Here is a 70,345-nt window from a genome sequence, read left to right as displayed (position 1 = left end):
AGCACACTCCCAAATTTCTGCAAGCTTCAATTGAACAGTATCTGTAATATCTGTTTACAACCTTCAACCAGACTTAGAAGCTCTGATCTCTCAAATGCCTCTTAAGATATTATCTCACCTTATTTGGAACCTTTTTCAAGGGTTCAAAGCTGAATCATCAGTAAAAACTTAATCATGAGTGAATACAAGGCAACATTCTCAGGGACACTTGACTTTTTGATATTCACAGCATCGAACTGACACAACAGATCAAACAGATTTTTAGTATTGCCACTGAGCCAGCAAGCTCAAGTATTTAAATATGAAAATAATCAACAAAATTACAGTGTGAATATGCTTCTGGCTCGAGCATAAAAAGCCTGTATGTATCTTTCTGGATTGATGGTAAAATTCAGCAGATTACACTAAGACATCTCATGGTCAGAGGAAACACAAGAGGTATTTATCACTTGAACAAAATACTGTGTTAGCAAGAAGGAAACTCAAATTGACAGGAAAACCAGAACATGACAGCATTATTTTTGATTTTCTGTTTCCTACATAAATATTTAATCTTTTTCCATAAGCCATTTCCCAATGACATTAAGTATGAATAATATGTTACGGAAACAGATGGTGTCTAGAAAATGCAGAGAAAACAATTCATAGAAACAGCATATCAGGAAATTAATTCCATTATTTATGACTTCAGGTCTAACAGTGAAACAAATTGCTTAGCATATTTCCATTTTCTTTAAAAGAGATTTCTCAAAACTGGTATTTTGAAAACAACCTTTCATAGTTACATATGTAGCAAATAATAAATTTTTATTGTTGAAGCTGAGAAACAGCCTGGACAGTCTTCATTTTCCCATTATTTATAAAAGCCTTCCCCAAAATTCTACTGAAGGAATCTTATGGAAAAGGACTACAGGAAATAAACCTTGACTCTTATACCACTCTATAGAACTCCTAAATCCTTTACAAAGATCTATATTTTCTCTTCTCCCAAGATTTGGCTCCTCCTAAACATTTATTGTAGTATAAAAAATTGATGGAAAAATAATTTAAACAGTCCCAGGGGTTGCTGACACACATTTTTACAGCAAGCCCTGTATAAAACTGCAGGTTGTTACATAGTTACAGGACTGAGACAGTTTATCAAGTGCTTAATATTTTAAAGCAAGCATTTACTTAATTTTGGAAAAACTGGCATTTTTTTCTGCAGATGAAAAATTATCTAGAAGGGCTACAAAGGCAAAGTACATAAATAGCAACTGAATCTCTATCAAGGTGTCTGCCCCTCAATCAAATGCTGTCAAAACAGTTTCATTTTTCTAGAGTGAACTAAGAAACCTCTGCTGATTCTGCAGAAGTCACAGCAATGGACTTTTTTCAAAGATCAAGCTCCTCAGGGATACTTCTCTCCCCTATCCACCAATCCACTGATTAATGGTAAGAGGAAGCTGTGCCACCCCAAGAAACTGAGAAGACAAACCCTGCTCTTTTAGCTGTGTACCAAGTATTCTCTCACTGTGCACATTCTACTGCACTTTTCAATCAGACAAAAGCCAAAACCAGCAAGTATTTTTATCTCTTTTTCTCAGTCACAACTGAATATTCACATAAGTCAACCCTGTGGGCTAAAGAGGAAAGTCAAGTCATTCTTCTAAGTTCCTAATGCAGCAGGCACATTCATTTGAAACACAGAGTAAAAAACTTGAGGTGAGATCAGCAGGTACTACAGAGCACAACAGATGTGCTGAAATCACCAGCTCAGCCAGAACACTAATCCCACAGGTGTCTTTTACTCATCTCCTTTCTCTATCTTCCCCCTGGTGTGACAGAAGTGCAGCTCTTGCAAAAAGCACTAATGGAACATATGCTGTTTGAGCTCACATTTTGCAGACCAAGAATGGGTAATGAAGCAATTTTAAAATATTTCTCTCTATGCCACAGTTTTCCATTAAGGCATGACTCTAAACCTGGAAATAATATCTAGTCCTCTGCAGGAGGATGCAGTAAAAAGTCCTGTACCCAAACTCTGACTCCAGGTATTTAACCACTACTGGAAACTACAGGCCAGTTTTGCTGAATTACACTCTGTACAACTTTCACTTTCAAAGCCAATTCTACCATGTCTTTGTGCTTGTCTTGAAAGCCCTAAATCCATGCACATAATATTCATGTATATCAATGCAGCTTAGAAAAGCAGAACCAAGAGGCTCAGCCCAGCAGCACGATACATACATGATTACCTTGGCTGGAGCTGACAGGACGAGGCAGAGAGGGAGAGGAAGGACGAACAGTAAGAGAAGAACAGTTTGATTTGGAGCTGGCAGCAGTGAGCCTGGAGTCCTCACTGATCTAATAAAGAAAGTACGCAGCAATTAAAGAAAAAAAAATAAATACACAGGACACATGAGATCCTGAACTAAAATAAGTCCACAGAAGCTTTCTCAATTTTAGTAAAAGGAAAGTTAGTGCCAGCTTTTTTTTTTTCCTCTCTTTTTTTTTTTTTTTTTTTTGGTGGGGAGTGGTGGGGGTGGTCACCTCCTCTAAGACTCTCAATTTTCACACTAGGTGGAATTCCACTAAGAATTCTTTTAGAGAAGTTATTCTGATCACTGCCTAATCACTGTATTGGCAGTGTCACAAGTCAAAAGAATGACACCAGGATTTCTACATTGTAGGGACAGAACCTCTTCTGTCCCTACGTTGATTTCCAAACCAAGACTAACCAACTACATAACACACAGCCAGGTATGAGGGAAGGCAAGGAGAATTCAGATTTCTGATTCTCTCTCACTGCTGAATACCCAGAGGAAGAAAGTTTGGGGAAGTAATTTCTCTGCAATGTACTCTGCAATGCAAGCAGTAAAATCACAGCTCTGCAATACTTGTGTAAGACACAAAATATGGCTGTTAAAGTCAACTGTGAATTCACTGTGTACATTATTAAGTAATTTTATCTTTTCCTCCCACTTCCTCTCTCCCAAGCCAGCCCACAAATAGAAGGTCAAATAACTACCAAAAACGCATTGAAAACTAAACAGGTAAAAGAGGCAACATTAAAAGTTCATACCACATTAAAACACAAGGCATACAAATTTTAATGCTAAGGAAAATTTAGTGCATTCTGTGTAAATCTAACTTGTAGAAGTAATTTTGTAAGCTTTTGTAAGCTGCATATTATACTTCTCTCACAGCACCAGACTCACCTTTTTATCAGAGTTGCTGAGTTTGTATTTCACCTCCTTTGCTTTTTGAATAGCTTTTAGCACTTCTACTGTGTCTAGTTCCTTTTCTGTGGTAACAATGTTATCCAAACAAACCTAAAAAAGTAAGTTAAAATATTTAAAGCATTGAAACCGAGGCATTCTCCAATTTTTATTAATGGAATAATCAAAAATTACCATAGCTCAATGCAAACCATGTGCATCTTTGTAACCATTATAAAGAAGCAATTACCACATTAGACCTTGAGCTAACATCACTTTAATGCAAACTCAGCAACGTTTGGTAAGTTTAACACCATTCCAGCAGAACAGTGTTTCAATATTAACAGTCTGTTACCCAGTGAGGGCAGAGTAAAATCTCATTTACTAATTTACAGGAGCACAGCCGAGTAACATTAGTAAGGTTTCACTCTCTAAACACTTTCTCCAATGCACACTAAAAACTCCTCGGGTTTTCAGAACATTTGTACCACTTCCCTCCCCAGGCAGAACAGAGGGTGAGAAGAGCAGCTCTGGGGCTCACCTCTGAGGCCCTGTCCCCAAACTGAGCCAGGACTTTGGTGCGGTAATCGGGGATGATGCTCAGCGGGTTGCTGGATAACATCACCTTTTCCAAGCATGGCAGGTTGCCAATATTTTTTACTTCATCAATCTGAAAGCATTTGAGAATAAAAGCATGAATGAAGACTGGCAAAATGAAAATGAGCACACAGGCTGAGCATTTCTTGCATAGATTACATACATACAACAACCAGGAAAAATCACTACCGCCACTTTTATTTATTTGCAGCTTGATCCACTAAAAGAAATGGCTTCTGATCTAACACACATTTTGACACCAAAAGTCAACAGTTACCTGTTCTATTTTGTTGTTGCTCAGATCCAAGTTGACTAATGAGTACAGTTTGTTAAGACCACACAGCCTTTCCAGCTGATTTCCTGCTAAATTCAGAGTTTTGATGTTTCCCAGTTTTGTGTGAACACCTTCTAGTGATGTAAGTTTGTTGTAGGACAAGTCCAGATGAACAAGGTTGTAGAGATGCTGCAAGAGCACAGAAAATTCATGTCATACACCAATTAAAACTGAACAAACATGCTATCTTATGGCTGGCTCATTTTATTGTGCAACAGTGTTTTCATGCTGGACACTACATAGCATGAAAGACATGACCTGAAACTGTTCATTACAAAGGTTAAAGCTTGTAGAAATGGAATTTCCTCCACTGCATTTTTACCAACCCAGGCATACAGCTAGCAGTGAATGAATTTAGTTAAGAACTAAATGTATGTCAATATTGGCAAAGAAATTAAAATATCCAGGAGTAGTTAAGAAATGCATCACTAAAAGAGTACTTCATGTTACAAAGAAGCAGCTATTTGGGCTGAAACTACTTTCCATGAAGATAAGCAACAAAATTCTGAAGCATGAAAATCTGTGTTCTAAGGTCTCAGGCAGCTGGGAAAAAATTCACCTTCAAATGCATCACTTACCTGCAAATTTTCCACCAGAGACACCCCATTGTGACTCAAATCCAGGAACTCAATCTTTGGGATTAATTTCTAGAAGGGGAAAAAAAAACCAAACATGTGTTAACTTTAGTTTTAAGTCAGGCCTCACTTCCTTCAGTATCTGCTGACCAGCAAAAGCAATGGAAAGGAGTCTCTCTTCCCAGCTTCTGGCATTAAGAAAGCATTCTGTGTGATCTGGGGCATAAAAGAGTTGACTCCTTCTCTTAAGAAAACCAGGTTACTCTGAGGGGCATCATTCAGTTTTAATTTTTCTTACTGAAGACAAATAATTTCTCCTAGTTTATTCCCACTAACTATAGATCAAACTCGCTAATGCTGCTTTGGTCTCATCAAACAGATAAACCAGGGGATTTATGCTACACACAAACCTAAAAGACAGTAGCACAAACCAAATCCAGAGTAAGTCCATTACTGATTACACCAGTCAAGAACTACAAGGTCACACAAACTTGTACAAAATGCATTTTAACTCAGAAATCCTTTTACTTTTGGAGGTCTCAAACCTTGAACTTGATGCTGAATTCTGACATCAGTGTTTTGCATCTGCTTTATTTTGGTTGTAATCTCAGAATTGATTTGCATTGACAGGCCAGTTAAGACCTGTACACAGACCTGAAGCATCATAAATCTACATCCCAAAAAATCATGAACAAGATAATTATGCTCCAAGTCTATGATGTCTGGTTGAACTACACATGTAACTATTTCCTGCTTCACAAGAGTAGCTCAAGTAAAAAGCTATGTCCATATTTTACCATGCTCTTGTGATGAATATTAATTTTTTTTAAAATATCTGATTTACAAAACAAAATACTAAAATACTGGCAAAATACTCTAAATTTTGTTTTCAGGCTTTTCTTATTGTTTTGATGTCAAGAAAGCTGGCAGCCAAGACATAAGTTTTTAAATATACAGGAAGCTTCAGCCTTGATAACTACTCCAAAGTTGAGCCATGAGATGTTTTTTCTTTTAAATAAAATTTTAAAAATAAATTCTAACTGGCTCTACAGCCAAGGCAAACAGTAAAAGCCTGTTTCAAAAAGTGAGAATTCATGGAAATGTTTCCTACAGAACACAAAATTCCGTATTCTCCTTTAGCAAAGGAAATAAAGTTCTTACAGAACAAATCTCCTAAGCATTAACTTGGGTAGATAACCAACAAAGTGCAACTGAAAATTCTCCAGAAAAAGCAGTAGAGCAAATCCAAAATCCTTGCTGTGTATGTGTGCTACAGATAAGTCATACTTTTTTTTCCCACAAATTAAAAATACTTCTTACCACTGAGTCATCAATTTCAGAGATGCTATTGTGACTCATATCCAAAGTTGTTAAAGTTCTCCAGGTTGGGATAATTGCTGTCACTGGACAACTTGAATCCAGTGCATCCTCTGGCTCCCACTGATCAAACTCAGAGGCCTCAGGCACCAGGATTTCCTGTTTAAGAGGACACCAACATTTGGCTTACATCTTCAGGGAGAACTAATGGTTTTGGAAACTATGCCAACAAACCCACATAAGCAAGCATCAAAGGCGTCCCTGTGAAGGGACACATCCAAACACTTCCCTCACTGAAACCTGAGATTCTGTAAGGTTAGAAAACCCTTAGAGTTCCATGGTTTTGAAAACAGAATCTGCAATAGGCAGTGCAGAAAACTCCATGGACTCTAAATGGATATTTCCCCATTGTGCATGTTGGTTTTGCACATGCTTTGAACACTCACCAGAAGTAGGAACTTGCTCTTACCTTCATTGATGTTGCTGAAAATCGAACACTCAGAGTGGCCAGAGCATGTTTTGATGAAGTCAGCCCTTTGATAAGCTTTCCCCCACAATGACTGATCTATTAAAAAAACATCACATTACAAAGTCAGAAATGTTAGGACAGACAAATGAGACACAAAAGAGGTAGCGGAAAGCTTCAACAGCAGATTCTACAGCAATCTGCAAAGTAGTTACAGCACTTCCTTAAAATCTCATGAGATTATCAGGTCAGAAACACTGACACTTGGCAAAGCTAAAGCAAGAAATTTGAGACATAACTAGAGAAAAGTGAAATTCAAACATATATTGACTTTCCACCTGTCCCCATATTCAAGGTGAAATTACCAAGGTGATTTAACAGGTCACAGCATTTTTACTGTTACCTAAAAGAGATCTATTTCAAGCTATGACTGTACCTGCAGACACATTCATTTGGGTATCAGATGTCCTTTTTATCATAAGAAAAAAGAAATGCCTAGAATGTGAGAAAACTAATCTAATGACCTGTAATCAGCTAATTATACAGAATAAGTTTACGATTACAAAGTCTCTTTTTCTGTAGCTTAATTTGAAACAACATTACTGAAAATCTGCTACAGCATCTGTCCAGGTCCTTCTCTGAGACAGTCACACACATTGTGCAATCATGAGAGCTGGAACATTTGCTGGTGTACCAGGCAAACCACAATGAACTGACAGAGATTGAAAAATCTCTTTCATTCTTGAAAAAATTCTTCCCAGATCACCACTGTTACTTTTTGGACAGTGCTTACTTTGGGATGAAAGTGTTCATCTAGTGTCAGTCAATCCAAAACCTTTCATGAACATACCATTTCAAAAGTGTTCAAGATTTAAAATCTTTTTTCCTCACATTCATGCTCACAGAATTGGGGAAAATTGATACAACTCTGCAATATCCTCTCTGCTGTGTTAGACTCTCTCACTCTATTGTAGTTTCTTTCCCGTATGAGAATGACAATAAACCACTGACATCAGAAATACACTTCAGTTCTCAACCAACAACTGTCTCATATCAACGAGACAACAGCATTAGTGTACTAGAAAAAGTACAGCAGACAGTACAGACTGTGTGACAACATTGGATAGTCTGTCTCTCTCTGGAAAGACCTGAAGTGGTCAAGAAGGTATTTCAAAAAATACTCACTGAAAACTGCTAGAAACCTAGGTATTTATATTGCAAGCAGAGCAATGAAAAACATCTGCAAATTATCAAGCAAGCAGTACTACACCCAAAAGGGCACTTTCACTAACAAATTTAATACCAGGGCATTTTCACAAATACTTAATGTATTTTTTTTTCCAAATAAAAAGCACTTTGTAATAGGGGATCCTACCATAACCACTTGTTAGTTCTTTAAGGCAGTGGAAAGGCACTCAGGTATAGGTTTTGTGTGAAAACTGGAAACTGTGTTTTTTGGAAACAAACACAGTGCAAGGTCTTCTAAGTTAAACATCGTGTCCTTATTTCCAAAACTTGTGAAAAAACATTGCTTCACAAATGAAACAGTTCTCTTAAACTCTGCATTCCCCAATTCCAGCAGCAAATCAAAGCAGAGAATCACCAATTCTGAGATATAGGAAGCAGGCCTGGCATTTGCAGAGCACCTATGCATTTATGAGCAGTATTTCAGCCCTACCTCTATTTGATGAAGTGATTTGAAAATAGACAGATCAAAAGGCAAGAGATGCTCCTGAATGTTACTGGTTCCAAAAGGTCCCCCTGTTCCAGTGACCTGGCATTTAAGACATTAAAGAACTGAGTTAGTGCACACAATCCGACTTGCTCCCATTCCCGTCTCACACAGGCAATGGCCCAAGGGCAGTGGCTTGGAAAGACAGCCAAAGTTCCAAGCAATTTTTCAAATATGAAATGATTCATGACACTTGCAGGTTAACTCTTCAGGAAAACGAACACTAGTTGCTCCAGCTGAGTGCACTGAACTTGAAGTGCCACCTTGTGCTTGCATTCTGTAGCACATGGGGCATGCAAAAAGCAGTATCATAAGCAAGGCTGACCAAGGCTCCATTCTTAGCTGAAAATCAGATTTACATTCACTGAAAACAACTTCCTTGAAACCTGTGAACCCTCCAAGTTAGCACTGTCTTTATTTCCACTACAAGGGATGAAGTTCAAGGCACTGACAACATGGGTTTGAAGAAAACAAGCATTACACTGATACAACAATAAAAATGCATCTGGTATTTCCATATGGTCATAGGATTCTGGCCTCAGAGCATACCAGCAGCATAAAAAGCAGGTGGTTTCATTTATGTTTCTGTGAATAGAATTTTGAGAGAAAATTCAAAGGGTTTTCTCTGGTTTTATGTATCTTACAAGTTCTGAATGTGCCCACTCAAAAGCATTCAGAAGGGCTAGAAATTCTGCAGATGCCGATTTTTTCTAAACAATAAGCTCTTCTCCAGCCAGAAAATCCTCCCTTTGGAGGATTCTATACAGAGTATTACAAAGGCAACTGAGGAGCCCCAGGAACACCAGCACAGCTGTGGTTTTGCTTCCCTGATCCACCATTTGATTTCAGCTTTGAATACATGACAGAGTTAAAAGGCAGCTCCTCATGCAATAAAGGGGCTAAAATGAGTTTTTGAGTCATAGCAAGCAGTGTTAAAAATTACTTTAGGGAAAGTCTAATTCATTTATTTGGTAGAAAAAAAAAGTCAAATTGTCTCCTGACAAAAACTATCTGTTCTGAGGCCATTTTACATTTATTCTGAAATGGCATTTTAGCTAAAAATTCAGGACCATCTATGAAACTGAGGAGCTTTTTAGGGTTTTATTTTTAACTGTCAGATGCAGTCAGACAGTGAGAAAGGGGGCAAGATTTATATAGATGCACATATGCACATGCATTCACATACAGGGCCTACCCATAGTGCTTAAAAAGAAAGTAAGGTTACAGAGGTCAATATTTATTTCTTTACCCATCCCTACTGGCACCCAGCGAGATTCTGTGGCTGCATCTATACAGAGGGCACTGCTGAAGAGACCACATCACACAGCAAACACCTTGGCTAGAGGACAGCACGGATTGAAAGTTGGCAGCATAAACACCTATTTAACATTGACCTCACCTTTAGATACTTGAGTCTACAAGTGAAATCCAGAATGTGCCCTAGATCTGTTTTGGCATCTCCATTAGCACAGGTAGGTTTGCCCTGCAGCAGCTGCTGAGTGACAGCATACAACTGCAAGGGCCTGATGGTGAAGACTTCTCCAGCCATTAAGAGCTGCTCTCCTGAAAAACAGAGTAGCTTAGGATCAAACACAGTGCTGCAAGGCTTACACAGGACTAAATGGTACATGGGAAATGTAACGATACATGTTTGTCATTTATACTCTAAGATGAAAATTGAGGTAGCAAAATATTTTTTAACACCAAAATAATTCATGTATTCACGTGGGCACTCATGATACAGGCCCAAAGTTCCTAATGCAATTAATGGCAAATTTCCCTCGGTCTCAACAAGACTGGAGTCAAAGTTCCTTTACATAACGTAAACTCTTTCTGCGATATATCTAAGTTTACAGCAGTTAGATTTTTTTCTATTAAGAAAACACAGCACCTGCTATCTAAAATACAGACCTCAGATCTTTTGCTATGCTGCCTAAATACAGAATTGTAGTAAACGTGGGTTTTCTGGAAAGTATGGGGATTTTCTGCATGCTAGTACCAAAGCAAATACCCAGAACAGAGAATTCCTTATCTAATTATAATTTTACAATCCAATTTAACAGTAGGAACAGCAGGAAGCAGCATATAAAAGCCTCTCTGAAGGCAACCATTAGCTGGCTGTAGGCTACAGCAGCTGGAACACACACATGGAATTAATATCTTTCTCCCTTTTAGGGACATCAGCTTGACTTCATGGACAAGAAAGCATCAGCTTTTGTGATAAGCAGAGTTCTCAGAAATGCTCTGAGGAGTAAAATTCCCTTCAGCTTCAGTGGGAGCAAGTCCAAGAGTCCAGCTGCACATACATTACTGAAAATTCCACCAATACAGAGCAGTCAGGGACACATAAATTCTGGTATCAGTGAGACTGCAGGCACTAGAAAGCCAGCAAAGATTTCTTCACAAGCTTCCTTAAGATATTCCAAAATTTGTTGTATGGACTCTCTGAGGTGGCTTCACCTAAAGGTAACTTTCTGCCAGAAAATCTGGAATACATCCTGAAACCTGTTTCACCTATCATGCCTACCACGCCTCAGCCAACTGAATTATAAAGTAGCATCTTGCATGTCCTTCAAAGCAAAAATAGCAGGGATTAATCCTTTCACATGCCTCCTGCTGTTAATGGAGCAGACAGAGCTGTTGTAGTTACAGTAAGAGCATTTAATTTTCATCTGCCAGCCTCAGAAAAGCACACCCTTAAATTAACTGACCAGAAGGTCTCCTGTTTCCTGAATTCTGGAAGAACAATATTTAGATATGTAAAGTGATCTCCTGCATTTAATACACAGTGAGTCCTGTCAGGACTCACTGACACAGACCAAGCTTCCTTACAGGTTACACTAAAACACTGAGATAGACAGCTTAGCAAAAGCTCCTGATCACCACTGCCACATCCTATCTCTTAAGGACACAGACTAGGAGGCCCTTTACAACCATACATTCACCAATATCTTTTTCCAACAGTGGCTGCAAGACTGTTGCAGCTCCTCACAAAACGCAGCTTGAATTAAAGTGCAAGCAGCAAGAAAAAGACAAAAAGAAAGAAGGGGGAGAAAAAGTATCAGTTGAATATGGAAGACCAGATCTCCCATTGTCTGGAGGTAAAATATGAAAGATATGTGAACACATGAACAGAGAGGAAAACATTCCTGGATAAATACTGCAAGCTCCTTACCTTTGTGAAAGAGCTCTTCAGCCAATGCAGCAGTGATCCCATTGATCTCCTGCAAACAACAAACCATTGCAATAAGTGTTATTTGCATACTTATGGTTCCAATTTTTTAATTTGGACCTTCAGCGAAGTATCCTTTTTTTGCTGTGGTAGAGGACTGTTTTGTTATTTTTTTTAACTGAAATCAGGGGTGACTGTTTTATAGATTTGTTTGTAATTTGAAAATGCTTCATAAAAATTATTTGGCATTGTTTTATTTCATATGATTTTCACTTCCAAGATGAAAGACAGTGAACTACTTAATTAATCCCATTCTGCACACATTAATAAAAGGGCAGCAGCAACTAGAACAACTTATTACTAGCCATCATTAGCCCAACTTGGAAGACAGTTCTGTTTTGAAGAAAATATTACAAATGTAGTGTTCTCCAAATTTGAACATTATTCTAATGCCTCAAACACTCAACATTTCCTCAGAATATCACTAACCAGAGAATGCTTTAGATTAACAGGTCTACAGAAAAAAAGAGATAGAAAAAGTAAGTAGTCTTCTGGACTTCAACTCTACTATATTTGCTGCAAAGTAATGCAAACCCCTCCTCATCATCCTCTTCCCCCTCCTGAACTCATCCAGGTGCTCCACCTCCATTCCTGGCACTGATGGCTCCAGCATGAAAGGCTGAAAACTCTCAGTGCAGGGATTTGTACCTTCTGAATCTGCAGGTGCAGAAACATCAGTACAAGTATTTCCCACCTGGGCACACCTCTCTCCACAAAATGCAAATGCTCTGTGCAAGTCCAGAAATAGTTCTGAGCACTTGCAACAGCTCCCTTTCAAAGGCCCACAAAACGTTTGTAAAACTGTGTGTAAGGGTAAAGCTTCTCCTAGACAAACATCTCATTTTAAGGTAGCTGCAAAGCATAAACAGATATTATGGATCATTGCCACATGAATATTTCATGAGTTTACTTTGCTGACAAATACCTCATGATTCATAACAAGGGAATACATCCACAGGACATCTGCAGCAGACAGCTCAGTTCATTTGATGAGGCAAGGATTTTAGAACATCACATTCTTATTGCAACTGAAACCCCATTCACTGAGGACGAACAAAGTCTCCACGCCATAGTTTTGAGAACAACAAGCTCAAAGCTGTATTCCAAACAAAATTAAACAATCCTGATTCGCATTTGAATAAGCCAGTTACACTCATCTGGCAAGCACAGACTGAATTGAAAACTCTACTCTGTATCTCTTTTGTCATCTGGGACACAGAGCCAAAATTTTTTTTCTACATTTATAATTGGAACAAGATTATGACTTAGACTGTTCAGTGACTAGCAGGCAAAAAAAAGGAACTCTATTCCTCTGTCAGATCTACAAGAGACTTCTGTCTTAGCTGTAACTACTTAAATGCATCACACCCACAGAAGTCCATTGTTTGCACGTGCCTCTGAACAGCAGTTTGTGGGTACTCAATGCTTTTCCTGCAAAACCTTCTATATGTAAGTTAGCAAACCCAATCTTCTAAGATGACAAAGACCGTGCAACAAAATAAGCAACCCCATATCACTGCAGAAATCCATTTCAATGTCAAAGTAACAAAGTTCTACATTGCTGTCACATGCAACTGTTTCTCTTTGCTAGGCTGTATCCAAGAACAACTAAAGGCTTCAAAGTGAGTTTAATGTATCAATGCCTGGAATTTCAACTCCATTTAGTTCTATTACCTGGGAAATGAAATTAAATAACCCTTACTGGAAATACTGCAAAAAAGAATAGACAAAAAAAATTGTAGCCTTCCTACATAAATTAATGAGGCAATATCAGGGATTATAATGGCGCCAGTATGTACATGGGTTGTCTGGTAATGAAGATATTTTAAAAGACCAAAGTTCTAGTGGAAAAGTATTTTTTTTCCAATAGAATTACTGAGGTAAATATTTAGCTTTTCTCCTGAATAATTAACACACTTTTGGTAAATATTTAAAATGACTCTAAAGTTCCAAGCAAAAAACATTCGAATTTACAACTAAGTCAAATCCCCCTAAAGCAAAGAAATGCAGGTTGAGCAACATCTTTGTTCTTAATATCCAAGAGCAGTTTAGAAACAGGGAAGCATTCATATCCAAATACTGCTAGCTCTTTGGAAAAGTAAAAAAAGATTACAAGTGGAAAAAAATAGTCCTGAGAAATAAGTCAGGGGCAAGGAAGAACTTCTGCTTGCATAAAAACCATGTGGAAGTTACAACACTGAAACTTTAATGAAACAGACGTCATTTACAAGATAGAGCACAGAACAGAAAAATTATGTAATTTGCTGGTGATCGCTGGAATTTTGGTCTATTTGAACAGAATTCTCCCTGCATTGTCAGACATTTTGAATGAATTTAAAACCTCAAATCCATTTCAGAGGGCTTGATAGTAACAAATCTGTGTTTCTCTCTCAAGTCTGCAAGGCAATAGCAACACTGTGGAATAAACCTTCTACTATTTTTATCTAAGAAACTCTGAAGTCTCACCAGGGTAATTATGTTCATGTAACATAACTAAACCAGGCTTTCCTTTGTTGCTAAAACTTAATTAACACTAATGGATCACTTGTGACTAATTTCTGAAGCTTTTCTACGAAACCCTGAAGGGCCTTCTCAAAACATCCCAGCCCAAAGCAGTTACTGCTCCTTCTTTCCACTCAGCTCTCCAGTGCTTTTTCCTTTTGATGAAATTCCTTCTCCCCCTTACAACATGATGCCATATTGCAAAAAAAGCCTAACTATACACAAGAGATGAACAAATTGCAATCTGAACATGAAATCAAGTAATTGCTTCTTGCTTTAAGTATCCTTACCGTAACATTCTGTCTGCTGGAGCTATTTCTCCAAAGGCCACTCCATTATTGTGCTTCCACAGAGAAGCATCAATTTTTCTTCATTTGGGCTACTGCAAACTGTTTCAGTGAGAACCACATCTCCAGCCATTAGCCACTAAGTAGGGGGGTGTGGATCCATTATGCAATGTTCATTTGAGAGCCAGCACTTTTGACTTCAGCCTAACCAATTCAGCCTCACATTTATTCACAGCTTCCAACTCTCCTGCCAGCATTTGTTTTTTCTTCTTAGAGTCCCTGCCCACACTACTTCCCAGCACAGTGTCTACTGCAATAAAAAGTGGTGACAAAAATCTTAAAAATATGCTTTGTTATATTGTGCAAAATGTTAAAAAGAACTATTTCGGCAAACTCATGAAGATTCCACAGAATTCTCTCCAAGTCAGAGAATTAGGGAAAGAGACTCAGGCCTCTATTCAGACACTAAAAACTTAACTTACATATAAATGAAAGTGTAGGAAGTGTGACAAAACTTTTGGCGCAGTAACAGGGAACTTGAGCAGCAGAGTTTGCAGGTAGATCTCCAGTTCCTTCTGTCTTTTCTCCACAAGGCTTTTGGAATTTTTTCCAATTATCTTCTTTGGAGGTAACAGATTTTTATCTATTTTCTTCTCTGAAACAAGCTGAAAGATAAAGACCAGAGCTAATACCTGACATGTGGTCTGAACTTACACAAAAGATGCAATGGAACACATTAAGCGCATGTTGCCTAATGCTGGGAAGATCCAAAAATAAAATTACTTCAGTAAATTTAGCTACTGCCTTCAAAGTATTAGGTATTTTCAGAAAGAACATTTTGTCATGGAATGATCAGGGTGTAATAACAGTGTCTGCTCAAAGAATCACTCTCAGTACACCAGGACAGAATGCAACAAATGTGATAAAACAACAAAATAACCAGTGCATTTCTGAGAAAGTAGAACACTCTTGAATAAAGCAAACTTTTCCTTATTTTTGTTTTTTATCAGCACTGGTTGGTAAATATCCCATGCCACTTTAAGGACATTTTTATCATCCACCGTGATGAGACTTTGGTCACCAAATCAGCTGATCATAAACACCCTTCTTAGCAAAAAGTTCAGTGACTCCAGCCTGAACTCTCCTCTCTGACACAGCTTCCACACAGGACTGAAGTTGTCCTGTCAACCTCCCCCAGTTCAAGGGGGGAGTGTAACAGGGGCAAGTAACAATGTTATCACAAAAAGGACTTAGACTGCAGCTCAGATGGCATCTGGCAGACATGCTCTCTCTTTACTGAAGAAAGAAATTATGTAAAACAGAAATACAAGAACTGCACAAATTTTGTAAGATACCAAGGTCACAGTTTTAACATTCTTACCTTTTCATGCAGGTCATGGAAATCACTGTAACGATGTTTGACTGTCCACTGATGATTGCCAACACTGACCTGAATAATGTACACCTGAAAGGACGAAATTCAAGTAAGGATGCAGCAAAACATTTAAAGAGAAGCTGCCTGTGAGACCTGCTGATTGATGCAGCACTGTAAGGTGGGTATATATTCTGCAAGAATCAGAGCTAAGGAAATGCTAACCCCAGGTCTGAGGGGGCTTTGCTGATGGGGGATGCCTGATCTCACTCACGAGGGTGCTCCACAGCAAGAACAAGCAGATGCCTCAGTGTAAAGCAATGGCTGTTTTTTTTTTTTTTTTTGCAACCCAAAGGTTAATGAGAGAACAAGCAGATGCCTCAGTGTAAAGCAATGGCTTTTTGGGTTTTTTTGCAACCCAAAGGTTAATGACCAAGGGCTCCAAGCCACTTCTTTTTCCAAAAGTTTCTGTAACTGGAGTTGGTTCTCATAGCTACGCACAAGCCTGAGACAGCAGCATCCCTTCTTCCATCTACCAAGTTCCACAATGGGCAGAGGAACTTGGCAAGCAGCGAGCTGTCACTTCAGTTAAGCAGAAATCTGGAGCTTAACCCTTGAGAAAACGGAACAAATCCTTTGGTTGGGTGGATACTATTTTATTCTTTTTGGGGTAAAGCATACAAGACATCTTCCTAAGAGTTACTGTAAAGCAATCCAACGTTGCCTAATACAAAAATAAGTATTTTTAGCCATGCATGTACCAAACAAAGATTTTCATTCTAGGTGACTTTCTGGACCAAACAGTACTGGTTTTGCAGGAAACTCATCCTGCCTTTAGATATGCCAGAAACAAGCCATCCCAAAAACATTTTAAAGGCACAAGCTAAAACACAAGCTGAAAACAAACAAGGCTCTGCAAAACCAGTTCCACAGCTACTTGAATGCAGCAAATTAAATAAACTGTATTATCCAGTCCAACTATACTCTTTGGGGAAAACACCAACATGTAATCAAATCTTGAAAGCATTTAATACAGTTAAGAACTTGCTTACTACCACAGATCACCTAGAGCTGACTCATAGCTGCTATGAGGATGATACACATCTAGTTGCTAAACCCACATGAAAAAACAAAAATCAGTAACAGTTTCAATCTGTTACATAAAGGGCCAGTTTTCACTTACTGCAAGTACAGAGCAGCACAATGTCAAACATTAAATAGAATACCACCTGCATTTCAGACATGAACTGTAGTTCATGCCAGTTTTATTTTTGTAAGCATCTGACACTGGCTCACTGAACAAACCCCAAGCCCCACAGAGAACCAAAGCAAGATGTCTGACTAGAGCACGCAGTGAGTGACACATCAGTGCTGGCATGAGCACTGAAAACACAGAAGAATGCCCACACAGAATTATGGACTCAGTTAAGGCCTGTGCCTGTTTTCCTGTCATGTTGTGTTGGGAAACAGCAGATCAGGATTAATCACTGTGCTGTTGACAAACCAGAACAGAAATAACACCAGCATTCAAAAGCACCTCATAACCCCGAAGAAAGCAAGGAGAAACTCCAAGAAACAAAACTTAGAAGTAAAGACGTACTACATTTATAAGCCATAATAAAAATATCACTTCTTTTGGAAAGCTGACTGTGCTAAACTATGGCAGAGCAAGCAGCACATCTAAATGCAATGCACGCTGAGTACACAAAGCATGAAACCAACGATTAGACACTGGAAACTCAGTAACTTCACATGTCCCAACTGACAACTCACCAGGTGAGCAACCTCACCCTCCTCCCTGTATAAAACACAGAGAAAATTTGTAATAAAGGTTTAATATCCTTTTGCTGAAATGGCAAGCACTGACCACATCTGGAAACACAGCACTTAGTGAAATGGACAGTCTGGTTGGGAAAGTACCTGTTAAAGTGAGTGTTGCATGCACTGATACAATTCCTTAAGTCTTTAAAAAGCTGTAGCATTTCCCATGGAGAAGGCAGCCAGAGCAGGCAGTACACATCCACCCCCCAAACAGCATCAGCCTGCAGAGACAGCACCTGACTTCACATCAATCCACAAGCTGCCATTATCTTGAAGAATAAATATATAAATTCAATATGCTGATGTGCATATTAAGACTTGTCTTAATATAGAAATAAATCATTTTAAAGCAAAAAAAATCCCCTTAGATATTTCACTGCTTTAGGAGCTTCATCACCAAGAAATTTTGAGTGCACTAATATGACAAGGCTGACAGCTGAAGTTAAGGTTCTCCAAGGGCTGCCTGTCACACCAAGGGCTAAAGGAATACACAGACAGATGATGACATCCTCACTCTGCACTTTCTTGCAGACATAAATAAATACACCATGTGAAATCCCCACCCATCCTTAGAAGTGCCACAAACTGCACTTCTGTTGAGTTAAACATAAAGCCCTTTATGTTCATAGGATTTCCTTCTCCACCTGTCTCTACCAAACCTTTCTGTATAAAAAGTTTTGTGATCTTTCTACAAATCAGTTCTTTTAGGTACATTCTACTTTGTAAAGTGTTTGACATATTTGCAATGCTATATATTTTGTTTTCTAGCAAGCCTCTACAAGTTCTTTGCAGTTAAACATCACCAAACAGCATCCCTTCATCTTCTTAAATACTGAGGGCTGAAAGACCTACTAAACATTTTAAAAGCAGACATTAAATGAACAACAGTGATTCCAGACTGCTTTTTGTTCACTTCCTATACACAGTACAAAAACCTGCCTACCTTGCTTTACATGGAGAACTGGCATTTCTACATTGTGTCTCATTCCACTGCACATGCTTCAGTACAATAAAAAGCCCAAATAACAACCCAGCACTTAAATGACAGAGCTCTCCACAGGAAGCCTGGGACACAGGTGTGACTACAGCCAGTAGGTCCCAAATTCCAGAGCAGTGATGCAGCCACATCTCCTCCTGCTGCCTCATCATGTAGTCAGTTTACACCCAGTCAAGGAAGCAACAGTATTTCCTTAAATATCAAAGTTAGTATTTATGTTAAAAACAGCTGCAAAAACCAGGAAAAGCAGGAAGGCAATTTTAGGCCAAACAAATGCATAGCAGGAAACAAACGAAGCACTGACAGCCTTGAGGCCTTCTACTTAAAACCAGTCTTCAGTCAGCATCAGCTGGACCAGCAGACCCAGGAGAAACCCTGCAGAAATGCTCACACCTTACTAACTCACAGAAAACACATCAACCAGTGCAGTATTTTTTTCCTGATCGATTCACCCATACCTTGCCTTTCATGCTACAAGAATCAAGTTTTTGAAAGCACCTTCAGCATTATACAGAACTGTGGGGCTCCCTGATATATTCCACAGGATCTGATACCACAACTGTCAAACACATGTCATGACAGTCCCCTTCTATGGACACTCAGCTCTGAAATACAGAGTGCTACAGGAAGCTCATATGCCACAAGAAAAACCAACTCTTTTAAAAACAAAGAGTAAATAGGATCACTGCCACCTGACCACATGGTAATGGAAAGATGCAGGTTCCTACAGCTGCATTTCCTTTCTTACCTATACCAAATTTGACTGACTTTACCACCATTTAACAATCTCTGTCCTGGTGCAGGTCTTTATCATGTCCTTAGGCACCACTCAACTAATTATGAACACTAAACTATGCTATTTTTTTTTTCAAAAACTTTTCAGTCTGTGACAAATTTTGCAAAATTTCTGCTTTCATTTAAAGATTTATTCCCTCATTTCTAATGGCTTGGGCCTGTCTCATAAAACCTTTTTTTTTTTTTTCAAAAACTTTGTGACAAATTTTGTAAAATTTCTGCTTTCATTTAAAGATCTATTCCCACATTTCTAATGGCTTGGGCCTGTCTCATAAAAGCTGACAAGCAGCCTTGGAGTCCTGCTAACAGCTTCAGGAGGTTTACACACAGGCAAGCTTAGTGCAAACATGCCTTCAAAAATGCAGCAAGACAAAGCAGGACCAAATGCTGGTAAATCCTGTCTTTCACACACTGTACTTTTAAAGCTCCCAAGAAGAATGGCATTAAAGTAGAATGGTACTTCCATAACCACTAAAGAAAGAAATCTGGTCTTGAAAAAATAAACTTCCTTGGGCTTAGCTGCAGCAGCTTAAAATGTTATCCTCAACCATCAGCTGATGAGATGAACACCACCTGCAGAGTTACACACCTGAACTCCAGCCCAATCCAGAGCATTAATGGTGTTACCCAAGGGTGTTACCACAGCACTTGTTTGCAGGCTGAAGCAGCAAAGGAGCTCCTTTCACCTCCTGCACCATAACTTCCAGAGGGCTAAGGGGGAAGATGACACTGGCATTTTGTGAACTGAATGCACTTGATTTTCTCATTTACTGGTATTGCATAATACTGATGGAAATTCTCAACACCAGCACTGCTGAGTCTTGGTTCACACCTGGCATGGAAGTTTCCAGTCCCCCAGCCACAGGTCTCACTGTGCCTCTCAGCTGACTGAGGGTTGAACCACATCCTAACACAGCCCCAGTAACACCTCAACAGCAGTGGTCCCAATTCTGAGAGTACACATCATGCAACTAAGAGAATGAGCTCAGGCACTTCTCAAAAAGTCATTTCAAGCTTGCAGTCAACTCCTTCACCAAATGCTCCACACATTTTTGTCTGTAAATATGGCAATTCACCACCTGAAAGTCATTTCCACAATCATGTTCCAATAGTCATCACCTGGGAAGGAGTTAGGCTCTTCATGTGCCACACCTGTGCAAAGCTCTGTCCTATTAACAACTCAGAAACCTCTCTCCTGTTGCTCTGTTTTCCCTGGATACATTTACAGAGGCACAAGCATGAGGTATTGTATCCATCACACAACTTTCCAAATACTCTCTTTCTAAACCATTGCTCCTCTTTCCTTTTTCTTTCGCACAGCAGGAAGCCTGTCATTCGTGAGCATTCTACCGAAAAAAAGGTCTTTCAAATCACACTAAAATAAGGCAGAAGGAGAAAACATTTTTAGTTATATAACTAAAGGGTGGTGTGCTCGAGGCATTTTCTGTCTGCAATTATACTGAGGTTTGCTTTAGGATGAGCTTCTTCCTGAAAAACAGACCAATTAACTCTTGGTAGAATGCGACCAGATGAAAAACAAGTTATATATCAAAAGCTTCATTCCTTCCCCAAATTAAAACACTGCTGGCAATTTTATTTTTTTTTTTGGTGGGGTAAAAATAAAACTGTCTCTCCTAAATCATCTGACTGCCTGTGGAAATAAGATCAGAGAGGGTTTTTTATGATACTTCCACGCGGAGGAAAGATTTTCTGCTCTGTTTAGTCCAGCTTTGAAAGCCGTGTTTACTCGATAGCGATCTTCCATAAACATACGCACATACACATAGATATATACGGGCAAGAACACGACACTTGCCCACGGAGCCTCCGCCTCTCCCAAAGGACCGCGGCTACGCGGAGCTCGGGGCCGCCTCTCCCGGCGGAGCCCCGCTCCCACGCGGCTCCTTTCCCCGAAGCCCCTCGGAAACTTGTGCCAAATGTCTCGCTCCGTCCTCAGCGTGGGCACGGCTCCGGCCGGGCACAGGTGCCGGAGGCAGCCCGGCCCCGAGCCCGGCCTCCCCCGCGCCCCCGGCACCGCTGAGGCGGCGGGCGCGCTGCCCCGATCCCCGCACGTCCCGCACGGCCTCCCCGCTGCGCACCGTGTACGTCTCCACCAGCTCAGAGCCCAGGACTCGGGCCTCCCGCGGGGGCTCCTCGCCGTCCTCGCCTCCCGCCGCCGCCTCCATGTCTCCGGGAGAAGCGCCGGGGCGCAGCCGCTCAGGCCGTCACGGCTCCCCCGCGGCCGCCGCCGCCGCCCGCACCCGCCGTCCGCCCGGCCCGCACAGCCGCCGCCGCCATCTTGGCTCGACCCCCTCAGGGCGCGGCGCGCTCCGCCCGAGCCCCTTTATGGGCATAGGGGGCGGGGCCCGGAGGGAGGGGGCGGGGCTTGAGAGAAAGGAGGGAGGTGCCCGTTACAGGGGCGGGGCTTGAGGCTGTCGGGGCGGGGCTATGGCTCTCGGAGGCGGGGTCTAGCCCATCCGGACGCGCATGCGTACTAGCTATGCGTGGGGGGCCATCGCAGCAGTGCGGTGCAGTGTGATCCAATGGAATGGAAGTCAGTCCAACGCAGTCCAATGGAATAGACTCCAATCCAATGGAATGGAATCCAGTGCAATGGAATCCAATGGAATAGAATCCAATCCAATGGAATGGAATCCAGTGCAATGGAATCCAATGGAATAGAATCCAATCCAATGGAATGGAATCCAGTGCAATGGAATCCAATGGAATAGAATCCAATCCAATGGAATGGAATCCAGTGCAATGGAATCCAATGGAATAGAATCCAGTCCAGTCCAACTCAATCCAATGGAACAGAATCCAGTCCAATGGAATGCAGTCCAATCCAGTCCAATGCAATCCAGTGGAATAGAATCCAATGCAATGCAATCCAGTGCCATGCAATGGAATAGATTCCAATCCAATACAATCCAATGGAATAGAATCTAATCCAATGGAATCCAGTCCAATGCAATGCAATCCAGTACAATCCAATGAATGGAACCCAACCCAATCCAGGGCAATCCAGGGGATGCAATCCCTGCAGTGCGGAGCTGCCGAGGGCTGGGCCCCCTCCCAGCGCTGTGGCTGTGACACTGTCCCAGCTGCTGGCAGCCCCTGGTGCACATCTGTGGCACCGAGGGCTGCTGGAGGCTTGGACACTGTCACACCGGGCCGAGGTGCCACCTCAGTGGTTCTGTGACTGAGCTGCCTGGTGCCACCCCAAAAACAGAGCTGAGGAGCTGGGCTGATTCACTCAGGAACGAGCCCAGAGTGAACTCGGGGTGTTGTTTGCAGTGATTTACTGACAGCTTGGACTTTACTGTCACTGTCCCACTGAGCATGGGGAAGTGTTTCAAGCCTGTACACACTAAAGGATCTTGCCAGGAATTTGTAACAGAAGTGGAGAATCTAAAAGATGGCAAGCAAACCCTTCTCAGCCTTTTCCCCTGAACCTGAGTTGCCCTGAGGGGAAGTCATACTATGGCAACCTTTCTGACAGGCTCAGTGTGCACCCCAGGAAAAGAAAATTGCAGGAGAGAGGATATAATTAGTTTCTTTAGGAGTATCTGAGTGTATTAAAATTGAGAGGTTATCTAGAAAGATTATGTTTTGGCAGAGGGATCCATCAAGCATCCATCAAGGCTTTGAAATATACTCTGTGCTACATTACACACAGAAGGATTATGTTTTGGACTGTCAAATAAAGGAGATTTTGTTTAAAAGTACCTTCCAGCAAAATGAAAGCAACATCTGTCTGCCCTTCCTTATGCTACCTAAGAGAGGATGCAATTAGCTCAGTTTGGTGTCATGAATTACAGCAGAAGAGCAAATTCCCTGGCTGGATGTGTGGAGCTGCAGGGACAATGCTGGTGTGTCTCAGATGCCACCAGGGCTGCAGTGGCAGATAATCAAACACACCTCTGCAAACAGAAATGGGAAAACCCATTTTGGGATTTTTTTTTCCACTGAAAAATGTTTTTCCTTGGTCAGGGTGTAGCCAAAGGATGATGTGTACAAGGACAAAACACAGAGAGCACAGGCAGCCCAACAGGGATTTTCTGTTGCTGTCCCAGCATCGGAACTGCACTGAGCTCAGCCTCTTCATGAGATAATAAGTGGGTTTGGAGAGCAACTTTAATTAAGCTTCCTCTGAATGTCCCATCTCCTTAATTAAATAAAAATTTGCAGCCCTGGCGCGGCTGTCAGGTTTGATCAGTGCCTGTCTCCTCCTCCTAAAGCAGCTCCTGCCTGCAGGCACAGCTCATGGCTGTGGCTCATGCTGTGACAGCCCTGTCCTGGCTCACAAAGAGGAGCAATGTGCCTGGGGAGGGGGGAAAATGGGGGCTCCTTCAGTTAAAATATTCTGAGTAGGCTTTAGGGAGCAGTAAATTAAAGAATTTTGCTGTTGCTGGGTCTGGGCTCTCTCTCAGGGCCAGGTGCCCAAGGAGGGAAGGGGGATGCTGGAGCATTTGCTGCAGTTTGGAGCCATGACACAGCCAAAGGAGCCCTGCAAACATCCCTAATCTCAAATACAATCACAGCTTAGTTGTGCTTCTGCCTTTTATTTCCTTGCATTTGACGTCACAAATGCCTCAGCTAGCTTTGCAGTGGGTTGCAGCTGCTTGGAAGAGAGAACCTGAAACGAAGCTTTGGAGGAAAAAAGCTCAGTAAAGCTCCCCAGTTGTCCTGGCGGCTCGGAGGGGCTGACAAGTGGGACAGCAGGATGTCAGGATGCAGCTGGAGCTGCCAGGCTGTACCTGACCCCCGTGAGAGCCATGCCTGGGCTGAAGGCACTGGTGCTGGCAGCGCTGCCCGGGCTGTGGAGAGCCACACTCCTCTGTGCCATGGGGCTCACGCGGGAGGCACAGGGAGCAGCAGGAGAGCCTGGCTCTCCCCCAGAACACCCCGTGCCTGCAGTAGCCCCTCCCTGTGCTGTGCATGGCTCTGGGTTTCCCCACCAAACCCCAATTCCCAGTTCTGTTGTATCAAGCAGCTCAGGAGAGCCAGGGGATGCTGGAAGCTTTGTCTCCAGGCAGCCGGCAGGGAGGCAGGGGTTGGCACAGTGCCACTCGCCTGCGCCTCCTTCCCGGGAGGAACATCACCTTCCTCCCGCTGCCAGATGGGATTTCATCCTCTCCTCTGGGCTCAGCTCTGTTTTGTAAGTCTCTGCCTGCAGCAGATGTGCAGCTTTCCCATGCCAGTGTGTAGGGTGGCAGTGGCCCAGATCTCCCCTCTCTAAGCACACAGAGACCCTTCCTCCACATGCCAGCCTGAACTTCACCCCAGCTCTCTCCAGACCTTTTAAAGGCAATGTTGGAGCTGCTCCTCCTGAGCTACATTGACCCTAAATACATCCTGACGCATCCCAGGGCTGTTTTCAGGGTGACTCAGAGCCGTCACTTCCCAGGATGGAGGGACAGGGCCAGGAGTGATTCCTCAGCCCCTGTCCCGGTGCCTGGTAGTGCCAGAGCTGGCACCTGCCACCCTACTCTCTCTGCAGTGACTCCCAAGGCCAGAGAAGCAGCCAGGGGCTGGGGTTTGCCTCGGGGCAGCACTTCTTTGGGAAGGTCTCTCTGGGGTTGGCCAGGAGGTTTTGGGTGGTAGTTGGTTCTGGGGAACAGCAGGTCTCCCATCCCAGCCTGTGCCCTCATCTAAGAACAGGCTCCAATGCCCTTTAACAAAATAACTACTTCCCTCTGCTGCTTTTTCTGACTTTCCTGTGATAAAGGCAACCAAAATATTAAAAACATTCAAATTAGGAAGACTAATTGCTTCAAAAACCAATTCCTTAAATGTGACAATTTTCCTTTTCATTCCATCTGCTACCTCTATGCTGAGCAGAGGCAGGGCTGGGCTGAAGCCTGGGTAAATCAAGGGCAGCAGATGCCCAGAGGACTGCAGTTCCTATCAGCCTCTGCAGTGAGTTAATCCTTCAGGACTCAGAACCTGGGAGGATGTGATGTGGGCATGGCTTTGTGCTCACCTGCATCCCCACTTTGTGCTGACACCACCTGGCTCCCTGGTTAGTGCTGCTTTGGCTTGGGCACTCCATAGGGACTGCAGGTTTTTCCATGCAGCATGAGTCCTCTTAAAGGTGGATTTGTAAAAAAGATGAAAACTAACAGTTGTATTAATTGCATTTTTAGTTTTGCAAACTAATTTTGACATGAGCCAGCTGGAGGTGAGACTTTGCCACCCTGTGGTGCCAGAGCCATCTGTAGCCCCTCTGGACACAAGAGGGAGTCCTGAATCGTTGGAAAGAGAGGTTTGTCTTCCCCTGCTCTGGAGTGAAACACTTCTCACTGCAGTGAGAGAACCGCTCATCACTTGGAGGCCTTTGGTGTGCTTTGCTCTCCACCGTGGCAGGGTAAACCCGTGGTAAATCCACAGGCAATCCAGGAGTGTGGATTTTAGCTGTTTGCAGAGGGGACAGGTCAGCGAGCTGGCTGGATGAGGCGAGCCATGATTTCCCAAAGGACTGGCAATTACCCCTGGAATCAAACCGAGCTGACACCCCCATTTTTGATAGCTGATCCCCACATTTTGCAGCCTTAGTTGAAAACAGGAGACTGGGGCAAAGCTCTCCACACTTCTCTCCGTGGCACCGGGGCCGCACATTCCCCCCGCTCCCTGTCAGCCCGCACACGCATGGATTTGGGGACACACAGCAGAGGGGACGAGGGGCCCTGACACCCCCTGTTCCCACTGCCCCGCGGGACATTCCCTACTGGACAGGGATATTTTGGGACATGTGCCTTTCCTGTAATAACCAATCCTATTTGGCACAGTCCAAACTTTCGAACGCCGCTCCCAGGGGGAACACTGCGGAGGTGGAGGTGACACGATGGCAGGGCTCCAGCCAGGACAGCCGAGAGCCGCAACAGATCAGCAATTTCCGCGGGTCTTGCTGAAAAGCGGTGCCTTGATCCCACAACAAAGTCACGAGGGAAGCTCCAGCTGCCCCGAGCGGGGCCGGGGCTGGGGCTGGGGCCGGCCCCGGACGTGCCAGCGCCGGGCTCGGCCGTGTCCCCGTCCCAAGGCATGCGGGGCAGGCATTCCTGGGGGGCCGGGCTGCCCGGGCTGCTCCAGCCCTATATGAGCCCAGCCCGCGGGCAGCGCCGGCACAGGCACCGCGGCCGCCCTCGCCAGCCATGGATGACATCTACAAGGCAGCGGTGAGTGTGCCCCCGGGGCTGTGGGATGCGGAGCGGGGGCTGAAATGGATCTGAGGATTTTTGTTGTAGGCTCCCCAAAGCTGCGATGGCAATAATTCAGTGGAGAAATGGAAATGAGAAATAATTACAGGGCAGCAGCTTTTAGTCAACATCCTCATCCAGGATACTGACCCTTCCCTCTCCTGGCTCTGGAAGTTTTGCACTCCTCTTACGAGTGGAAAACACTCAACCTGCTATTAAATTATTTACATTGACCCCCTGGTTCTCCACTGTAAAGCAGGAAGATGGCTCCTAGGTGAAGATATAAATCTCAATAAAACCTGCATGGCATAAGAGATGACTCTTGGTTTTAGTCCAGACAAAGCAGAGGAGGATTTCCTAGAAAATAAACATTATTTGTATGGGTTAAACTCACCCTCTTCTTTCTGGTGCTTTACAACTCTGTCATCGCTATGTTCCCCCCACCCCTTTGCTGAGTATTTTTTATGGGGTTTTTAAAAAACCCTTGGTTTTTTCTCAGTTATTTCCAAACCTCCTGCTCTGCTTTGCTGCTCCTGCTCTGTGCTGTGCAGAATCCAGAATGTGAGCTATGCCCTGGGGAACGTGGAGCATCCTTTGGCTATTTTAACTTCCACAGCTGCACACTGCACTCACTGTGCAAACCCAAACTATTTGGTCTGTAATAAGAACTCTGCATTATTCTGTAACGTAGTCAGACAGAGATGTGCTAGCGGAATAAGGATGAAAATAGATTCTGGATTGTGTAGATTGCTATTGCATCCATAACTAGATTTACAGTAAGAGCTTTTTGATGCTTTCCCCCCTCCTTAAATATACAACTGATCAAGTTTGATTTTAAGCAAGAGCACAAAAAAAAAAAAAAAAAAAAAAAAAAAAAAAAAAAAAAAAAAAAAAAAAGCATCATACCAGTCTTAATGTTATGCCAAGGTTTTTAGAGGGAAGGAATATAGTACTTGGTAGCTAACTGAAGGAAAAAAACCTCAATGCTCACACATCCCCTGTCCTTTGGTCAGCCTTGAATCTTGGAAATGGAACCCCTGTAGTGATCCTGATAGTGTGAAAAGGTTCAGGAAAGGCTGGGTCCCCCCACCAACACCTTCAAAATGGAGAAAAATGGAACATGTAAAATCAAAGGAAATCCAGGCCTTTCTAATTAAGATTTTTAATTAAATAAGCCCTCTGTGACTCAAGGCACAGGGACCACATGGCCATTAATTAGGTGAATGGAGGGTTTGAGCCCTGGGCATTAACTCCCAACACCTTTACAGAGGCAAAACAAGTCCAAGCCAGGCACAGCTGAGACAGACAGCTCTTTTGTGGATCTGTTTACCTCAATTTAGACAGAAAACATTTACCTGTGGAAAAAAATTAAGAACTTCAGTTTCCTCTGTCTGACTTCAAACGGAACCATGGGATGGAGAGAGGAGCTGATAAAAGCAAAATACCATTTTGCTTTTGGCATTACCACAACTGCTGCAGTGCTGTGAGCTCAGAGCTTGCCTTCCCACATTGCAGTCAGAAAAACCTGTTCCTGCAATGATATAGAGGAAAAAGAGGAATAAGGCAGGAAACAGCACCCATGTCCAGAGTGAACTACGGACAGCTCAAGATAGATTTCTGTGACACAAATGTCACTCTGTAGCAACAATGCATTTAATTCACATACACCACATCTATCACTTCAGTACTCAAGGAGACTTCAAAAGTGAATAGCTGTACATTTTCTGCATGCTGATAGCATATATTAATGTTACATTTATGCCAAATCCCCTACGTGCAGCCAGAGAACCCAATGGATTTTCATCTTACCCACTCATGCCTAGATAAGGGTGTGCAAACACAAAGCTATTTTGGGAATATTTTTAGGCTCTGTTAAGCGGTGCCTAGAACAGTGCCAGGGACAAGTGTCTAGATAAAGGGCTGCAAGGATAAATACCAAAGCCTGGGAACAATTGGGGAGCTCATCTTTATCTCCAGCACCTCTCTCACTCGGGCTTATAAATAGCGACTGCGCCAGTGGTGTCGTGTTACAGAGCGGGACTGGCTGTGGCCGTCGTGGTGGTGGCTGCTCTTGCTCTGCCCAAAAAATGTCTGCATGGGGGCTGCAGCTGCCTTCAGCAGCACCAGAAACACACTGGGCTTGGGTCTCCTCCAGCAGTGGAGAAAGATCCTGCCACCGTCCTTAGTGCTTTCTGCCAAGTCCTCACCTCGTGGAGCACGGGGGGTGGGATAAAAGGCTCTGCCTGCTCCCACAGGCTCTGTCCTGCTAAGGAAAAATACTTTCTCTGCTTCTTGCTGCAAGCAGGAAGAACCAGCTGGCTTTTGCAAAACCACAGCCCTTTGGGGACAAAAGAATCAGCTTTCACTCAAAGACACCACCCTGGGTTGTGGGGTCCTGCCCCAAACAAGACATGGCAGGGATGGGTGCTGGGGGCCATTGCATGGGGGTGGCAGCAAGGAGACTTTAGTGGGGTCAGACAGGGCAGGCACGGGGCCCTACCTGGCTGGATCTAGAGAGGCTGTGGACCAGCATAGGAAGGAAAAGTTGATGTTTTCATGGATGCTTCCAAAGGGGCAGTTGGACATGGTGGTAAGGGCAGCAAGTTCAGCTAAGCTGTACCTGGAATGAAGCCATAGAGAGAAAGGCACTTAAACAGGTATGGCACAGAGCTGATTGATTCCCCTTTGCTCTCCTTTTTGATTATCTTCATTAATTCATGCTATCTAATAAGCTCCCACTGATAGTCTGTGGGGATTGAATTAGGGCAGAGTTTGGGAACAGTCTGCCAGTCCATGTCAGCTAATGCCTGTTGGCTCCACAGGCCATTCCTTCAGAGAGATTCCCAAAACAGACTGAGGGGAATAATAGCAGCTCCCTTCAGAGCCAGACACCTTTGTAATAACACTGGCTGAGATGGAAGCAGAGCAGTTAAGCCCTGGATAGGGCAGCAGTTTCCTGAATCTAGCCTGAAAAGCAACTACCAGGGATAGTCTTGTGTACCTCTCCCTCCCCAGGGAATCTCAAGCACGTCTCAGCTCTGATCTGGCATTGGCCCACATGTGAGCAGGCATCCTGCAGTGAAACCTGCCACAACAAGAAATTATCCCCAAATGGTTGGCAGAGGCATATTCTTTTCCCAGTGGGTTTCCCCTGCCTGTACAAAGGCTATTTCTGCCATGTATTAGCATCTACTACTCTAGAGAAGTTATGTTTGCTTCAAAGGAGATGTGAATATTTTTTTTAAAGGAAGAATCTCTTAGACTACAAAATCTTGCTGTGTCAAAACCTCTCTGGCTGTACATTCCCTGATCCATGAGGTTGCCTCTTGTGAGGTTTGGTTGACCTTGGCAAAGGCTGTTGAACAAACAACATGTCCTTTCAGCAATTTACGATGCTGACAAAATTAAAATGACTTGGTGTCTGTGTTTTCCTTACAGGTTGAGCAGCTGACAGAAGAGCAAAAAAATGGTAGGTGCACCTTCAACCTGACATCACAGCCTGAATTGGAGCTCCCAGGCAGCAGCCCTGCCTGCTCAGCAAGAATGCTCTGGAAAATGCTTTGGCCAAGGCAGGGCATGACCCAGGGGTTTTGATCCACCAGCATTCCTAGCAAGGCAGTTTCTGTGCTGTGCCTGTGTCCCACGGGGCCGTGCCTGGGCACAGTCAGGGGAGGCTGTGCCTGGGATGAGCCCCTGCCTGCAGGCTCCAGCTCTCCTCTCCTCTCCTCTCCTCTCCTCTCCCTCTCTCTGCAGAGTTCAAGGCTGCCTTTGACATCTTCGTGCTGGGGGCGGAGGATGGCTGCATCAGCACCAAGGAGCTGGGGAAGGTGATGAGGATGCTGGGGCAGAACCCCACCCCTGAGGAGCTGCAGGAGATGATAGATGAGGTGGATGAAGATGGTGAGAAGTTTGGGTTTCTTCCACTCTCCCAAGCACCATCCCCCACATCTGAGGGCACGGGGGCCATCTGTGCAGTGCTGCAGGATCCGTGCTGGGGACAGTCACAGCTGTAGGCTGCAACCTGCTGTGAACTCAAAGGACACTAAACACCCACCAGACCTCAGCATGGTTCCTTTATGGAACTTCCAGGCGAAGAGAAACTATAGAAATCTTTATTTCTGCAGCGATCAGACTGCTTGAACTGATTTTGGGGGTACGGTGAAATTGTACAGATCCTTTTAAAAAACAAAATATAGGCTGAATGTAGGAACTGCCATTTTAGAAATGTCACTTAGAGGATTCAATCAGGAAAGTCTTTCACTGCTCAAGTGTACACACCCCCACATAACTAACTGTCAATACTGATTAAATCAGTGTACTGATGATCACACATAACAAAATCCACTGTGGGCATTTGGGCAGAAATACCACACAAAGTAGCTGGAAAATAAAGAAGCAGTTAAAAATCAGGCAAAAAAGGAAAGCATCTGAGTCACTGAAAACAACACTGCTATAGTGCAGGTGCAAAACCACACTGCATGAATACCTGCCTCTGGAGCTTTCAATATTAACACCTAAATGAGATGGACAGGTATCTCCATAGCAGGAATTTCCATCCTTTGGTGCTTCTAGAAGGACTTTTGCCAACGCAAAATGACTGTGAAAGGTAAAAATTCACTTACAAGGTCAGAGAAGGGCCTCAGTCAGTTTTCCCAGCATCCTGAGAGCTGACTCTTGCTGCAGGGCTGCTCTCCTGAGTTTTGTCCCTTGGTTGCTGAAGGGAAGGGTGATCCCTCATTGGCATTGCCAATGTCCATCCCCTGTAGCTCCAGTTGATGGCTCCAGCTGGGCTCCCCTTTCCTGCATTCCTCAAGCCCAGTATGAGAAAAGACTGAGACATCAGACCTTGTACATTCTTCCAGTTTGACTTGTAGAGACACTGTCTGATGGCAGTCTTGGTTACAATAACGGGTTTAACACCACCACTTAAGGTTTTTGGGTTCTGAATTCATGTGGCTGTGCAGGGAAGCTGGGTGGAGCTGCTCATGGAGAAGTGTGGAGCTCAGTCAGGGTCCCAGTGCTGACCAGCTGGCCCCAGAATGCCCATTCTTCCCTCAGGCAGTGGCACTGTGGACTTCGATGAGTTCCTGGTTATGATGGTCCGGTGTATGAAAGATGACAGCAAAGGAAAAACCGAAGAGGAGCTCTCAGACCTCTTCAGGATGTTTGATAAGTAAGAGCCATGAGCACAGCGAGGTGGGGTGGTGGGAGGGGTGCAGCCAGCCTGGCCCCCCTCCCCTGCAGTTCTGTCTGCTCCTGAGCTCTTTTGTCCTGGCACAGAAATGCTGATGGCTACATCGACCTCGAGGAGCTGAAGATCATGCTGCAGGCAACAGGAGAGACCATCACTGAGGATGACATAGAGGAACTGATGAAAGATGGGGATAAAAACAACGATGGCAGGATTGACTATGATGGTAGGACTTCCTTGCATGTGGTTTGGTCACAAGCTCTTGGTCATGCCCCTGGGCAGCTCCCTTGGTCTTGGCTGCTTTCTTGGATGAGCTCATGCAGGCAGTGCTGGGCAATACATCTGACAGGAGCGTGTGTGCACAGGGATGGGGGGTTCTTACTCCTGTGAAATGGGAGCAAGGCCCTGGGGCTGCCTCACCTGTTCCCTTGCTGCACTGAAGCACTGCCGCTTTTCACCAGTCCCCTCCTGCCCCCTTAACACCAGCACCATTTCTGAGGGGCTGCATCTTTGAACGTGGTGCTGACAAAATTATATCCAGGCCGTGTGGTGGCAGCTGAGGGTGACGCTGGGCTCCAGTGACATTTCCAGCAGGAGTCACAAGGAGTCCTCGCCACAGTCAGAGAAGCAGTAGCCATCCCCCCCTCGGCCTCTCGCATATCGTCAGGGTGGAAAGGGAGACAGGGCTGGGAAAAGCTGCCAAGAGCACACTTGGCAGCTGTGAGGGCACTTCAGTCTCACCTCACACCTCTTGTCTCCAATGTCTTCCCCTTGGCAGAGTTCCTGGAGTTTATGAAGGGGGTTGAATAAATCTGAGGCCAGATGGACAGCTTGAATCTCCTAAACCCTCCAGCCCTGCATCTCGTCTCCTTGACTAAGTCCCCTGGCTACCAGCATGAAGACTGAGTGCTGAGAAGGGTGGCCAGGGGGAAATAAAACCTGTTAATACCCAGTGCCTCAGCTGGTCATTCCTTGGAGGTTCAGTGACAGCTTCACCCCCGTTGTGTGCTCATGATTAATGAAACCACTGTCGGGGGCTACTTCTGGCAAGGTGACATCACGGCTGGAGCTTCAAGCCTCCAAGAGGTGTTCTGCTGCCAGCCCAATGGCAAAGTCCATCCAACAGGGCCATGGGGGCTCAGCAGGGAGCTGCCATGTTCTATCTCCTCACCCCGCCACGGAGAGCAGGCTTGGGAGCTGGCACTGGTGCCTGCTGGTTTAACTGGAGCATTGGCAGCATTTTAGCAATGAAATATGAATTAAAACCCCCTTCAGCCATCACTGAAATCCATGTGCCAGGGACAGTCCCTCCCCTCCCTACTCTCACCCTGGCTATCCTGAGGGTACACCCCTCCTCCTCCCTGCCAGCCTGATTGGCACCCTGTAATGCCCAAAGAAGACCTCAGTTTGCTTTGGAAACATGCATAAAAGCCATTCCTGAGCTGGACTGGATGCTCCTTCCTGTCCCTCTCAGCCTGGTGGGAGGCAGGTGCTGGCCCTTCATAGTCCTCCTGCAGCCCTGGGTGGGAGCCTACTACAAAAAAATGAGACACCCAATTTTCCCTGGCAAATCACATCGATTTGGGCCACTGGGAAATGCACAAGCCCACTGCGGGTCTCAGCTCCCAGGCACAGGGTGACAGCAGGGCCAAGGAGCAGCGCTGTCCCCAGCACCGTCTCCTCCCGTCCCAAGGAAGCGCAGCATTCCTGTGGCATTAGCAGCTCTCCCTGCACATAGCTGCCTCCTCCCATCGAATGACAGCCCCAGCACAGCTCACACATTGCAGTCGTGTTGCTAAAGTCAATCGTTTACCCAAGCAAAACAAACATTGGCAGGGCAAGCACGGGGCTGAGTTGGTGCAAGCCCCGGCGATGCTGCCCTCAGCCCTGCAGGGCCACGCTGCTGGGCCAGTGTCCCAGCTCTGCAGGTTGTCCTTCTGCCTTTCCTCCACAAAGCAGATTTTTTTTCCCCCCCACTTCTGTGGAAATAACACCCTAAAGCAGCTGTGACACAATCTCATTTATAGTAATGATGAAATATTGCAGTTCAGGGAAAACAGGGATGAGAGAGGCGGTTGATAGTTTGCAGGGACATGGCTGTGTCTTTCCTCTGGACAAGCAGCACTAAATATTTTGCTCAACCAAGGCTTATAACAACAGAAAAACTAAGAAAATGAACCTGTCAGCTAGAAATCTAGGGTATTTTGGAAACAGCTCTAATGCAAACATCTGTTTGACCCACTCAAAGGTCTCTCCCCAAGGGTTCCAAGCCCTTGATGCCACAGCTACTGCAGATTCAGCAGGGCTACAGGTGCACCAGAAGGCAATGGAAATATGGGTCTAAGAACCCTGTGACAGGAAATGCTCCCAGGTGTTAAGAGATTATGTTTCCAACTAATCTCTAGCCTACAGATTAAAAAGAAACATTTTCCACCTCCACAGTGTAGCAGGAGTAGTTGTTTCCCACCTGTGAAGACATAGCGTGTCCTCATGCTTTACCCCAGGCCTGGGAACCTCCAGAGGTGCAAATAGCTGGGGTTCAGCCAGGAGCTGAGGTGATGCCAGCTGTCCCCACACCCACGGCCACCCCACACCTGCAGTCACACCACATCAGGCATCACTGACAGCCCCTTATCCTCCTTATCCTCCTCTGTCCTGGCCAAATCCCAGCATCCAAAAAAGACTTCTCCAAGATATTCTCTACTGCTTACTGATAGGCTTTGGCTCCCTGGAGGGTGAACAAGAGAGAAAATAAGGTTAACCCCTTCCCTTCAGTCAGCCTGGTGGCCTGGGCTATGCTGTGTCCCAGGGAAAAGGATGGCTGGGAAGAGCCACCTGGCCCTGTGTCTTGGCTCTTCCCCCTTGGCTCAATGGCACTGGCAGCAGAAAGCAACAGCCTTACCTGCTGCCCACCCTTTTCCAAGAGTAAAGCAGGGAAAGTGGTGGCTGGAGAGAGAAGACAAAGGTCTTGCAGCAGCCAAAACTTGTCACTAGAAAAGCAGATATATTGGGACTATTTAGGCTTTTCCCATCCATAGAACAAGAGGTTGGGAAGCCAGGAAAACTGCTGCCAGGCTGGCCTGCCTCAACACACTGCCTATCCTCCCAGTCAGACAGCAAATGCTGCAGGGTGAGGAGCTGTGGGTGGATTTCACTGTTGGCTAAAACACAGGAACAACTGCACAAGGAATGTAACACAACATGACAGGCCAGTGAGTGGGTGAGCAGGCTGAAAAAACAGTCCCCCCTGGAGGAGCAGCCTGGCTGAGCCCCCACACGGGATGTGCTAACAATGAATGAAAACCACCCTGAGGAATCCACGGATCTATGCAACTCCAAACCAGTTCGCAGTTTTTAGTGCACGTGTAGTGAACCTCTGGTGCCCAAAAGCATTTCAGGAATGTGACACAAGTGCACATTGTCTGGGGAAGAAAAACCAATTATTTTTTTTCTTTTTAATGAGGCAAAAAAAGTAATTTACCAGTGTCTAAACCAGCCCCTAGATCCATGTGCTCTTACCTCCCCAGCAGGCAGGTGACAGCAGCCCATGCCACCAGACACTGCCACAGCTCTCAGGCCATTTATCTGCTTGCCTTTGCTGTAGATTTAAACTCCTGCCCTGGTATGCAGCTTTATCAGCATATCTGAGGCCTCTCCTCAGCCCTCAATAAAACTTTGCTGTGTGAACCAAGTGACTGCAGGAAGTTCAGATGAAATTTTGTACTCACTGCCCTAATAAAACCTCTACCTAAATCTGCCAGCAGGGCAGTGTCAGTGTAACGTGAGCTAAGGTACATCAGATAAACACTTCACCAAGCCAAAGCCCCTGTGGTGTACAAACACCTGCAACAGCCTTGGAACCTGGGCAAAGCAGAACTCATGTTCTGTTGCAGCCTCTTTTTGACCACAGTATTGAAAGGCATTAAAGGGGGACACAGTTACATGTGTCCAGCCCTACTTTTTATCGCCACTGTGAACATCAATGTCCCCAGTAAAGACCTTGCCCCATCAGAGCATTTTGCAGGGCTTTGATTCCCCCCTCCCTGTTCTGTGCTCTTGGCTTTCAGAGCAATGGCTCACCTTTGCCAAATGAGATGATTTGGTATTTGGTTACACGCCCTTTGCCTTTTTTCTTTTTTAAGTCAAAGCAGAGAAAGGAGCCAAATTGGAACTTGATATTGAGTCCTCTTAATTGCAAAGGGGAGAAATAATCTGCAGCAAGTATGACGTAGAGCAGCAGCAAGCAGGAGATGTATAAGCTGATGTACGGCAGTTGTTAAGCACTGAGATGCTTTTGAGCTCTTTGTCTTCCTGCAGGATACCAAACACTTCATCATGAGAGTTTTGCAGTTTTGAAATATCAAAGATGAGAGAGCTCTGTGTAGTAGGAATAGTTTCAAGTGGGCCACAGCTGCTGGTCCCCCACTCCTGAGCTCTGTATACGTAATGCCCCCAAAAAGGATCTCCAGCCTCACTTCACCAACAGAACTCACATGATTTCACAAGGCCAGAGAAAGAGGATGGAGACCCACCCGGAGGCAGAGTCAGCACAAACTCCCCTCCACAGCTTCCCCTTCAGGGCTGGGACAACCGTACAAAGAGGAAAGCTGCGAACACAGGTGTCACAGGGTTAGCAGATGCAGTAGGTGGTCACTGATGTCACTGCAGGCAGTGTCCTGCAGAACCACCATGTGTGCAGGGAGCACACAACAAACCTGACACCTGTGGAAGCTCACAAAATTCCTGTCTCTTGCTACACAATGATGCCTGGATTAAGGTTACGTTCCTCTGGGCTGCATTTTGTCACGCAGCCGCTATTTTGGTCAGAAAGTCAGCAAGGCCTTATTTGGGAAGCTGTCCCACTGAAGGGCAGCATGAAGGGCAGCGAGATGAAAAGGCTGCTTCTGAAGGCAGGCCTGGGGGAGCTGCCTGGAGCCACAGGAAGCCCAAATCTTGCCCTCTGCTTCTCCTTAACATTCCAACATCCTCTTCTCAGCCTGAGCCTTGCCTCTCTCTTCCCTCAGACTGCATCTTGTGGGTGAGCTACTCTCACAACACAAGCACTCTGGGGAAGACATCAAAGGGGTTGAGGTGAAATCTCCCTTCTTACCTTTTTCTTATGGAGAAGTTTTATTGCTAGAGATTTAAAATGCAGAACTTACACTGGGTAGAAAATCTGCAGACACACAGGTAAAGGTGTAGACTGACAAACACCAAGTGCTCTGCTCAGAGGTTTTTTCCTTTCACTCTTTTAACACACATCTACACCAGAATGACCACACTGACCCTCGCTGGACCAGCCACTCCCATCTCCTTCCATACCAGCAACAACTCCACGCTGTGTGCCTTAATCATCTAGCAAGCTGTGGAGTGAACCTTCCCAATGAACTGTCATGCTGTTGCTTAATATTAAATCTGGTTTTTACTGGTACCTTTGCTGGTGATCCTTTAAGTTCCTCAAACACTTGTTTGTAACAGGTTGACAAAACCAACCTCCACAAAAGCCCAGGAGATGCACACAGCAGGAATCAAACAGCTGAGAGCTACAGACATCCCTGACTTTACAATTCCCTTGACTTGCGAGTTTCAAATTAGTACATTTCTGTATATTGCTTTGTTTAGGGATGGGTGGGTTTTCCTAATCAGTCAAAACCAATTAAAAAGTGGGAACTGGGAAAAGATTTTTGAATTTAAGCTGGAAAGAGTTCAAAGTAACACAGATAATTTTGGTAATTGGCTAAACTATTCAAAAAAACAAACTACATGAATTGGATGTTCCAGTTAAAATTGTTTTTCATCCCACAAGTGTTTTTCTGCTCTACAGTCAGGTCTGTGCAAACTTCCAGCCCTGGCGTGCTCTGCTGATTTACCCCACCGGGTGGACAAGCGCCGGAACTGCAATTTCAGAGCAGCCGGCTGCATTCCAACAGGCGCCTCACACCAGGAGTGGAAAGCACGGCAAGTCAGCTTCGGGGGGGCCCTGGAGAGTGAAGCCTTCTCCTGGATGCACAAAACAGCCGGAGCAAAACCCGGCCTCAGCTCCTCCCGGGATTTTGCATGTTATTCCCCTCATCTCCCCAAGCCAGCATATTTCATTAGACAGTGCTTTTGTTACTGGAGTGAAATACATTCCCTAAAATTAGTCACTATTAAAAATGTGCATTTTGTGTATTCCTAAACCCTTACACATTCCCATGGGTAGCTCCATTAATGCTTCAATATCTACAAGTATCTCAGGCTACAACACACACCAACTCCAGCACAAACTCCTGTGGTCCTCAGCACCACAGCCAGCACTCCTTCCCCTCCTATTTCCCTGGATTCCCACAGCTGCAGGGAACCACACAGCAACGCAGCAGACACGTAACAGCCCTTAGGAATGTCACCCTGCTGTAACAGCACCAGGAATTATCACTGAAGTCATGGTACCTGAGAAAGAAAATGTCACCCCAGTTTTCAAAAGCACAAGGAGGGATCCAGGAGGGAACTACAAGCCAGTCAGGCTCCCCTGGATCACTACTCACAGGCTTGATGCACAGCTGGCAGCTAAAACACAACTCAAACAAGGCCTCTGGAGGGCTCTCCTCAAATTCAGGAGGTGAAGGCTTTGTTACATACAATTTTATTTTAAAAAAATGCTGTAACACACATGCCAGTAAGAAAACTGGGTCCTCTTGTTAAAGCACATCAGTCCTTTTTCTGCTGAGCAGCCTGCTGAGCTGCCTGCTTGGCATTGTTGGCCTGCATCTTCTTCAGCCCCTTCTTGTTGTGTTTCTTTGCAAATCTCATGTTCCTCAGAAACTTGGGATCAACCTATAAAAATAAAGGAAAAATAAGCCATGTTGCAGAAGAAGACATCTACAAAAACATTTACAGCTCCATATTGTTCCAATTACTCCCAAATGCAGACTGTGACTAGTTCAGACTTATTTTCTGATTTTTCAGTAAAATTATTTTAGTCATCTGCAACCAGGCTTTAACAGCTGTTTTCCTTAACCATCATAAACAAACAAAAAATCCCAAACCCCAACAATAACCATAAAGAATAGGATTTACTGTTTTCACTTTCTAGTGTGGAAAAAGGTCTTGCTGTACCATTTGGATAATCTCAGAAAAAGCAATATGCTGTCACTTTCATGCGTTTTGCCTAGAAATGCTAATTCCTCTTATATTTTAAAAATTTCCTGTAAGTGAAATTATCTGGATTAGTATAGACAGCAAAACATTACTGAATGTAATGAGAGCAGAGGACGAGGAGAGGAGGAGACCCAGCAGGACTCAAAAGGGAAAGGAACCATTTTACTGGCAAGTGTTTTACTGGAGACATCACCCAGTGACAGCCACCAGAACAGGACAAGGACAAAACTGGCCACTGACTGAAATTCAGTTTCACAGACATACAAGAGCAGATTTCATGTGGGTTAGAAATATCCCAGCTGTATGTCAGGAAAGTAAAAGAACTGAACCCCACATTGGTTCTGAGCCTCTGGAACACAGGCCTCTGTCTGCAAAAAATGTGTCAGTCAGAATAACACAAATTCTGGTTTTGTTGTTTTTTGGTTTTTTTTTTCACAGTTAAGCCTCAGTGGCTCATCAACCTGGGAATACCAGCAGAAATACTCACCCCTTTGAGAGATTCATATCTATGGGTTTTGGGCTTCTTGATGCCATTTCTGTGCCACTTACGGGCTACGTGAGAAACAAGACAATTACTGAAATTCCAGTTTCTGCTATTATTTAGCAGCTGCATTAGTTTCTTTTTAAAGTGTACCTGACTATCAAAATTATCTGGAACAGACAATTTTCAGACCCTTCCTATCCAAACTAGAGTTCAATTAAAAACACATCTCTGTGCTCATCCCTTTGCATGGGCTTCCAATCCAAAGATTTTGAGCAGCTCATTAACTAATGAACCCTGACAGCACCAGCAGCAGAGTCAAAGGCCTCACTCACTAATAAATGGAAGCCCTTGTGGTCAGTGTCAGAGGGCACCTCACTCACTGTGCAGGACCAAGCAGAGCCTACCCGTGACCTCTGCTAATCACAGCACTGATGAAAGACCCCAGACATGAACTATTCCATCACTGTGGCCATCTCTGGATTGCACAGGATCCCAGGGAGGAAGCTTGTCAGGAACACCACACAACGACAGGATGGCTTGGGCTGGAAATAACTTTGAAGACCATCCTGTTCCACCCCCTGCCAAGAGCAAGGACCTCTGTCACCAGACCAGGCTGCTCCAAGCCCCATCCAACCTGCCCTTGGACACTTCCAGGAATGGAGCAGCCACAGTCTCTCTGGGCAACTTGTGCCATCCTCACAGAGAAGCATTTCTTCCTAATATCCAATCTAAGCCTGCTCTGCCAGCGTGAAGCCATTCCCCTGTGTCCTGCCACTGCCTGCTCTTGTGAAAGGTCCCTCTGCCTGCTCGGCTGGCAGTGACCACCATGGAATCACTCAGGTTGGAAAAGGCCTCCGAGACCTTGGAGCCCATCACCACCCGGCCAGATCAGGGCAACGGGCCACGTTCAGCCTTGCCCTGAACACCTCCAGGTACGGTGACACCACCACCCCTCCCGGCAGCCCATTCCAACGCCCAAGCACCCTCCCTGGGAAGAAATTCTTCCTAAAGCCCAACCCAAACCTCCCCTGGCACAGCTTGAGCCTGCATCCTGTCATCCCACTGCTGGTTACCTGGGATAACAGGCCGACCCCAGTTTTCCAAGGTAAAAGCTCCTCTTTTGTTACCTACGTATTAATTCTACGTTGAGCCCAAACAAGCCCCGACTCTCATCACACTCCTTCAAACCCCCATTCCATCTCCGCGCAGCACCGCCTCATCTCGCCACAAACCCCCGGGCAGGCCGTGCTGCCACCACCGCAGCTGGAGCGGCCCCAGCGCGGCTACCCCCGCCGGGATCCCCGCCCCGCTCACACTGGTTGTGCGTGGTGTGGTTCTTGGACTTGGCCATGGTCGCACCTGCGGGAGAAACACACACGGCTCAGCCGGGCCGGGCTGCCGAGGGGCGCCCGGCTCCCGCAGAGAGCGCGCCCGGCCCCGAGCCCCGGCTATGGCCCCGCTCCGCCAGCCCCGAGCCAGCCCCTCAGCCCGACCCGCGGATGGTGTCGGATGAACGCGGATGGCGCCGGATGGTGCCGGGGCCGCCCTCACCGGAGCCGCGCTCGCCGCCGCCGCCGGACCGGAAGAGAGGGAGCACCGCGGGGGCTGCCGGGAATCAGGGCCGGGCCGGGCCGGGCCGGAACCCCGTGTCCTGTAGTTCCGCCCGGCAGTTTCCCCGTTGCTTTCCCGCACCGCTGCTCTTTGCCCGCACCGCCCCGGCTCTCCTCGCTGCCGCTCCCGCTTCTTGAGGGACCTGAGGCCGCTCCCGCCCCGGGAAGGCCCCGCCGCGGCGGGACAGCAACACCCAGCGACGTGGCGGACCCGGTCCCTCAGCTACGCTGTTCCCCCAGCAACGCGGTCCCCGCACTAACTGCCCCCGACCATGGCGTCCGCCGGCCGGGGCGAGCGAGCCGGGATCCGAGGCCGCCCTGGGCCCGGCCCTGCCGATCCCCGCGGGAGCCTGGGGCCCTCGGCCCCGTCCGAGTCCGGGCTCGGTTCGTCTGCGCGTTCACCGCGCTCGGGCAATGCAGTGACGCACAGACAGCGCTCCTCAGGGCGGGTTCACTCAGTGCCGTTCACCTTTGTTTGTGTGAAGCACCAGCGGCCCGAGCAGCTCTGTTTGCTTTCAGACACAAAGCTGTGCCACCTCGGTGACCCCAAAAACCCCCATGCCCAGCAAAGACGTGGCACGGTGCAGGGGTTTGTGCCGCGTTCTGGCCCTGCTGCGAGGTTAAAGTTCCACTCGTGCAGAAGACAAGGACTGAAGTTTGGTATTTCAGTATGTGAAAGACTGAAATGGCGACTATGATGGGAAATTTCTTCATGGAAAGGGTAGACATTGCAATGGTTTGCCCAGCGTGTGGTGGAGCCACCGTCCCTGGAGGTGTGCAAGGAAAGATTTGTGGTCGTGGATTGGGGCATTTCCCGTGGGGAAGTGGCACAGGAATGAGGGGAGCCGAAGGCCAAGCTTGCCCAAGCCCCTGGGGTTGTATCTCTTGGCCAATTGCAGCATTTCTGGCCAAGGCTGCTGTGATTTCAAATGAAACCTCTGAAAAACGAGCAGAAAAGGCCCAGGCTCTTCTGTGGCGTGGGAACAGACTGCCACCTTTTGATGGCGTTGCCTTTATTTTACAGTGAGAGGCACAAGTGAATTTTTTAAAGTAACTCAGACTGAAAAAAATTGCCCAGAGACCAAGCGCCCCACGGCCAGTACAGAGAGGGAACTGGACATTGTTTCAGTGGCTGATTGCTTGCAGAGCAATTGCTACTCTGCCTCAAGTTCAGATAGCTATAAACAAGCTTTTCCTATTATAAAAACAGGGGAAAATAGATTGTCCTTGGTAGTTGGGTAACGCTGATGAGAGTGAAATGAATATAGGCAGGAAAAGGAAAGATAATGCAATTCAATTTCAGTATTTCTCTTATTTCGAGCAAGACCTAAGATGCAAAATGTATTTGGCTTCATTTCCCAGCCCCACCCCCATTCTGGGCAGTTGTTTTGTAAAAATAGATGAAAATAGCAATATTCTTTTACTGGCATTTTGCAGCTGGAATATGAAGGTCTGCTCAAAATCCTCCTTGATATGCAAACATCTGATTTTTTAAACTGTTGTTTTTTAAAATTCTTTCCACTGTAGTGAGCTCCAGTCTTAAAATATTTGTACATCACTGTGGCCAGCTAATTGCAGGCAACAGTAGAGAGGAACCTTTCCTGATAACACAGAGAGCCAAACTCAGTGGAAAACAGAACTGAATCCCAGAGGTGTTCCACTGCATTTCAAAAGGCTGCCAGCCCCCTGAGCTTGGCCATCAGATTATGAAGACTCTTGATCTTTTTAACTAATTTCTGAGCCTTCCTCCATAGGAAGAAACAGAAGGGTTTACTTTAGGGTTCCATCCACCTTTTCAAAGTTTTTTCAGGGTCTCACTGCAATTATTGCTGCTGGATCTCTCTGGGAGTCGTTCCCAGCTGCTGCTGGGGCCACTCAGATGGGCAGCCAGACAAGTGGGGATTAGAGAAGCTGTGCTTAATGCCCAGGTGATGACAAGATCCATAAGCCAAATTAATAAAATAAAACTCTGGAAGAACATTCATGGGGCTGAGTGTCACATATGCAGGGCAGTTTATAAATCACTGCAAACCAAAGCAGAGAACGAGGTGAAAAGGATGATCCAAGGCAGGACCAGGGCCTGTGTGCACTGCTGGGTGATCAAGCCCCCTTGAATTTGTCCCGTGCCCTGATGAGCTGCTGTGCCTCTAATTACGGTGGTACTGAGAACGATTGGCCAGTTCAAAACCTTTAGTCATGCTTCTAGTGATTACAGACTTAATTAGTGCACGTTAGCCCAAGTGTCCTCTATTAAAGGCACCGTGCTCATTAAATAGGATGGTAATTACTCCAGCTGCAAAACAATTATGAAAAAATCATAACATAAAAATCCCACAGTGCCTTTGACAGCTGTATCTTGGCCACTGTCCTTGCATCATGCACACTCCTGCTGTTTGATCTCTGTCAGGTCTGTCACGGTTTTCATGCCGACACCCCACTTCAGCAGCCTCCCCCAGCTTGCCTCCTCCCTCCCTGTGAGGTGACTTTGCCCTGGGGTAAGGAATTTCTGGGGCTGCCCCCATTCAGCAGTGCCAGGGACTGTGCACTGTCCAGCATGGTGCCAGTGCCAGAGCCGAGATAGGCTGCGTTTTACAGGGGCTTCGACAGAGGCTGGCTCTGGTCATTTCCCAAGACATGGAGAAATTTCCTCCCCATTTCCACAGAAGGAAGACAAGGAAAGGCTGTGTTCATGGAGGATGCTGGGCACAGTGTGACAGCACAGCTCCCCAGTGTAACACAAAACCAGCAGTGAGCATTTTCAGTGTTGATCAGGCTGACTTTGCTTGGCACAGACCCTACAAGCTGCTGCCTGGTGGGGGGTATTGAGCAGTGGGGAGAGTGCAGGGATGCTTCTGGCTATCCTGATGGCTCACATGGAGGATTCCCACCCTGGGCTGCTCCCAAGGCTGCTCGGGCACTTCACCCATCCCCACCCATTCCCACTGGCTCTGCAGACACCACCGAAGTGCGGCTGCAGCGTGCAGGGCTGTGCCTTGTCAGTGGGAGCACCTGTGGGATACGGCCACGCTCACAGCCTCCCTCAGCCCGGCGAGCAGAGCCAGGACTGGGCTGTCTCCCCAAGAGATGCCTGCCCTGGCAGGTGCCGGTGGCTTTGGGGCGATGTTAGGGCTGTTCCCAGCCTGTGAGCAAACAGGGCTTGGCTGTGCTGAAGCCGAGCGATGCCGAGGGGAGCGGGGCCATGGGCAGTCCCCGGGGAGGAATGGCCGATACACCCAGGGAAGGCAGGAACAACGGGGCTCGGAGGCACTAGAGGGAGCCGGAGCATAACAGATCCCGCTCCGGCTCCGAGAGGGAGAATTAGTCCCGCTCGGGGCGAAGGGGCATCACCAGCGAGTCACAGCAAGTCTCACACAGCAGTTTCCACGTTGACCTGGCATCCTACCTGGCTGTGCCTTTTTTTTCCTCCTGACAGCTGTTATAATTTCCTTGTGGGCATAAAGAAATGGTTTCATTGATGGAAAGTGCCAGTCTACCAGCAGAGAGACAGCTGGCTCTGAGCATTTGGGATAGGAGGTGAGAAAAATCACTGGCAACTGGTGGCAATTGTCAGATGGGAGGGTTCAGGAAAAAAGGAATTCTTGCAAGGCAATGGAGAGCAGAAGTGCTGATCCACAGCTGCAGATATCCCTGTGGGAAGGGGAGGTGTCGCAGCACAGCCTTGCCAACTGTTCCTGGACTGATGGCAGGGACAAGGGAACAGTAGCTGAGGTTTGTGTCCCCCACTGGTGCATTCCAGTCAGCACCAGTTAGGAGAGCTGAGGCACCAGAAGAGGCTGGACACCTGCATTCTTTTATTTTATTATTGGATGTGTCTGTTCCCAATAGGTCTGAAAAGTGAATTTTCTTTTACAATGTTTGCAAGGGGCCAAAATTTGCTTTTTACAGGGTACTCAGGCTCAGCTCAGTAGAAATCAAAGGAGATGAGTGAGCAGGGACCAGAAACAAATCCTCCATCACCCCTGGCTGCTGTTGGAGGCTTTCATTCTCCCCTCAGATCAGCCCAGACCCTCCATAGATATTGCACAAGCGTGTTCCTGTTAGCAGCTTCCTATCATGAGGGCAGGATTTAAAGTCAGGCAGCAGCCTGCAGTGCAGCCCTGACCTTTCCCTCCAGGACTGCCACCTCCTCCCACTCTCCCTGGAGCTGGCACTACTAACAACTGGTTTCCTCTTGTTATTTTTCCACCTCCACTCCTTCCTCCAGAGGGGAGGCCGTGCTGATGGCCCACTTACGGTGACTCACAGGCTGGGACCTGCGAGGAGCCAGCTAAGCCCAGCCAAACTTAGAAACATCTCATTTTCCATTTCCTACACCCTGGATGCTGCTTCTGGCTGGGTTCATCTGGAGACCTTCTCCAGCTACCTGTGGGGTTTGGGAGGACCAGCAGGAGTTGGGCTGAGATGGAGCAGCCCTTGATGTAGACAATTTCATCTTGGTCAGTGTTTATCCAGCTTGCTTATAGCTGAAACCCACGAGATGTTCTGGCTTTTCATGCTTGGGAAACATGTAAATTAGGACATATATACAGGACTGCACAGTCGTTCCAGTTTTCTGGAAGCATTTGAATGATTTGAGGGGAGCTTAGGGGTTTAAAAGCTGATTCTCCATCTGTGTCAATCAGCCTGGTCCATCTGGCTGGATGTCCCCAAATCAAAAGATGACAACTGCAATCACATAACCGAGCCTGGGGCACCTGCAAGGTGGGGAACGATGGCCTGCAAGGTGGAGGTGCTGCCGTGGTTGGAAGCTGGGAATGGGAAGCAGCTGGGTGACGACCAGGCTGGCAGCACGGAGCAGGGACACGCAGCTCCTGGGCAGCTGCATGGCGAGGAGCAGGACCTGCAGCTCCGAGCGGGGACAGCGCCAGGCGGGGAGCAGCCGTGTGCGCGCAGCCCACGCCTGGTGCTTTAACGGGATTTTCCAGAACACTTTCTGCCCCAGTAACGGAAAGGGAAGCTCGCCTGCCGCTTCCGAAGGCTGGGGTGAACGTGTGCAGGCGACGTGACACCTGCTGAACCCGCAGTTGCCGAGAGCCCGGCTGTTGGCAGGGAGGGAGCGGAGCCGCAGGCACAGCGCGCACCGAGCAGCTGATCGCTGCGGGGAGGAGGCGCACGGAGGCGGCTGGGAGAAACGGAGAGGGCTGACCTAAATAGATGCTCAGCTAATTTATTCATTTCTCTGCTTTATTATTTAACACAACTTCGAAGCAGCTCAGGACTTCTGGTTCCTCTCAGCTCTGCTGCTGACGTTGGGGATGGGGTTATTTTTTACCTGATTTTGCTGTCTTGCTCAGCACCCCTCTCTCCCGGCAGGCAGGCCAGGCACACTACGGGAAAGCTCCAAAACAACCACTTTCCAGCCCGGAGCACAGAAAGGACTTATTTTAAGTTATTTTGAGCTTTTGATTCACCTCCTGCTTAAGAAGCTGTTCGAATTTTGGCCTGCTTTACGCATTGCTAATAGGGAGATTTATCTCCAAGTTAGCTGGCCGAGGAGGGATTGGTGGGTTCACACAGCAGGAGGCAGCCTTCAGCCTCCACTGACATCTTCCTCCAGGCTGGCTGCCAAAGGCAGCCCCAGGCTCTGCAGCGCAGGGGCTTCCAAGGATAAACCTGGAGCCTGTCTTGCTTCCAGCCAGCCTCCTCTCTCCTCAAATCCTAGCAATATCCTGAACCACTGTCCAGGAGGAATTTATTGCTAGAAGGACTCGGAGCCCCAGCTGCTGGGAGAGCTGTTCAGGTTGCAGTTCACTCCACGGGCTGCACGTGTCCTCTGCGAGCCCACGTCACGTTTTAGCACTGCTGAGCTTGAACAGCCACAAGCTGGGGGAAAAAAAAAATTGATGCCTGTGCAGGTTGTGTGAACCCCTGCACCATTTCTGCGCAGGCACGAGGGACACGGGCAGAGCTGCTCCTTGTGAAGCTTCCCAGGATTCAAATCATACAGCATCCAACTTGTAGCAACCCTTTAATTTTTCATTACACTTTGTCACTTGATGTATGATTTTAGGCCAGTGTTGTATACAGTTACCCAGCCCCTCTGTTATGATTTTTAAACTGGATTATTCAGCGATCTGCTTGATTCTTTACAGATTTCTAAGCAGTAAAATGAGCCCTGATGCTGTTTAGCTTGGCAGCAGGGGCATCTCAGCTCACCCGCCTTCACACTGCTGGAGAGTTTGGTGATGTTGCTGGGAGTGGGATAGTGCAAAATAGCAGAAATGAAGCAGTTAAGGAGGCTGCAAGTTAAAGTCTTCCAAACCAGCAGGCAGTGAAGGGGAACAGTTGGGCATGGGGCTGGGAAAGTAGGTGCTGCTTCCCTGGTACAATCAGCTCCTGCCTTCGCTGGTCAAACTGGGGCAGTGTGAATCCTGGGCAGGGTCCTGTGCTGGCAACCCACAGGGTGTGCAGCCCGGCCCGTGTCAGGCTTTGATCTGAAGGGTTTTGTGGTACTTGTTTTTAATATAAAGTGAGACTTTGGTCCGAGAGCCTTTCAAGGCCAAAAAGAATGAACGTGGAAAGGACAGAGAAAAGACAAGTGATTTGAAGTTTCTCTTTCCTTCCCTATACCCTGGACTGGATTTTGGTGGATGATGCCCCAGATTGCCTAGTGAGGGCAGAGGGGCCCTACATCCCACACCCTCTGGGACCTGCGATTTCATTCCCTGGCACCTTAATTGCACAGGGCTGATTAGGATGGAGTTAAGGGTAGCTGAGTGTCATGCTGGGATTTAGGATCTGTCATGGGCACAGCTTCTGCCCTGCAAGAGGAGGGAAAATCCCTTAATGAACCAGAATGGGCAGCAGGCTTGAGGTGAGGGCTCCAGTGTGGCTGCCAGCTTGCCTTTATCTGCACAGGGAGGATTATTGGGAAGCCATGTTGACATATGCTGTGGCTAAAAAGGAAAATGAACTTCCTCACAGAGATGGTTTGTTTGTGCAAAGTGGAGAGAGAATAAAGAAGCTGCCAAAAAATCTGACATTAAACCCACTGCTTACCTGCAGCTCATCCGATACCATAACTGAAACCTCTCATTTGCAGCAACCTAATCCAAGATTTTCTTTCTGCAAAGCAAAAAAAAAAAGTAGGTTATTGCTCAAGCAGACCTGGGGAGGGATAAAGAGACAAGCGGGGCCTGATCCTGCCAGGTTCTGTGTGTTCTGCCCTCTGAGCAGGGTTAAAACCCTGGCTAGAGCCTGATTTGGGGTTTTGGAAAGAACTTGCACACAATCCCTTTCCAAACCTTTAGGGAAAGGCTTGCTGTGCTGCAGAGGCAGGGCTGGATGCAGAGCATGGGGCTCCCAGCCTTGCCTTCAGTTCCTGCCTCTCTAACCCAGGGACCTGGTGGCAAGAGACACAAACCAGTAATCCTCAGCACTCTTGTAGCACATCTCAAAGTGCTTCGTTGGGAGGGAATTAATGACCCTCCATAAAACTAGGGCTGCCCTTTCCCAGCCCTGCCTGCTTTCTTTTGGATGCATTACCTGCTCCAGCCACTGGGTCATCCCACCTTTCCCGGGATGCTGAGATGCTGCACACAGGCTTTGCTCAGCAGCAGTAAAATCCTCCTCTCTGCAGCACTGAGAGGATCTTGTGCTATTTCTTTTCCTGCCTTTAGATATGCAGAAATACACTTGGCTTTATCTGCTGGTTGATTTTAGCCGTGGTTCTGTACCAGGATCTTTTCAGAAGGTCTTGCTAATTAAGAAATCCTGTCCCCACTGAAACCACTAATGCAAACACCTGTTGGTGTGCTCCCTGCACCTCTTTGAGCCCACTGCAGCCACCCTGTCTCTCTTGGAAGGCTGCTTCTCATTCTAGGTGGCAGCAACAGAAGGTTCCACAAACGTTGTCCTTGGATATTAAAGACATAAATTACTGAGCTGCCCTTCCACAAAATCAGTGCAGAGAAATGACTGACACCATCCTTTTTACATAATTCAAATGAAAACCTAATTGCACCACGGCTGCAGGGGAAGGGACTGGGACTGGCAAACAGGTTTGGTGCAGAGTTTCCTGTTCCCACCAAGGAACAGTGAGGTGCAGCCACCACAGGGGCTGTGCCTGGGACACCTGCTGCTTTAAAGAGTTTTTGTGCCCAACCTGTTCTGGAGATGGTGCTCAGGGGCACTGATTTCAGCCTGCTACCAGCTGCATCCCTATGACAAAATGGGCTTTATAAGGAAAATAGTATGGGCTGTGGCAACACTTCCATTAGCCCTGCTGCTGTTCTACCCCCTGACAGCTGAGTACCAGAATAACTGCGCTGGTCCACACAGGGGTGATGCACTGGGACACAGGAGAAGGAGAAAGCACAGTCCTCCCCTCTCGTATCAGCCTCACATCACTTGTCTGATTTATGATTTGGCTTGCATTAAAACACATTTCCTTCCAGAGCAGTTTTACTCAGGCTTTTCAAACACTTCATGAAACCAAATAAATCCTTAGGAAGTCTCTGGGAGGTGGACACCTTGAAATATCCTTGGCACTCAGCAAATTTGATACATCTAGAGGGAATGGGGAGGGCAGAGTGCCTGGCTAAGATCTGGAGGCAGGTGAACTTCAAGTATTTTTCACCAGAGCTCCAAAACTGTAGCCTTGTTCAAGTGTTTTAGGATAAGATATCAAGCCACACTGACATGTAGTCAGGAAGAGGATGCAGGACAGACCTCAGGAGTCCTTACTCTCTCCAGACACGTAGAAGTTCTCTCTTTTCCCCCCTAGTCTGCGTCATCATGCTGCCACCCCTTCAATTGCTGCAGAATCCTGAAAAATTAACAGCTAAAGGTTTTTCTTGCCTGCTCTGGCCACCTGAAACAACCTTCTGTTCGGGTGGAAGCACTGAAGTGTTTCTTAAAACAGCTCTTCCTCATGTCATTAAATATTTAAGAGAGCGGCACCAGGGGAAACCATGAGCTTTTATGGAGGCAGGATGGCACAGTGCTGGGAACCACACAGAGCCCGATTTAAATAGCAATGAGATGGCAGCAGAGCTCGGTTTTATCCTCCCCGCAGCATCCCCGGCAGCGCATCCCCGTCCCGCCGCACGCGGTGCGTGGGGTGCGCTGGCTGCCATGGGATCGCGCTCTGCCAGGGCGTTCCGGCTTGCAGATGTGCTCAATGGAATCTTAATGACCTGGAAACCAAGTGCTCCTCAGGAGCGATGGGAACACAGCGCTGTCCGAGCGCCGGCCCTGCTGGAGTGGGAGCAGAGCGCGGAGCAGCCGTCCCATCCAGTTCCTTTGCCTCCCCGCCGTCACTTTCCCTGCTCTGCCTTATTTTGGGGGAGTGGGGGATGGCAGAGGGAGGGTGACTCCGCGCTCTGCAGTTGCTGTAGCAACTGCGGTGTCTCTGGCGGCAGAGCACACGTTTCTTGCAGCCAGCCCGAGTGTGAGCTGCTGAACTGAAAGCAGATTGATTTCTTTTTCCCCTGCAAGAAAAAGGCTGCCCTTTGTCCTCCCCACCCCCAGCAGCCAGAGACCAGGAGGGCTAAAGACAGCACCTGGGCACCAGCCCAGTGCCGCCCCACAGGGATGCTGCCGCGTCTGGCTGCTCCCGGGAAATCTTCTGCACATGAATCAAAGTCCCAGCACCTTCTTGAAACCCTTCTCTGATCCCCCCTCAGCTCCTTGGCAAGGACAAGCTGCCTTTCCCTAATCTAGGCTCCAAGGCAGGGTGGGTTGCTGCAGCCATCCTGGCTCATCCCTGGGGCAACTCAGACCTGAATTCATTTCCACATGAAACAGAGAATCTGCTTTGCTGGGGAGGGACCAGTCCTAATCAAAACATTCTCAGAAGAAGAGGATCAGCATAAGCTTTGCAAAGTTACTTCCCTGGGTAATGATTTTTAAATAGTAGAGCCTTTATCACTGGCTGGATTCATTTGGTGCCCATTTCCCACCACCTGATAAGACTTCACCTCCTAAATCCCGTTACTCCCCCATTTCCATCACCTTTGCACATCACAAGCCCTGACCTCCTCTCCATTTTCTCTCTGAAACCAGAGAAACAGAGTTCCTTGAGCCAGCTCTGAGAATGTGCTGGTACCTCTTCTCTGAGCCTCAGTCCTTGGCCATTGCACTGGTGTTTGATCCCGAGGCACATTGCTCTGGTGTCCCACCATTGTGTCAGGACCATCCTGTGGTCACTGCAGGAACCCATTCAGAGCCCATCAGCCTGGTTTGGGCTCCACTCTGTCTGTGTGACATCTCTTTTTTCCTTCACCACTGACTTCATCTTTGTTTCCAATAAAACATGTCTTGCTGGCCAACCCATCTACCAGTTCCCATCAGCAGGCAGCTGGAGGGACAGAGCAAGCAAAGCTTGGTGCTAAGGGTTCCGTGTTGCTCATCACCCATGGCCCTGCTTGCATCTCCTTTGGTTTCATTGCAGAGCTCAGCCCTGGCCTTGCACAGAGGCAGAGACCTGCCCTGATATTCCAGAATGCCATGAGCTCTGATCCACCCTTTTTCCCACCTGTCTTTGCGATGACTGCCAGGGAGGGCAGGAATTGCAAGGAGGGCTGTTCTTCTTGAGAGGGGGAGGCAAAAAGAGAGTGAGTTAAGTTTCCCATGCTCAAAGTCCACCCTCTAAGCATTTCCTGGTGGGAACCAAATCTTCCTTCTGCAGGTGATCACGTGCACCACAAGATAAGGGATGAGCAATGCTCAGGCAGGGGCTATAGTAACCCAAAATAGGTTTTTTCCACTGTAATCACTACTTAAGGTGCCATTTCTTAGCCAGTGTTTTTGGGTCTGCAGCTGGAGCTTTATGTTTCCTGGGAAGTTTTCTTGAAGAACAGGTTGGCCAGTTAGGGAATGTTTCACTGCTATTTTCAGCCTTGGGACATTTTCCTTTTTTTTTTTTTTTTTTTTTTTTTTTTTTTCCAAAGTACAACACAAAACCTGTCAACAAGTCACAAAAGAGTGATCTCAGTCTAAAATACGAGCCCTGGCACGGGAGGGCATTTGACTCAGAAGCCACTTCCCATCTTTGGAGACTTGAAGTATGTTCCACTTCGTCATCCTGAAGGTCTTTGGGCACTTATAAAAACAGGGTTTATTTATCCACAGTCAGAACAGTCTATCTATTATCTTGAAGGCTGAATTCAGAAAGTTTCTTCAGAAATTTATTGGTTTCATTCCTACCAGTCTGAACAGAAGTTTTCCACAAAGTCTGTCAAAATACAAATGTCTCAATTACAATTTCCCTCAATTTTTAGCAGGACATCACATTAATTGTGTTAAAAAGCACTTTTATTAGTTACTGAGAAAGCAGAAGTCTGGCAGCTCTTCTTGACCATGAGCTATTCACTTTTGTGAAGTCTCCTTTAACAGTGCTTTGATCCAAAGCAGTGGTTTTCTCCACCAGCAAATTCAGCAGTGCCTGGAGCCAAAGGGACCAGCTCCAGGCAACAATTATTGGCTGCAGGTTTGAAGGGCTCCTATTGCTGCCTGGGCAAAGCCTTTCTGTTCCTCTGGAGGCTTCTCACATCCCCATTGTGAGAGCAAACCGAGTGGGGGAGGCACATGGTCAGCCCGAGGCCAGGGAGACCCAGGAGCATGGGCAGAAATGCAGACAGGATGGGTGAGTTTCATTCCCACCTGGGACACTTCTGGGAGGGCTCAGTGAACCATCAAACAGCTCACAGGAGTTTTGCTTTAGTCTGATTGTGCTTAAGGCTGCTCCAGCCAAAACAGCTCAGCCTGGTGACAATGTGGCATCTACTTCACAAGGGAAAGGTGGCAATGAAAAAAAACAGCAATTCCCAGTCCTCCAAGGAGCAAGGAAATTTTATTCCCCATCTAATCTCCATGGGATGCTCTGGGATTGCTCCTGCCAATGTTCAGTCATTCTGGAGCTGTGTGAGTGGCCAGAACCCCAAATTTCCACCTGCTGCCTTGCATCAGCCCTCTTGACTTCCCTGAGCCAGCACCAGAGTGTGAGGAGGAGGATGGGTACTCAGCACATGAGCCAGCTGCAGGATCCATGCAATTCCTGGGATATAAGCACCACAGTGAGATACAGCTGGGTCATTAGAATTAAAGTAAAAACTCAGCTCTGCTGCATTTTTGCTATTGACTGTCCCATTCTAAACAAGGTGACAGACATTAAGTGCCATCAAATGAGGCTGGGCTTTACCTCATAGCACTTTTTGGAGCATCTAAAATGCCACTCCAAACTGATTCCCTGCTTACACTTCAGCTCTGAAAATACTTCAAGGAGTTCCAACACACACACGTTGAACCCCTGTGTGGAAGAAGGCAGTGCTCTGATAATTGAGACATTAATGCTGAAAGACTGAGCAGGATTCCCTTGGCTGTCACAGCTTGGCTGCTGGGAGCTTATGAAAAGAAAATAAATAAATTGTGACTTGGTTGAAATAGCCAACAGATTGAAACCTGGAGATTCCTGGAAGCAGCTGTGCTGGAAAGGAGCACGTGTAAAGGGTTGGAGGATCCCTCCCATGGTTGTGTAAATACCTCAGCAAGTTGCAAATGTTGTCAGGGCTGGCAGAATTGCACCCCTCTGACTGCACCAGGACCTCCATAAACACTCTCACACTGTCATCTTCCAGCCAGGCATGTGGAGATCCTCCTTGCAGAAGGATGGCCAGGACAGGCACAGGTGAGAGCCCAAGATCTGTTGGAAGCAGAGAAGTCCCTGCAGAAATAGTTTGTTGGATGCTGAGGTATCTGTGTGGAGGGATCTGTCAGTCAGCAGAAACCCAGAGAGGGGAGATTTCAGACAGGAGGAAAAGCTGTGCCACCCAAAAAGGGCAGCCCAACTCTTGTCACAACCCTCTGTGATCCACCATTGTTTTAACACAAATTCATTGAGGAAAAGAAATGCTCTTAGGTTTGAGGATAGGTATTTGATATACAAATCTTACAGCTCCTGCCCCCATAGAGCACCTGAAGACATTTTGATCAGAAAATGCCCTCTCAGCCTCCCTTGCTGTCCCAGAGGGTCTGGTGGCCTCTTACCTACAAGAGTGCAAAGGATCCATCTTCAGGAAGGGCCTCCATTCAGCACAGAACCTTAATCTTTTCCTTTTATTTTAGTACTCCACCCAGAATTTTAGACCACAGATGTGGCAACTCAGGGCTGAGCAAGGTCACAGCTTCTGCATGGGACATAGCTCCTGCACCAGAGACCAAGTACCTGTGCAAACAGGTGCTGGAAGCACCTCATTTTCCTTTTATTTTAGTACTCCACCCAGTTTGCACAGTACCTGTGCAAACAGGTGCTGGAGGCACCTCACTGCCTATAATTTAACCCAGTTTTTCTTTCAAGCACTGGCCCAATCACGATTTCTAGAGGCCAGAAATCATGGTGCCAGAAAAAATGGTGCAATTCATGGAGTGTCTGATGTTCTGACATGTGCTGGTTTTACACCTGTGTGATCCAATGGCCTCTTCAGAACCAGCCCTGACTTCTCCTGGCTCGATGGAGAGGAGAATCTGGCATTTCCATGATTTAGCCCATGGACACAGCCCCATCCAGCCTGACAAACAGCCCTGTCACATGCCCTTTGCACAGCAGGGGAGGGCCTCAATTACACGGTGGTGGCCACGCATGGGCCACCAGCTCCCTGTTTACAGGAAGCACCAGCACAGAGCATGGAATTAGAAAGACCACAAGGAAGTGAGGGATTATTTACTGGAGATTAAAGGACATGGAAAAACCACAGGACAAATCAGTGGGGCCTAAGCAATGGTAGCTGCTATTTCAGTCTTCCAGCTGCTGGCATTCATACTGGTCATTCTGCGATGGGAGAACTGGGGAGGAATTAAGGACAGGAGGCTGCTCTGCTTTTGGACCAGCAAAACACACCAAAGAATAGGCCCCAAACCTGCTGAAAGGATAGGAGAGATTTCTTGTTCTTCCCTCAACCATCCCTGTGTGTCTTCCTCCTCCCCAGGTGTGATTCCTACTTGTGGAGTGCCCCTCCAGGCCAAACAGCTCTGGCCAGACCTGGCTGTCAGCAAAGCAACTGGGATATGCTCATGGGTTAAACCCAGATGAGTCAAGATAAAATATCTCCTCAAACCTGGAAAGTGCAATTGCCCGTGGGTTCATCTGCTTTTTGGTGAAATCTGCTTTTCAGCTATGTCTGGCCACCAATGTTGCTAATGAGCTCTGACATTTGGACTGTAACTGGACCCGGTCCTGTGTCAGTTTGTGCCCACCTCTTCCTGCAGTTGTAGATACCCAGCTGCTGTCCCTGGGGCTCTCCAGGATACTCAGCCACATTTTCCCTGAAAATCCTGCAAGATTTTCCCAATGCTTGGCTGTACTTCCTCAAGCATTGTGCTCCTGGCAGGTAAAGCTGTTTGCAATGCTGCTGTCCTTGTCCCACAGCCATGTTGGCAATATTGGTGACCGGTCTCCTGTCATCAGCAGGAAGTTTTGGGATAGCATCCAAACTCCTCCACCAAGCCCCCTTCTCAGGGGGTCAGGTGAATCTTTGGCTGCCTCTCTTTCCAAAGACACAGATGTCACTTTACCATCTCCCCCCCAGCTTCTCCTGTACCTCAATGCCACACAACAACAGGCCACCACTAGGTGCCAAGTGACAACATCCTCCATCCATCCCCACACTGATACACACTGAGCTTCCACCACCACCAAAGCAGCATCTCCAGCAGCCCTGGGGCCCCCTGTGCTCAGTGTGGGGCAGTGATTCAGCTCTGACTCAGTGGGAAGGTGGCCACTACTCCCTGCACTGTCCATGGTGGAAATCACAGAGCTACAGCAAAGGCAGCAGGGAGGGAGGGAGGGAGGCTCCCCTTGCTGAGGAGGAGCCCACAAAAGGCTCCCACTGACACTTCCCTTTCTCTGCATCCATGTGGCTGAGGGAACACAAATGGCATTGCCCTCATGTTGACCAGAACAGTGCTTGGCTGCTGGTGCCATGCCACAGACTCCACCTCAAAAGCTAAGAGAAGCTCAGTAGATTTTTCTTACAATAAATAGAGAGAAAGGAAAGCATGAATGAGCTTATTTTACAACCTCAGAGAAATACCCAGCCATTTTTAGCTTGACACAGGCTGCAAAAAGTGATGGCTAAGAAAATAAAACCTTATTCTTTCCTGTATGTGTTGGCTGAAAAATAAAACCCTTCCATGGGCCAGCAGCAGTGCTTCCATCAGCTACGTGGCTGATCCACAGCTCAGTGACTTCCAGAGCAGGACCTGACCTACTGCACATAACAAAAGGAAATGGAAGAACTGGGTTTACATAATTTTTGAAGGGTATTGAGGCACATTGTGCACTGACCCTGCCCTACCCCACACAGGTGCCCTCAGCACCATGTCCCATCCTGGGCTCGCAGCAGTTGGAGGGAAGGCAATGCCATGTCTCAGTGAACATTAGCATAGAAACTCTCCAGAATATTTCCTTCTCCCTGTTCTCTGCAAATAGAAAACCTTGCCACAAGGTCAAGCAGTGCCCAGTCCCAGGGGAGGCTCAGGCACCTGCAATGAGTATCTCAGAGCCTTGGACACTGAGGGTGACAACCTCTGCCTCAGAGAGCCAGCACTGCCAATAAATTGGTCCAATGGCACTTTCTCCCCTCAGAAATGAGGACTAAGAGCCAGGACATGCAGAGAAAATAGCCATGCCATAGATGCTCAATTAATTAATTCAATTAATTTTTACCAGGGCCTCTTGGGTCATTCATTGTAGCTGTCTGTGCTGGGAGAGCGGGGCGCCGTCGCCTGCTGCAGCCGTGTCTGGAGATGTATTCCTCTCCACTCACCATATAACTTGCTTCTGCCACCAATCCACATCATTTGCCCATATTATTGAAGTGGTAAAATCAGCCTCAGGAGCTCAGAGTCTGGGAGTAGGGATTCACAGTTTGGAGTCTGTGGCTGTCTTGTGCATTTCAGTGATATATGAAGGGAAAGAAAAAAAATCCCATTAATAACTCCAATTCCCTCCTCAATAATTTCACCTAAACAAACTTCCCACCCAAACCAGTACTTTTTAAAAGACTGGTTTAGAAGGCAGGAAGTGCTAGTAAATACACTCCTTCCCTGTCACAGCTGCAATTCCACTTTCAAACACATCTGACTCCAGAGACTGGCTTGGATTTTTGTGGCTCATGTTATTTTTCCTCCTTTATTTAGTGTTCAAAATGGCTGCAAGCAGAATTAAACCAGATTCCAGTGAGGCCGAGGCATTGCTCCCCTCCACCCTTCTGCCCTGTGTTCCAGGGTTCCTGGGAGCAGCAGGGCAGAGGCGGCAGGGAGCGTGCCGGGGATTGTTTCCCCCACATCCTTGTGCGCGTCGCTGGGTGTGCCAGGTTAGGGAACAAGCGGTGACTTTCTTTGAGGTCTATAAATCAGGGGGCAGCTCTCTCCCTGGCACGAGTAGAGAGCAGAGCACGCGTCGCTGGGTCTGCCAGGTTAGGGAACAAGCGGTGACTTTCTTTCAGGTCTATAAATCAGGGGAGCAGCTCCCTCCCTGGCACGAGCAGAGAGCAGAGCGGGTCCCAGGCACTGCTGTCACTGTGGCTCCAGCCCACGGCCTGCTGGAGAAGCGATGCCCGTGGGGAGGGTGGGATCTCATCCTGTGCAGCCGTACACCGCCGTGGCTGGGCTGTGCCCTTCCCAGCAAAACCACCGGCAGCCTCTTCAGGGCACGAGTGACCCAGCAAATTACAGGGAGGGACAAAAATGGGATTTCGCTTTAACTTGCGACCATATTTTTTTTTTTAATTTTTTGTTTTCTTGTGGACATATGAAATGGCCAAAGTTTTTCAGGTGTGTTCCACAACCCAGCAAGAGCCTCTTGCCGTGCTGGTCCAGCCCTCATCAGCCGGCTGCCTGCAGAGGGGGGAGAGGAGAGGGCCGGTGCAGGGGATGCTTCCCGAGCCGGGATTTCATGGATTCCCCTGCCCCGAGCAGCGGCTGCCGCGGGAGCCTCTTTATGTGGAGGCACAGGCAGGGGACTGGCTTGGTGACAGCAAGTCTGCTCAGTCACAGCTCAGATGGCTTAATGGAAACTGGATCCAACTGGTCCAGCCTTGTGGGTTTTGATTTAAACTGCAGTTATAAGGTGTGATTAGAGGTGGGGGACGCTGTGCCAAGAGCTAAGATGTGAAGCAAAAAACATATATTAAGAAAAGAAAGTCCTTCATCCTTCCCCTAAACTATATGTGTGTTTTTTCCATCATTAACCCTTTGTCTGCCACTGCCAGATACCCAAGGAAATCCTGGGCTGTCTGAGGACATCTTTGGCTCTGCTGCTTAAATCTATAGAGGTCTGTTAGCACTGCAGAGGAATTTGACCACTGAAGTTCTGACATTGATGGGTTTGCTATTAATAATAACCACAGCAGAGACCAGCTGAGTCTTTCCTGCCACTGTGCCAGAGAGCCAAGGCAGTCTGTGCCCTCCCTGCGTCAGACAGGGCTGGAGCAGGGGCTGTGTCTGGCTGCTTTCTTTTTGGATCAGTCCTATACTGTGTAGAAGGGGGCAGTGCTTTTCTGGACAGTCTTTCAACCGTCTGGAAACAGCTAAATCAGGTCTTTTTTTTTCTGTCTCCAACTAGTTGCCCAAAACCTCAATAGTTAATTTGGCAGTTGGAGACCTCTGTGGATGTTAATACAGTTCAAGCCTTCAGCCCATATAGATAAAATCGAAATTCAATAAAATTGCTAGTTCTTTATCTTCATGAGGCATCCTCACACAGTTAATTTCAAGCTTTCCAGTAAGCTGTAATATATCTTTTAACCTAAGAGCTCTTTTGCATGACACTGAAATAGGTCCCAGTCTATATACATCTGCTGCCAATACAAATGCATGGTTCAGCAACGGTAAAGAGGATATAAAAGACTCCCACGTTACAAATGTAGGAGGCAGAGGATATTTTAGCATGGCAGTGGTTACACTTTTGGCAGCTTTGCTATAAGAAACTTTGTTTTCAGAGCCTTAAAATATTCCCTGTGCAGTGCAGACTGACATATTTGCTTTCAGCAGAGCTGTCTCAGGGGCCAGGGCTGGTGAGCGGAGCTCAAGGATGTGGGGGAATGCAAAGAAGATGGAATTAATATCAACCTATGTTTAAACAGGGTATTTCCTTACAAAATGCAAATATTTACAAATGCCATCAGATCCTGATAGGATTATTTCCATTAATACAGATGGGCACTCAGGAGGTACCTGCAGGCAGAGTGCCCAGCCCTGGGGCTGCTTCAGGAGCTGGGGGCAAGGCAAAGAAGCTGAGTGGGCAGGCCAGGAGCCAAAAATATGAGGGCAAAGAGATGTAAGAAAACAATCTTATGTAGGAAAAGTCTCTGGAGGCTTCCACTATCTTCCATCTTCTGGAGATCTCAAGTCCACTGCCAAGATGCGACTGCTGGGCGCAGGTCTTGACCTGAGATGTTACTGCCTCAGAGCAGAGGGAGCCCATCCACAGCTGGCAGGTGGATGTTGGCTTCCACCTGTCTCCCAAGTCATCCTGGAGTCTCGTGATCCACTAAAACCCTGTGTTATCTGTGGAGAAAATCAGTCCTGCCTTGTGCACTCCTGCCTTGTGCACTCTGGAATGGTCAGAGTAGCTGTGAACCCTGATCCAGGCAGTGTTTTGGGCAGAAAAAAGGAACTTGTCTCACTGGCTGATGGGGAAAGGAGGCAGCAGGACAGCAGCAGAGCCACAGTCCTGCCTGCTCTCTGCCCCCTCTGTGAGGCAAGGCAGAGCTGTCCTCCACACACCCAGATGCTGAGGGCCACACACCATGTCCCTTGGCTCTGGGAACTCAGGGAACTCTCCCAATAAGGGAGAACACCAGGAAGATTGTTCTGAAACTTCAGGACAGATTTCCAGACCCTTAGAGACTACTGAACCAGAGGCAGAGCAGAGGAGCAGGAGGGAGGTGGCTTTCTACTGTGTCCTGACTCCTAAATGACATTTGCCAGGGTCCAACCTGTGGCACGACAGGAGTGAAATCTTTGTGTTCTTTCTGATCAGTTTGAACCATCAATTTCTCAGAAGGAATATCTGAGAACTCAGATGGCCCAGGACTGAATAGCAAAGCAAGTGTGAAGCCATGCTCTGCTCAAGAAAATACTGGGAAATGGGCAAATGTTGACCTGGCCCAGGGTGTGAGCTGAGCATCAAACCCAAACTGCTCTGTGTCAGGTGCAGGCCAGACAAGCTTAAAAATGGAGTAAATAACTGAACAATGTCCTTTTGAAATGTTCTCTGCACACATACAACTCTAAAAATTCAACCCTGTTTGTTAGAGTTTCTAAGCCAGCAAGAAAAAGCACTTCTTATCATCAAGCCTCCTTAGAAAAGCTCATGCTGCTTGTGCTGAACCTGGATGGGGTCTTGGCACAGAGGATTTGGAGACCATGTGATGGCATTATAGTTTCATGCTAATCTGTCCTCATGGTGTGCTATTAAAAATAAATAAAAACCATGGCTTCCTAATCCACAGGTTACTAACTGTGGGAAAAACGCATTTGTCACTGCCTTAGCAAGGGATAAAAAGTGTCACACTTTTGTGTTTATTTATTACAAAGTGAATGTGTAAACACATTGTTACTAACCTGAGTATCTGCATTGCAAAACCCATGCAGCTGCTCCTGCAGGACCAAACCCTCACATCTTCAGCAGAAATCCTGTGCCAAGCCCTGCTGCAGCTGTGGGGGTTGCACGAGGGATGACCCGACCCCTTTGTGCATGGACAGCTTGGGGGATTTGGCAGTGCCTCACTGATAAATGTTCTTGCCAGTGGCAGGTTTGTTGGGATTCCTAGGAAGTAAAAGAGAAAGAAATAAGTTTTGATAGTAGATCAAGTATCAAAGAAATGAAAATAACCAGGTACTTTTGCAACCTGCAGGCTGAGCCCTTTGCCATGAATCCAGGTGTTCCTGCCTGGGGTGAAACTCCCCCCAGTTCAAAGAGGCAACACGACAGCACTGGGGCTCTGATCTGCACAGATGCATGAGGCCCAGCACAAGGTCTTTATTGCAGACTTCAGAGAAACATTTTCGTTTCATTTCACCTCTCCAACCAGCCAGGTGAGGCAGTTCCCAAAGGGGATCCTGCCCAGACCAAGGAACAGTTTCCTCCTCTTGTCTTTGCTGTACAGGATGAGGAAATAAATGACCTTGTAGATAAGCAATGAGCCAGACAGCAAGTCTCTTCCATCAGACTGCAGGTCCTCCTGCAGGGACACTCCTGTGCTCTGCACACACAATGGGGTCCCACACCCTTGGAGGGAGGATACATTGGCCAACATTTAGTCAACCAGCAAATAAAGATGAATTTGTCCTAGGAAAAAACCTAACCTGGTGTCTGCTCCACTGAACAAACTTTCCTTTGGATACTGAGAAGATGCCTGGCTTCAGCCTCTGCTGCTTCTTCTGTCCCAGCATACAGTGAGGCACCAGCCACCCACTCCTAATTAACTTGATGGGTAACTCAGCAGCACAAATCACCTCAAGTTACCTTGGCCACGGAACACAGCGGATCCTTCCACAATGAAGCAGCATGGCAGGAATTATCCCAATCCATAATTGCTCTGAGCAGACAATAAACCAGCTTGTGCTGGTGGAAGTAGCCACTCGGAGGTAATAACCCAGTGAGTAACAATAATGGCAGCAGATACTTGATAAAAAGCAGGGAACAAAAGAGAAAGCTTTCTCTATTATACAGAGAGCGGATGTTTTCTGTTTGCTTCCTTCATTTCAGAAATGCACTTGGCTGTTTGGAGAGCACAGCTCACCCGCACTCACAGCAAGAGGAGCTGGGGCTGAGGGAGGAAGGGGTCGTTCTTCACTGCTGAGATCATGAATAGGAAAATTGCTTTTCTTCTTTTAATCTTTCTTGGATTTCTACCCAGCTGGTACCCAGGCATTTTCTTTTCTTTTCTTCAAGAGAAATGTTTGCATATCAGTGGGGGGAAAAATGCAAGCCTGTTTCTGGTTAAAAAAGGGCATTGAGGTACAGGCATGCTTGTTCCCTCCATCCACACCCTGTGAGTGCTCAAGACTGGGCAACAAGAGGGCTGAGCCATGCTTATCTGAGGAAAATTCCTTAAACCAGGAGCTTGCCTGTGCCTGGTGCAGGTGCCTGCTGCTCCTGCTTCTGCGGGTGCATGTGGTTGTGCCCTCTTGTTGCCCAGGCTGCTCCCACCGGGGGTCTGGCTGCTTGCCCTGTATCTGCTGGCCCACACCTCTGCTGCCCTGGTCTAAGCCCAGAGCTCACACAGGGGCTATTACCCACCTGCCCCTGACGAATTGGTCTCTGAGAGCAGGACATGGGGCAGAGAAAAAAAGAAGTCACCCCATGCTCCTCAAGTGCCACAAAGGCAGCAGCAAGGCGGGAGCAGGTGGGCAGTGACTCAGCCCCGAGGATGTTTGTGCCTGTGGCTCTGGCCCTGCACCAAGTGCTTGGCACCAGCTCTCCAGTGATGCCCATCCCATGCTGGGCTCCCTCCTGCTTCCCCACCAGTGCCACCTGCCCCCAGGCCACTCCCTGCCCCAGGAGGGCAGTCATGGGCACGGGTGTCAGTGCCACAACGGCTCCTGTGGAGAGGACAGGAGGTGGGTGACATGGAAATCACAGCAAGATGTGAAAGATGGAACAGCAAAACCCACGGGGTATTGTGGGGGGTTTAGAGATCCAAGTGCCAGCTGGGCATGACACAGCCCTGCTCCAGCCACCCGAGCTGTGCCCTGCAGCATCACTAAGCCTGCAGCCAGCCATCTGCAGCACAGAGCACCAGGGAAGGCTCTGCAGGCTGCAGGGGCTAAGCACTGCTCATTAAAGTGCCCGGGAAATGTGAATGAAGCAGATGAATGGAAGAAGAAATGAATGAAGGAGGGAAGAGGAAGTGAATGAATATTGCATTGACTTGGTGCCTTTCATCCCAGGGTGGCAGAGCAGCGCAGCACAGCTGATGGGCAGGCACCGTGTCGGTGCTCCCTGGAGAAACCCCCGGCCAAAACAAATCAGATTATTTCCTGTTGACAGAGCCCTTCAGGGAAAGGCAAACAGGGAGATGTGGCATATGGATTTGTATTACTTGAAGCACGAGGCTTTCCCCAAACAAAATCCCTCCAACTCCCCCTTAATCAATGTGACAGATCATTACTTTTTGAGTTGCTCTCCTTCTTGCTATTCCAGACACTGGGTGATTTCCATGGCAACAGCCATCCCAGCCACCCCAGGCCTTGTCCTAACCTCTGTCATCTGCTGTCGAGTCACACCAGTGCATAACCTGCAGAGAGGAGCAGTAGGACCACAGTGGTGCCTTTTGCACTGGGGGGGTTCAGGACCCCTCTTTCCAGCCTCTGCAGCCCTTCCCTGTAAGCCCCAGGGAACCTCTTGCAGCCAAGCACCACACAGAGCTTGCAGGCAGCTGTGGCAGAGCATGTGAAAATGAAAAAATTATTTTCTGGAGGTTTTATTGCGGTGTTTTAGGACACAATCAGCTGAACCCACTGGTGAATCTGGCTGAAACTGGGATCCAGGATGGTTTGAATGGGGATGATGGGAAGGAGCCATAAGATGCTCTTGCTCCCTTGGTAATGCAAAGCAGGGTAGGAAAGAGAGGAAAGAGAATCCAGCTTTACTTCTGGTTTGGTGGAGAAACCTTCTGAAGGTGGAGAAATCTTCTCCTGCAACTGAAGGAAAACCAGTCAGGGATGTGATCCTGCATCAGCCTGGTGTGACTACCACGAGCAGCACACCCTGCCCAAAGGAGCATCCAGCCCCACTCCAACGTGGTGATCCCCCTCAAGGGCAGCATGACCCCACTTGGCTGCACAGCACTGGGGTGTTGTCACCCCCCAACATCATGTAGGTGCTCCTCGGGTAGTTCACAGCTGCTCACAGCTGCGACATTCCCAAGCCTGGCCACCAAGCTGCTTTACAGGTGTTTAGCGGCCGGATGCAAAGCTCAGGAATCATCTGTGGACTTTGAGTAGTTTTTGGAGTGGCCCTGGAGAGCACAAAGCCTGCTGTGCGTGGGGCTGTGGGTACACAGCACTGCTGTGCTGAATGAACCAGGGCTGCTCTCACAGGAGCTGCCACTGCTGAGGGAGCTGGAGCAGCTGGTTTGGTTTTGCCTCTTTCACTTACCCTGCTCCCCTCAGCAAACAGCTTCCCCTCTGAAAGGCCAGGGAGAACTGAGGGTGGCTGAGTGCCACTGCGGGGCCTGGGAATGGGCTGTGGTAGAGCACAGGGGCAGTCGGTCCTCACACCTCACCTGAAGCAGCAGACAAAGTGCCTTTGTTCAGTCACATCACCTTTGTGATTCAAGGTTTGCCCCAGCACAGGGGTGCTTTTCTGCTGAAGGTTTGCTGCCCTGCTTCTGCATCAGCCTGCATCTCATATAAGCTGCGTCAAATTCCGTGGTAACCCCGCAGGGTTATTGCTCTATAACAATCACAACTGCTGCACTAGACCCAGCTCACCACTTAGCTCATCCAAACATTAACCAAGCACCAGATGCCGAGCCATGGCCTGCTTCTCCCTCTTCCCACAAGCAGTCTGGCCACTGGGCTTGGCAGTTGCAGGACTGGACCCAGATGAGAGAATCCATTTGCAGACTGGGCCAGCAGCTTCCTTGAGCAAGGCTGACTGCTCAAAAACTCACTGCTGGAGTTTTTACAGTTGCATTCAATCAACCCTTTGTCTACCTTCCCTTCACAGATGGCCAAAGAGATGTTCTGTCCTGCCACAGCCTGAGCTAAGTTGCTTTACCTGACTGTTAATGGCCTGGGCTCAGAGGGCAAAGGCTCTTGGTTAAATTCTGGACCAGTTCCTTGGCCTTGCATGGGGACGCATGGAACTGCTTCCATGGAAGGTTGGCTTTGGAACATCCATGTTCACAGCACAATAATTTCTCCAAGTACTTCAACACAAACTGCTCCATGGAGGACCCCAGCCAGAGCTGGGATGTCTTTGGTGATTGTGGGAATGAGGAGGGACACAGCTTTAGGAAGGGAAGGGAGCACATTTCTGTAATGCAATCACCTACCCTTCAGGAACTGTTCACCCTGACGCAGGGCTTAGCACTGAACCTTAATATATTCAGATAACTTAATAAAAAACAAGGGTCTAAAATACATATCATGGCAAAGCCTGGATTAAACAAGCTATCAATATCCTCTTTATTATTAAAATAGGGGAAAGACCTGTAACCCCTCAGCTTCACAGGGATTATGGTGGTATGGCCCTTACTGGAGCAATGGCTACAAATAACCCAGGCCAGAGGGTAGCTGCTTTGCCAGCTCTGCAGAAGGATGGGTGACCCTGGTGCCACTCAGCCGGGAGAGCCTTCCAGAACAGGGCCAGCTGCAGGAAACACTGGGTGATGTTCTGGGGCTGCGTGGGCAGGACCAGAGCAGAACTGCTCCTTTTCAGCTTAACCTCCCAGGAGCACTCAGGCAGAGCCAGCCCAGGCTGTGTGGAGCTGGAGCACTGCTCCCTCCACCCACACAGACACCGTTTGGGAGAGAGGAAGAGGGAAAAAAAAATCAGAAGACAAATTGAGAGTTACCTCCGTATTTTCTTTTCCTGCCACCCCCATCACTCCCCTTCAGCCCAATCATTCTGTTCCTCTTCAATCGAGGCCAATTTGCAAGAGGAGCAGCTCCCAGTGCCTGAGTGCAAAAGCCTTTAATTACTGTCATCTGGGAGGCTGTGCCAGGCTCCCCTCCAGGGCCTTTTCATACTTTTTGGAAGACACTGCTCCAGGACTTGACGCCCCCAAGATGGCATTTGTTAGGCTTCATTTAAAAGGAGCACTGCCTGCCTGTTGGGAGGCTGGGGAGACAATTCCTGACAATCCATGTGTGCTGCTGCTGCATGAGCATGGCAATCATATCTGGGCAGAGGCTGGTTCTGGCTGCCCCATGGGGTATCAGGCTGGCAGCAGCCCCTGCATGTGGCAGTCACCACATTCAGACCCTGAGAACTGCACTGCTCTGTCCCTTTGCTGCCTCTCCTCCTGTTTCTTGACTGAGGATGTAGACAAGACTGTAAATGGGGTCAGATAGGGACAAAGAAAATTCAGGAGACCTGGCAATTGTTAAATGAAAGTGACCCCAAAGCATCATCTCCCAGGAGTCCCCAAACCTGCATCTCTGAGAGCACACTCCCAACTGGAATGCATGTTCCCTCCTGCACAGTGTGGGTTTTGGTGTCAGCCAGGACTTTGTATTTCATTCTACACAGGGAAACAGGAATGCAGAACCCCCATAAACCAGCCTGGCAGACCCAGCAAGCAGGGAGGAGAACCTCCTTTCCCCTGCCTGCCCACCAGCTGCAGGCAGGACCTGGGGCTGGATGGCCCTTTGGGGTGACACAGGATGAGCTGCCTTAAACATAAACACAGCCTGATCGGGGACCTGGGACTCTGCCCACACAGTGACCTTGCAGCTTGGGCTCACATACACTGAGATACACAGGAAAGGATGCCAGAAGATTTCCACATGTCCAGGACCAGCACTCATGGGATATACTCTGTGAATTACACCCACCAGAGCTATCCTTCTAATATTTCCTCTTTGGAGCACCACCTGTGGCAGAGAAAGGCAGCAGGGGAGGATTTCTGGAGAGCCTCTGCCAGTGGGTGGCACTGCAAAACCAGCAGTATGGAAGGAGCAGCAACGCAAGGGCCTGGGGGTGGAACAGCAGCGCAGACACGGCGCTCACAGAACGCTGCGCATCTCCCGTGGATTGGATACGGGGGATGCTGCAGCCTGGCTGGTGGGAGCAGGGAAGCTGCTGCGGGGAGAGGAACAGGCACAGGGCAGGCAAGGAGGCATCACCGAGGGGTTCGAGGTGCTGCGGTGGTGTGGGGTCAGCCCATCCATCCACGTCCACGTGGGACAGAGCCAATTCATGTCCGTGTGGATAACCTCTCCAAAGGCAGGAGCAGCTCCTCAGCTTCCTCTGCTCTCCTACTGTAATGTTCTGTCTGCAGCTAAAAGTCACATAATAGGTCGTTCTAAAATGTGAGGTGTCACCCACAAATGTAAGGTGTCACCCAAAAATGTAAGGTCTCACCTTTGGGAAGTGGCCAGGCTCCTGTCCCCAGCCTGCACCCCAGTGAAGAACATGGTGTGGTAAGTGTGAGAGCTTTTGGACCATCTTGTCTGCATTTACAGGGCCCCTGGAAGCACCAGGGGCCAAAGATATGCATGACCCAGGGGACTGGGAGCCCTGAGGGAAAGTGTGCTGCATCACCTGAACCACCTCCCGGCCAAGGGGGAGCTAAGGATCCAGAGGCAGCTGGGTAAACCTTGGGAGTGCTAAAACAGGCTCTGCACTGGAGACTGGCCTGGTCTGAGGGTCCACGTTAAAGATCAAGAGTTCTGTTCCATTTCCAAAGTGGTTGTGCTCCTCACAACCCCCCTGACACAGATTTTACTCCCAATTGCACCTCACCTACACCTGATGTCCCATCTCTGGTGACCAGTTAATTGCCAGTAGGTCTCCAGTTAGATTTCTTATCCCCATCCAGCTAAAAATGCTCTGATGTGTCTAAGGCAGCAAATGCTCTGTTCTTCTTCCTTTCACTAACAGACAACAAACAAAGGAGCATCTTCTTCCTCCCCCCTGATGTCCCAGCAGTAGCTGGGCACCACAAAGCTTTAGAGGAGTGGGCTCAGGTAGCCCCAGTCTGACTCCAGGACCATGAGTCCTCATGCTGGGAGTGGGACATCTTTGAGAGGAAGTCAGAAGGATGGGCAGGGAGCCATGACAGAAAAACCTGAGTTGTTCAGAGGGAATCTGGCTCTGAAGGGCTGTGCTCTCTGCCTGGCAGGGGCAGCATCTCTGCTAATGCGTATTTTCTCTGGCAGGAGCAAAGGCTTCATCCAGCAGATTGTGGACTAGCAGAAGACATGAGTGCCACCTCAAGAGGAGGATGCTCCCATTAGCAGAATGTTTAAAGCTGTGGCACCAGGGCTTCCTCCAGCCTCTTCCTCCTGCAGGGAACACTCTGCTGACTGGCATGGCGTGGGTGGCTGCAGAATCCCATCTCCTGCCTGCCCACATCCGTGCTTACAGAAATGCCTGGGTACAGCCCACTGCAGACTGGGGAAGAGCTTCAATCTGGCCCTTCTGCTGCAAACGGATCTGATTTGCTCCTGGTGCGGAGTGCTCTGTAATTACAGTACATCCCACTTAATCGGGATGTGCTTAATTGGGAAATCCACTTACCGGGATGTCACCTAGGGAACCGATTTAAGCTTGATAACACTTAAGAGCAATGCCTGCTGCTTTATAGGGAAGGTAATTCTCCTACAGGGAGATGCCTTCAGGTGGCTGAATCATACTCTTCCTTCCAGCAGCATCCAATGCTCCTGGCTGCTTGCTCCTGCAACAGATTTCAGCTTTCCCCTTAAGTAGGTTACAGGCAGGAAATACACCAACTGCTACTGCCAGCTCACTGCTGTCCTCTGCTCCAGCCGAACAGGCTGCCACTGCCACGTGGGCCAGCCCTCAGCTGTCCCCCTGCCTGGACCCACACACCCGACCCCTTCCCCTCTTTGAAGACAGCTTTCCTTCCCCAGATGGAACCATTTTCAAAGTTGGTAACACGATTAGGCCTGGCCAAGCTGCTCTTTGCAGCAGAAGAGGGAGCAAGACGACCTGGTCATCACCTGGATCAGGGCAGAGCAAGACTTTTGGAGACAACAGCATCCCTTACTATTAACCCCAATGCCTGTCCTGCACCCACTTCCCTCCAGCAATCAAACACAGCAAGTGTCCTAGTGACAATAACAGGGGGATCTGGGAGCAGTCCTTAGAGTGGAAGTTGAGTCAAGCACTTGGAAAGGCCAGTTTTCTGTCTGGTTTCCCATGGGATGAGGGTTTATGTGGTCACCCTGTCTGTGCATGCACATGCAGATCTTACAGATACCACCAGTAACTGCTAAACCTCTTGATCTATGTAGGCAGAGAGAAGAGAAGCTGCCTTCACAAAAATGACAAATTCCCACAGATTTTGTAGTAGCAAGAACCAGAGGGGAGAAAACTTAGGAATATCCAACCCCTCACCATCTCTCAGAGATGGAGCAGCACTTTGCAGCCCCAAACCCCCAGGAGGCACCTTTCCATATGAGAGGGATTCCAGCTGCTCCAGGATCATTAGTCCTCCAAATTTTTGGCATCGCCTGGCTTGTTTCTGCCCTTTTCAGCCAGACTACCTTTCCTTTCCCAACTGCACAAAACCACACCACCCCTCTTCTAAAGGTGAGCCCTTGGATGGGGCCTGCCTTTGTTACCAAAACATCTGTCCTTGGATGGGGCCTGCCTTTGTTGCCAAAACATCTGTCCCATGCAGCAACAACTCCACACAACTTCCCAAAAAGCTGTGCTGATCTTTTTGTTCTCACCAGCCAGGAGGAGCTGGGGTGAGTCAAGGCAAACTCTTTGGATGCATAATTGTGATTGCCTTTCAGACACTTGAAAATGCAATAGCTTGACATCAAATGAGGGATTTTTATGGCTGCACATGTTTTGTGTTTCTCTGAACGAGCGAACTTCCAGATTAGCTACATTGGCTTTTTAAAGTGCTATAACATATGCAAAGGCACTTGTAATGTATAGTGATTTCTGTAAAAACAAGAGGTAAGTGCTGAAATGTCTCCTGATTTATCGTTTTGCTTCTCCTAACCCACACTGGGAGAAGGGGTAAATGCAATCCTCTACTCCTTTTTTGGCTTCTTCCAGCCCAGAGACAGATGGAAGATAAAACACCATGTACTACAGAACTTGTGCCTTTCAACCACTCTGGTAATTGGAGAAGAGAAAAGCCTCTCAGTTCCCCAGTGTCACAACCAACAGCACACACAGCAAATGCCTTTCCAAGGTGCAGCACAATGTGAATGGTGAAGCTCCACCACCACAGCAGCAGCTGGCTGGGCACGATGGGCTGGGCAGCACCTCCCAACAAAGATGCTGGAGGGTCCAAATGAGCAAATCACCCTGATGAACCACATTAGCAGGGTCAGGCCTCTGCTTTCCTGACAGCAGGGTCACCTCCTTGTCTACTCCTCCTGTTCCTGCCTCTCTTTTCCTTCACACAGCTATAATCCAGGCAGACACCCAGGAGGCTGTGCAATGGGATTGTCTCCATATCACTTGCTCCCGTTAAATATACATTCTGAACCATTACCAAGGATCACATCCTCGACACAAATGTCTCAGAGGCTGGGCTTACTTTTTGCTAAAACTGAGCTGTGCAGAGGCTTGGCAAATGAGAACATCCCAGCAACTAAGGCTCCCATTTTCTGAGCTTGGGTAGAAGAAATAAAGTACCAGCTCAAGCTCCATTTTAGCTTGAGGAAAACAGCATCTTTTATCAGAGCCAAACAGGTTCTTCCCCTCCCCTGCTGCAGAGCCAAGCTGTCCCCTTGCTGTGCTGGGGCTGCTTCCCCAGTGCCAAGGCAGGGCTGCCACCAGCCAGGGTTCTGTGGCACTGCCATGGCCACT

At 47.3% G+C, this 70,345-nt stretch overlaps 3 protein-coding genes across 7 annotated transcripts in view; 1 reads left to right on the top strand and 2 right to left on the bottom strand.

Annotated features, from left to right (window-relative positions):
* Window positions 1-21,554, bottom strand: part of NISCH (nischarin) — a 29,725-nt gene extending 8,171 nt beyond the window's left edge. The window contains exons 1-13 of one of the 5 annotated variants that reach the window (XR_005954177.1): window positions 21,327-21,554; window positions 15,624-15,707; window positions 14,725-14,907; window positions 11,397-11,445; window positions 9,621-9,784; window positions 8,168-8,263; window positions 6,493-6,588; window positions 6,027-6,182; window positions 4,710-4,778; window positions 4,075-4,260; window positions 3,742-3,870; window positions 3,201-3,314; window positions 2,230-2,346 (exon numbers count right to left, since the gene is read on the bottom strand). Coding sequence is in view for 3 of the 5 variants with exons in the window: in XM_041425533.1 (XP_041281467.1) it covers window positions 2,238-2,346; window positions 3,201-3,314; window positions 3,742-3,870; window positions 4,075-4,260; window positions 4,710-4,778; window positions 6,027-6,182; window positions 6,493-6,588; window positions 8,168-8,263; window positions 9,621-9,784; window positions 11,397-11,445; window positions 14,725-14,907; window positions 15,624-15,707; window positions 21,327-21,413 (1,522 nt within the window). In the remaining 2 variants the exon portion in view is untranslated. Of the gene's footprint in view, window positions 1-2,229; window positions 2,347-3,200; window positions 3,315-3,741; window positions 3,871-4,074; window positions 4,261-4,709; window positions 4,779-6,026; window positions 6,183-6,492; window positions 6,589-8,167; window positions 8,264-9,620; window positions 9,785-11,396; window positions 11,446-14,245; window positions 14,591-14,724; window positions 14,908-15,623; window positions 15,708-21,326 lie in introns of those variants that run through there. The other 4 variants (XM_041425533.1, XM_041425531.1, XR_005954178.1 and 1 more) reach the window with 4 other exon arrangements.
* A 4,710-nt stretch (window positions 21,555-26,264) lies between these two features.
* On the top strand, window positions 26,265-32,569 carry TNNC1 (troponin C1, slow skeletal and cardiac type). The gene is made up of 6 exons (XM_041425739.1): window positions 26,265-26,405; window positions 29,865-29,895; window positions 30,180-30,326; window positions 31,485-31,599; window positions 31,707-31,843; window positions 32,396-32,569. The coding sequence occupies exons 1-6, from the start codon at window positions 26,382-26,384 to the stop codon at window positions 32,425-32,427; spliced, it is 486 nt and encodes a 161-aa protein (XP_041281673.1). The 5' UTR covers window positions 26,265-26,381; the 3' UTR covers window positions 32,428-32,569.
* Window positions 32,570-38,223: 5,654 nt separating this feature from the next.
* Window positions 38,224-40,901, bottom strand: RPL29 (ribosomal protein L29). Its single transcript, XM_041426080.1, has 4 exons — window positions 40,790-40,901; window positions 40,553-40,597; window positions 39,242-39,306; window positions 38,224-38,430 (listed from the first exon to the last, which is right to left on the bottom strand). Exons 2-4 carry the CDS (start codon window positions 40,587-40,589, stop codon window positions 38,305-38,307), a joined length of 228 nt encoding a protein of 75 aa, XP_041282014.1. The 5' UTR covers window positions 40,590-40,597; window positions 40,790-40,901; the 3' UTR covers window positions 38,224-38,304.
* Between the last annotated feature and the right edge of the window lie 29,444 nt (window positions 40,902-70,345).

This window comes from Onychostruthus taczanowskii, unplaced genomic scaffold (genome assembly GCF_017590055.1).
Source record: "Onychostruthus taczanowskii isolate IOZ18803 unplaced genomic scaffold, ASM1759005v1 scaffold9, whole genome shotgun sequence".
NCBI lineage: Eukaryota > Metazoa > Chordata > Aves > Passeriformes > Passeridae > Onychostruthus > Onychostruthus taczanowskii.
Note: the sequence above shows the minus strand (reverse complement) of the source record. Positions and strands in the feature narration are given on the sequence as shown.

Excerpts from the sequence above, each read along its gene's own strand:
- TNNC1 (XM_041425739.1), top strand. The coding sequence starts at position 26,382 with ATGGATGACATCTACAAGGCAGCG. Across the intron at positions 31,600-31,706 it reads CTCTTCAGGATGTTTGATAA|AAATGCTGATGGCTACATCG; the intron begins GTAAGAGCCATG and ends GTCCTGGCACAG. Across the intron at positions 31,844-32,395 it reads TGGCAGGATTGACTATGATG|AGTTCCTGGAGTTTATGAAG; the intron begins GTAGGACTTCCT and ends TCCCCTTGGCAG.
- RPL29 (XM_041426080.1), bottom strand. The coding sequence starts at position 40,589 with ATGGCCAAGTCCAAGAACCACACCACGCACAACCAGT. Across the intron at positions 39,307-40,552 it reads CCACACCACGCACAACCAGT|CCCGTAAGTGGCACAGAAAT; the intron begins GTGAGCGGGGCG and ends TTTCTCACGTAG. Across the intron at positions 38,431-39,241 it reads GATATGAATCTCTCAAAGGG|GTTGATCCCAAGTTTCTGAG; the intron begins GTGAGTATTTCT and ends TTATTTTTATAG.